Source organism: Peromyscus californicus, unplaced genomic scaffold, assembly GCF_007827085.1.
Source record: "Peromyscus californicus insignis strain IS unplaced genomic scaffold, ASM782708v3 Scaffold_8__1_contigs__length_139910024, whole genome shotgun sequence".
Classification (NCBI taxonomy): domain Eukaryota; kingdom Metazoa; phylum Chordata; class Mammalia; order Rodentia; family Cricetidae; genus Peromyscus; species Peromyscus californicus.
Genome location: NW_026294606.1, coordinates 135,531,509 through 135,603,597, shown reverse-complemented (window position 1 = coordinate 135,603,597; position 72,089 = coordinate 135,531,509). Strand labels below are relative to the sequence as shown.

The 72,089-nt window shown below is 39.3% G+C and overlaps 2 long non-coding RNA genes across 2 annotated transcripts; both read right to left on the bottom strand.

Annotated features, from left to right (window-relative positions):
* Positions 1-31,532: 31,532 nt before the first annotated feature.
* LOC128104211 (uncharacterized) lies at positions 31,533-44,361 on the bottom strand. The gene is made up of 2 exons (XR_008215912.1): positions 37,833-44,361; positions 31,533-37,693 (listed from the first exon to the last, which is right to left on the bottom strand). It is a non-coding gene; the product is annotated as an uncharacterized LOC128104211 (long non-coding RNA).
* A 39-nt stretch (positions 44,362-44,400) lies between these two features.
* On the bottom strand, positions 44,401-56,707 carry LOC128104209 (uncharacterized). Its single transcript, XR_008215910.1, has 3 exons — positions 52,295-56,707; positions 46,215-47,308; positions 44,401-44,886 (listed from the first exon to the last, which is right to left on the bottom strand). It is a non-coding gene; the product is annotated as an uncharacterized LOC128104209 (long non-coding RNA).
* Between the last annotated feature and the right edge of the window lie 15,382 nt (positions 56,708-72,089).

The following is a 72,089-nucleotide window of genomic DNA, read 5'->3' as shown; positions in this document are numbered from 1 at the left end:
AATAGAATGTGCACTTGAGAATATACATTCAGAATAATCTATAACAAGATATTTTAATTAAATAAACTATAAAGAAAAAATATAAACCTTTAATATTTAGAGAAATGAACAAAGTACATTGTCATTAGTACTTAATACAGCAGGAAATAACAAAGGAATGTGTTTAATGTATTCAAGAAAAGGAAACGTGAACCAAGTATGCTCTGTCCACTAAAATTTATTTTTGATACAAAAAGCACTAACAGCCGCATAAAAGAATCAAGGAACTTTTTCCTTTGAGTCCTTGTGACAGCAAGCACAAAAGAAGCCTAATGCAACCAAACTAACCAGAGGCATTACCATGAAATTATGGACTGCTGGTAAGAAGTAAATAAATAAATGCATATAAAAGTAATTTTAAAAAGAATTGAAACAGATTATAGAATATCATATACAAATATCATCAGTGACTACATTAATCAGCAGCTATATTAACAGTGTTATAAACTACTATGTGTGTAAAGTGGAATTAAATGAAATTATAGGATATTTTATTTGTAATTTCCCTAAACTATGAAATATTCTTAGAATGTAAACAGATTAGGTTTAGTAAAAACTACATGGTTCTGATTTGAATTAGAAGCACCATTGACAGCACTCACTGTATACATGTATGCTCTAACTCTATATGCTGAAACAACCTAGACATAATAATCAGTCCTAGAGCAGTGAGCTCCCACATAGAGACAATGACCAGTCCTGGAGCAGTGAGTTCTCACATAGAGACAATGACCAGTCCTGGAGCAGTGAGCTCTCACATAGAGAATGATCAGTCCTGGAGCAGTGAGCTCCCACATAGAGACAACGACCAGTCCTGGAGCAGTGAGCTCCCACATAGAGAATGATCAGTCCTGGAGCAGTGAGCTCCCACATAGAGAATGATCAGTCCTGGAGCAGTGAGCTCCCACATAGAGACAACGACCAGTCCTGGAGCAGTGAGCTCCCACATAGAGACAACGACCAGTCCTGGAGCAGTGAGCTCCCACATAGAGAATGATCAGTCCTGGATCAGTGAGTTCTCACATAGAGACAACGACCAGTCCTGGAGCAGTGAGCTCCCACATAGAGAATGATCAGTCCTGGATCAGTGAGCTCCCACATAGAGAATGATCAGTCCTGGAGCAGTGAGCTCCCACATAGAGAATGACCAGTCCTGGATCAGTGAGCTCCCACTACAATCAATCCTAGAACAATGAGCTCACATGCAGGCCCAGCTACAGTTCTGAAACTCCTCAAACAAAAATAGAGGGGAGCATACTTCCTATGACATAACTGATTCTGGTCACAGAAGGAAATGAACATGAATATATAATACTTTGTCATCCTAGAAGGCAAAGAACCTGTTAAAAAACGGTTAGGATCACAAACAAAGGAATCAACTTGAAGATTCCACTATCCAAAGATGGAAATGTTGAGCTTCATAATTAATTCTTTTTCCTTGTTGCATTGTCCAGTACAATGCTGAGAAGCAGCAGCTGGAGGGAACGTCCAGGCTTGATGGCTGGTTTTGCAGGAGTGCTTCTAGTTCCTCATCAAGTTTGCTTTTGGTGATTTTGTACATTCACTACTGAATGAAGAAGTTCTACTCTTCTAGTTTTGCTGAGAGATTTCATTGTGACTGGGTGTTGAGTTCTCTCAAATGGGTTTTCTTTGTCTTTTGATATAACATGATCCTGGGCCTTTTCTTTAGATTGAGAATGTGATGAGCAAGATTAGTTTCTTCTATTCATTATGAATCTTGTATACCTGAGATAAATTCCATTAAACTTGCATAATTTTTGCAGTAATGTTGTATTTGATATGCTGATATTTCCCTGAGAATTTCTACATCTGTATTCATAGTTTCCTATGAATTTTTTATATATGTTAGATATTTTGTTGGAACAATGGAAACAGACTAATATGGGAGCTAACCATTCTTCACAGCTATGTATCTTAAAAGATTAATTGGCCACCTGTGGGTGTCTAGAAACTAATTCATTATCTTAAAAATTAAATAAGTTAGAAGAAAGAATGAATCATTAATCCTGCCTTTCCAGTAAGTTTACCCCTGGGTAATTAAGTAGAAGATATAGAATTCTATCTTCACAAAAAGTGTTAAAAGTTTAAATAAAATTATAAATTAAAAAGAAGCAATAAAATACAACTACTTTTAAGACTAATGCTTTGGGAAATGGCAAACTGAGAGACTAACAGACCAGAAAAGAAAAAACAAAGTGTGGTTATAATACAAAAAGCAATGACTTGGAATCTTTGCTACATGAACAGCTGCCAGAACCTGGGGAGGAATCCATATTAGAAAGAGAGGAAGTATAAGTATTTGACTGTTTTAACAAATTGACCAAGAACCAACTATATTCAATAAGCTTAATTCATATTGGCCTCAAACTTGAAATAACTCAAATCTTCATCAACTGTTGAATGGATTAACGAAGCATTACAAATCCATATTATAGAATACCACTCAACCATGGGAGAGGAAGATGTGTGCATGAGAGCACATGCCTATAATTCTAGCATTCAGGAGACTGTAGCAGAATTGTGGGTTCAAGGGCAACCTGGGCTATATAGTCAGAACCTGTCTCAATTAGTTAATCAACTAAAATATCAATTCACATAGAAACAGAGGTGAATCTCAAAGGCACAACATGAAAAAAGTCAGACACAAAAAACTCTATGATACATTTCCAATTACTTAAAATTCTGGAAAAGGCAAAACTATAGTGACAAAAAGAAAATTAGTGGTTTTCAGTAGGCAGGCAAGGAGTCTGACTACAGAAAGACACAGAAAGCCTTGGGGATCATGGTAATGTCTACATCATCATTGTGACAAGTTTCTTGACTGCACATATAACTCATAAATACCATATTTGAAATTGATGAGCTTAAATGTACATAAATTTCACTGTTAGACCTAATTTGCAAGCAAATAAAGCATAGACATTGCATTGCTTCTTCGGAAAAAAAATTAACCTGTGTGCTCCTGCATATAGGAGGATGTGGGTCTGATCAGATCTTTGGGTCCAGTTGTGACTTGAAAGAAATATGAGTGACAAATGAGTGTGTTAAAGCGTACTGGGAATGAGAAGCAGTAGGGAACCGATTATAGAAACTCTGCAGGTCAAATGCCGGGGTTGTTCAAAGACACTTGAAAACTGAAGGAAAATAATCAAGATTAGTCTAAGATTTTTACTGGTATGAAAACCTATGATTGACGAAGGGTCAGGAGGAGTTTCCTCTGGAAGACTCATTGGAATTGGCCCTATTGAAGGGCTTCTAGCGCCAGCAAAGCCTTACTTCTACATAGACACACATAGTGATTATGAGCGTGTTCATATTTTAACTAATTCACTGAGCCATGGGTTCCCCAAGTGCAGCTAACACCTCACCCAGGAACTTGTGAGAGCCCAGGCTTACTGAATCACAAAGTCTCAGGCTCTTGCACAGTGATCTGTATCCTTAAAGTCCCTCCAGTTTGTTCAAACCCAAGCTGAAGCTGGAACACACAGCATTCAATCCAACATCTGTATGCAGTTTGCTCATATTATGACTCGAAATATTTCTACATTGGTTTGTTTATTTGTATGTTAATTTATTTATCATTCATTTATTTTGTGTGTAAATGTGTAGGGGTATGCGTCTAAGTGTGGGTGGCCGGGTGGTGTGGGCAAAGACATGCCACTGTGCATATGTGGAGGTCAGAAGATAACTTGTAGTTATCTCCATTTGGAATCCAGAATGGAAGCCAGGTCATCAGGTTTAGCAGGTTTACTGGCTGTAAACTAATTTTTTTGTTATATACTATATGTGTAATATATTCATTGTGTTAATTGTATGTGTTATGTATTTGTTTTATATATATGTGTGTGTGTGTGTGTGTGTGTGTGTGTGTGTGTGTAATAAAAGTGTGAAATGACATACACTTAAACTTCAGTGTTGATCAACTTAGGCACATGGAATAAAAAAGGAGATTTAAACTTCTTTTAATTCCTCTGTATTATGGACATTACTTTGAGTTGACTATCACTCTTTTAACTTCAAAGAGCTAAAAATTTAAAATATAGAACACAAAAGCTAAGACAATGGCATACAGACTCTCTAAATTGTGTTGGGAGGTGGGCGTAGCAGCCCATCTTTAATCCCAGCACTTGGGAGGTAAAGTCAGCGATCTCTGTGGTTAGAGGCCAGCCTAGTTACATAGCAAGTTCCAAACTTTCCAGGACTACACACTGAGACCCTGACCCCCTCAAACGTGTTTTATGGTACACAAGAATATCACAAAATATGTGTGTGTTCCAATTAAAATATTTAGTCTTCAAATTTATAAAAATTAATCTTAGAATACAAATTACTATTTTTAAAAATTTTGTACTGGTATGTATTGTATGCTAAGTGTGTTCACAGCCCCATTCTCCACACCCTCACTTTTTCTCCCATCCATTCGTCTTCCTTGTTGTCCTAGACAATTTTATCTCTACTCTCATTTTCTGTAGTGAGTATAGAGAATGTAGTAACTACAAACACAGAAAGTATAACATATCTGTCTTTCTGAGACTGGCTCAATTCTCTTACTACAGTCATCTCCAACTGCATCTGTTTTGCTGTAAGTGACATGAATTCAGTGCTTTTGTGGATGAAAAACCCATTGCATGCATGTAGATGTAACCAACCTTCTTATTAAATAAGAAACACAGAACTAATGCAAAGAAGAAAGCCAAGAGGTCAGAGCTAAGAGCTAAAACCTTACCCTTCCTTTTGCAGTGGTCCTACCTCTCCGAACCAGAGCTACCCCTGTGTTAAAGTCTTTATATAGAGTTCCTGTCCTGCCTTCTCATTGATTGTAAACCCAACCACATGACCGCCTCCTCACGGCCTGTCTGTATATCCAGGTTTTCCATGATTGGTATTAAGATTAAAGACATGTGTATCCAATAATGGCTGTATCCTTGAACACACAGAGACTTACCCAGCTCTGCCTACCAAGTGCTGGGATTACAAGAGTACGCCACCACTGCCCTGTTTTCCTATGGCTTGCTAATAGCTCTGACCCCTGGGCAACTTTATTTATTAACATACAAATAACATTTTAATACAAATAAAATATCACCATACATGCGTGTGCATGCAGGTACGTGTGTGTACCTGTGTTCATGTGTGTGTGTGTGTCTGTGTGTGTGTGTGTGTGTGTGTACATATGTATGTATTTTCCTTATCTACTCTTCTATTCCATAACTGAGCCATTGTGAACAGTGCTACAGTAGATGTTGCTCTGCACATGTCTGTGATGTGTTAGTTCGGAGTACTTCACATAGGTACCCCAAGTGTCAGATGAGTCACGTGAAGACCTAGTTCTAGTTTTTGAGAACCTTCCACACTGATTTCCATGGTGACTGCATGATTTACATTCTCACCAGCAGTATACAAGGTTTCCCTTTTCTTCACATCCTAGACAGCGTTTGTTGGCATTTGTTTTCTTAATGGCCGACAATCTCACTGGGGTAAATGGAATCTCAAAGTAGACCTGATTTGTATTTACCTGAAGGCTTGTAAGATTAAACATTTTTCAAATGATAATTGTACAAATCCCTGTTTTAATGGTTGTGAGAATTCAATCATGTTTATTTCATTCATCCATAATTTTCATCCATTTTTTCAAACTGTGAGTGCTTTTTTCACAAAACTCCTATGAACATCTGGCAACCACGATTCTAGAGCCATCCTGCACAGTTTGAGACCCAAATGTGAGTTCTTCTTCCCAACTTTGAGTTCAGTGATGTCAGGTTGATAGAAATGTCATGGTGCGAATATTTATGCCGTGAAATCTGCAGTCCCTACAAATCAGGATAACCCTACCCTCAGAGTTAGTTGTCAGATGTGCTCCAGCACAGCACAGTTGAACATACTCAACATTTCCATGGGATGCTGGGAAATTCTGCTTTCTGTCACTTGCTAGAACAGCAGTCTGGTAGCCCTTACAAATTCTATAGGTATTATATTCTTAAGTGTACTGGATAAGCATATGAACACTTTATTATTCCTGGTATACTGAAATGTGAAATACCTTGGTAAAGTTTTGGGTTTTTTTTTTTTAATCACTAAAGGCAAGTTAGGAAAGAACAGAAGCTGATAAAGTAAAAGAATGGTTAGTGTGTCCTGCTGTCATTCTGTCTGTGTGTGGAAGTCCAGGGGTGCCACAAATACTTACAATACTTCCAAAGCTACAAAAAAGCACAATTTTCAATTTATGTGATAGTTTTCTGTTTATGTAAAACCAATTTTCCTAGATAGTATAAACTATTTTATTTTTTCTTTTCAGTCACAGCACCCCTAATCTTATGATGTAGAAATAGCTCCAGTCTTCTACAGTGTAGTAAATAGTGGTCATTCTAGATTTGTGTGCCATTGGCTGAATAGGCCAGTGTCATAAGACCCTGGTCACATGAGTGTTGAACCAGTAAGCAGCTTCTTCCATTAGAACAGTTTTAAATATTCTTCCAGTGGCTGGCACCCATGCAAGCACAAACATCACTGTTGACCTCTCACAACTACTCTCACATGGACTCTTTAGAGATTGAGTCCATATGCCAGCAGGAGAATGGGACAGAAGCCAGTGCTAGAGATTTTGAACAGGTGGTGGCCAACAGGGAGGCGACAGTATCAGTAAAACTTGTCTTTGTAATGGAAGACAAATTACCTTTGACTTTATAACAAAAGAGACAAAATAACCTAAGTTCTGCCTTGCCAGGTCTTGGTTGCTGGCAGGAGGCCTCCTTAAACAGAATTAGAACACACTACACAGATAAACTATGTAGTGTATTCCCAAGACAGCAGGAGAAGTGCAGCCATGTGAAAACAAAGCTCCATTGCTCAATAACCCTTGGCCACTTGTCATACAGTTACACTGAGCCCAGCCCTGAAGCAAGACTCCAATTCCTAACCCATGGGATCACACATACTAGAATTACAGGTTTGCATGTTGTGGGTTTCAGAGAAAGAGGAAACTCTGAGGCTGGATTGAGTTGAAGGCTTTCCTCAGACATGATGTGAAAGGCACTAGCCTCACTGAAGTATGACACTATCCAAGCAGCATCAAGGCTATTTGTTGTAAAATGCCCAGTAAATCACAGTGAAACCCTACATGGACTTATTAGCAAGTTGACAATAATTTTTCATGATCATATTAACATAATTTGAATTTATAAGAAGCTATATCATATTTACATTTGATTCTAGGTAACATTAAGTTAGGACATGTGTTATGGAACAATCTTTTTGAACACTGTGAATGTGTTGCTCTCATTGGTTTAATAAACAGGTAAATGGCCAATAGCTAGGCAGGAAGAGGTATAGGCAGGAAAGCCAGACAGAGAAAACTCTGGGAAGAAGAAGGGCAGGGTGGCCAGCCAGATGGAGAGGGAGTAAGATATACAAGAGTTATGTGGCAACTTGTAGATTGATAAAAATGGGTTAATTTAAGTTATAAGAGCTAGTTAGTAAGAAGCCTGAGCTATCAGCTAAGCATTTATAATTAATAAGAAGTCTCCATGTGGTGACTTGGGAGCTGGCAGGTGGGGCAGAAGAGTCCACCTACAGAGATGTGTCCTTTTGTTACTACAGTCAAGCCTGCTTCTAATAATTTCTTCAGTAGAAGTAAAAAAAAACCCAGACATGAAAGCATTATTTGTTTCTTGGTAATTGTTCTGAATGTCTCCATGATCATAGGTAAATTTCAAATATCATTTTTAGACTTGAATAAAAAATACTCATCAGTTATATCACCTAATGAGACTCATGGGATTCAAAATTCTCTAAGAAGTTCTCAGGGCTTGGTTCAGGTCCTTGATCGTTATCATTGCTTCCAGAGTTTAACTCTCCCTTACTATAAAAACATCATTACTCAAGTTCCAATTGAAGCAGAGTACTCTGATCTTAGAAAGATTTCAACCTTTGCCCCACAGCTACTACTCAGTGCAGAAGCTGCTTTTGTCAATTTGTCCTTGGCAGCATTTTATTGTTGTTACTGTTATTTTGTTGATGATGATATCGATTATAATGTTTCAGTTTGTTTGTTTTTCAGACAGGCTCTCATGCAATTCAGCTGGTGTCACTTTGGGTATGTGGCTGTAGATGACCTTGAACCATTGATCCTGCTGCCTCTGTCTCCCAAGCACTGGGATTACAGGTACCCCCACTGCACCCAGATTATAGTGGTATACTCTGAGTCTGGAATAGCCCTCAAAGTCTCACGTGCTGGAGGCTTGAACGGATCAGTAGAAGATGAAGTCCCATAGGGAACTTAGATCTCTGGCGCCATGGCCCTGAAAGGGATGCTGACACCAGGCCCCTTCCTGCCCTTTTTTGACTTCCTGGCTACCGTGAACAACTTGATTTCCAACACACTTCCTACTCTGGCTGAAGGCAAAAGGGTCAAGTGACCCTGGGCTAAGACTTCTGAAACCAGGAGCGAAAATCCAAAACAAACCTCTCCTCCTGCAAGTTGCTTATCTCGGGTATTTTCATCACAGCGACCAAAGAAAAGCTATCTAATGCACTTTATTTAGCTGACTTTATATATTACACATGAGGCTGTGAAACTTAAGACAACTGAAAAAGACTTGCACCGGAAACAGAGAAATAGCCAGGAATGTAACACCCACTGTGAACTCTTTAGATCTTGCTTCCTTGGTATCTTGAGTGAGCAAAGCATAGTATTCATCTTCCCAACATTCTGATAAGACAAAGAAGCTGGCGCCTAAAATGCTATAGTTTGTTTGCCTGATGAGAGTGAGCCCAATGAAAAGAGTAGAAATTGCATCTCAGAATCACTTCCCAGAGCAAGGCTTGAGAGAGGCTATCGCTGGGCTGTGGCTGGGATAAGCTGACTTTATGCTGTCTCCATGACATCTGCCCCTGGCCCGTCACTTGATGAGAATGTTGGCACTGCACAATGGTGATTGCTTGCAAGGGTCTTAATGAATGACTGCGTTCTGATTGACTTCTAAGCCCAGACAAAGTGGTGAATGTATTCAGCCTCACTACTGAGGGGCTTTTCTGTTAATGGCTGGGTGAGTTTGACACATGGACCAAAGTTCATAATAATTTTTACATTGAAATTGGTACCAGAGGAACGATCCAAAGTAACTTGCAGCCTGTGGATAGACATTAGGGTCACAAATGTTAATTTGCAAGAGGTCTCAAAACTGTCCACTGAGTGAAAACAAAATGATTAAGATTTTTTTGCCTGGGTGATAGTGGCCCACAACTTTAATCACAGCACTCAGGAGGCAAAGGCATGCAGATCTCTGTGAGTTTGAGGCCAGCCTGGTCTACAGAGTGAATTCCAAGACAGATAGGGCTACACAGAGAAACCTTGTCTCAAAAAACTGAAGGAAAAAAAAAAGAATTTCTCTTGATAACCTTAATTTGTTTCATGGACTTACTTTGTGATAGCTTGCTCTAGGAAATAAAATGCCCCCCCCATATCACCGAGGACCCTAATTCAAAAGGAGGGGGTGCTTCAAAAAGGTACTAGGATGTAATTCAAATTTTTTGTGCATAAGTTGTGCAGATGGTGTTTTTACAGCTGGAATGTGAAACCCCTCCCTCAGGCTCACACATGGAGTGCTTGGTAGCCAGCTGAAGGTGGGTACCATTTGGGAAGTGATGGAGAGCTGGAGAGGAAGGGCCTCATCTGGGTCTGAGTCTCATTCTGGCCCTGCGTCCTGTTCCCTCCTCTGCTTCCTGGCAGCAAAGGGGTGTGACCTGCTATGCCCTGCCATGCTACCCCTGCCTTGATGGGTTGAACCAACACTATGAAACCATAAGCATGAGCCAAAATACATCTTTCTTTCTTTAAGTTGCTTGTATCAGATATTTGGTCATAGTAAAATGGACTAATGGGCTGGCAAGATGGCTCAGGTAAGGGTACTTGCCACAACGCCTGATAATCTGAATTTAATCCTTGGAACTCACATGGTGGGAGGGAAGAACTGACATCCACAGATTATCCCCCGACCTCCACACACACACTGTGGCAAGTAAATAAATGTCATAAAAACTGACTAATACAGGGGCTGCAGAAAGAACTAGGGATTTCATTTACCTTTAGGCAGAAGACAGCTTCTTAGTTTCATCACATACAGATTGGTGTTAAGGGTATTATCTAGTTCAGATGATTGTGAATTTTGAATCCGATAATGACTGGTAATGTTTCCGATCTACAGAGCTCTTTACAAATAGTACTTTTAATTTAGACGAGGAACCTGCAACTATTTGTATGATGTTAGTTTTCCAATTACACTCTGGTTTACGGGAGCGCTGTGATTCCAGACTAGCACACCTGGCTACATATTTGATTATAGATATTAATTCTCTCTCAGAGAAAAACAAAAGAGAAGGCCTGTTCTCACTTTTTTTGGCAGCTCCCTTTGAGCTTTTCTTTTCTAAATGATTGTGTGTGTGTGTGTGTGTGTGTGTGTGTGTGTGTGTGTGTGTGTGTGTGCATGGTTGTGTGTGTACATGGTTGTGTGTGTGTTGTTGTATGTTCTGTTTGTTTCTTTTTCTTTGTTGGTTTACCAGAGTTTGTGACCCAAACAGATCTTGACCTCTTTCCTCATTACCCTGTCTCCTGCTCCCAGATGCTGGAACCCAACTGTGCACTGTTACCTTTGTCTAATAATTTTTATCATTATCTTTATCTAACAACAAGATTAGAAAGTATACAAAAGGGCATGGAAATGTTTCTGTAAAATCTCCCAAATAGCAGTATTTATTTTACTGTATTTCTATACATTTTAACATAATATTTATCTTACAACATTTTTACATAGTTCTGTTATTTACTAAAACTTGGACTATTCTATCAAGTTGTGAGTAATAATTTTGTTTTATAATAATGAATATCTTTTCCCTTTCCCTTATACCAGTAAATATTCTTCAATGTATATAAACACAGATTTTTCCCAACCTATCTTCAAGAGGTGAAAATACTCCAATTCTAACATTTTAAAATTATGTAAATAATATATTTTCTCATAAATTGTGTCTATTAACACATCTTCCAGCTGTGAAAAGATCTAACTCAATACCTACTTGTTATTACATTTTTTAAAGCTTTTTGCTCACTTAATAGACATTAAAAAGCATCTCATCTAATTTTATTTTCTTTTATTACTAATTACATGAATAGTAATCATGTGGCTGATAATACATCTATTAAAACTCTCTCAAACCAACTAAATTTTTCTAAATTGTCTTTGAATGTCCAAACTTTCATCTTCTCTACTAGTGATTATTTTGCATGTGGGAATTTTTAACATTTTTAATCTCCGTTACTTATTTTAATATCTTTTGATTAAAATGACCCTCCTTATAACATTTAACATACTGACTTTAAATTTTTCTTTGTCTTCTGTTGACATTGCTCTCTCTTGATTTGGAGTTACCTTGCATTTATTGGTCACTTTCCCCCTCACATCTTCTCAGGTGAGGAGTTGCAGTTAACAGCAGCATGTCGCTCATTTTCTCTCATTGGATCATTTAACTAACATACTTTTTTTTTTTTGCCCAGTTGATAATTGGCAACGCGTCTCCATGTATTAATTTTGTTATTTTAAATATGTGCATATTATCTTTGTTCTGTCTCTTTCCCTGATGGAGGTTTGGTGTAGTGGATGGAGTCTTGGATTTGAGTCTGGGTTGTTTGGGGTTGGGAAGGGATTCTTTCTTCCTTCTGTCTGTTTGCTTTCTTGTGGGAAGAGAAAGGGTCACATTTATCACTTCTATAGCTATTGTTGTTTTCCAGAAATGACAGTCTTAACATTGTATTTCACAAAATAGAACTTAAGGGAAACTAGCATTTTTTAAAGCTGCCGTTGATGGATAACAAAACTAGATATTTGCTTTCAAGCTCTTTCATTTCTAGGGATTAATTTAATTTGGGGTAGTAAAGCCAAATGGCCTCACAGTATTTTATAGCATAGATGATACCTATTTTAAAGGGAAGGTAATTTTAGTAAATATATTTTTAAATTATTAGATTAAATTATTTTCCTAATTTTTAGTGTAATAATCTAGAAGGTTATTTTCAGATTAATAACTAAACTAAATAATCTTAGACAAATTATAATCAACAAAATGATTTTAATTTATAATTAAATAAATTTTACAATATTCAATCTACAGTAGACTAAATAATCTTACTAATAGTTTCAATTAGAGGAAGTTCATATCCACTATTTCCTTTGTCCAGAATTGAGCTCTTTGATACAACCTGTGTTTCCAAATTTTTATCCAGTTTGCTCAGAGAGCATATTTTGAATCTAGAACTATCAAAGAACACCTCATGCTACTCCACAAACTGATGGCTTAGCTGAGTATAAAGTCCTCTGTAATAAAAATAAGAACAAGGAGGGGCAAAGGTGGGGACGGAGATGGAGGGGGAGGAGAGATGGAGGAGGAAGGAAGGAGACAAGAAAGAAAATAAGAGAAAGAAGCAGCAGAAGGGAATTCAACTATATTTGCTCACTCTGTGAAGTGGTCTAAAATATTAACTCATTTAATCCTAACAACCCAGGAAGGCTCATTTATTATTTATGTTGAACTGTTGTTGAAAACAAACGCAGGACTGGGGGACATGCCTCACTGCGTAGATCGTTTGCTTGGGAACATGAGGACCTAAATTCAGACCAGCACCCACGTAACTCCAGTGTGGGGGATACACTAGAATTCAAGTGCTGAGAACAAAGAGAAGGGACCCTGAGGGCTCCCTGTCCAGTCAGTCTACCCAATTGGTAAGCTCCAGATTCAGTGAGAGATTCTGTATAGATAGATAGATAGATAGATAGATAGATAGATAGATAGATAGATAGATAGATAGATAGATAGATAAAGTGGTGAGTGATAGAGGAAACCACTTGAGTCAGCTCCTAGCTCACAAACACACACACACAAATACACTCACATACACATATATGCACATACAAACACACTACATGTACATGCATGTGCATGTCCAGGCACACACACAGGAAAAATGAAAACCAAGCACTAAGAGGATAAAGAATTTCCTACACTGTAACACTGAATTTTTTAAGAAAACTTAACAAGACTGAGTCCAGGTAAGATTCCATTTTCATGAAGTTGATCTGCAAGCCACTGGCCGGCCGAGATTTTGAGGCTAAGGTCACATTTCTAAAGGGTGTTTTCCCCTTTTCTTTGGCTATGGTTCTTGTCCAAGCTCTCTGTTTTCTAGAGAAGTCTTATTTATATAGATTACTCTCCTGCATGGGGCATCTCCATCCTCCATATTTCTCTCTTCTTAGCATCTGAATTATAGTTGAATACATTTAATTTGCCTTTTACTGAGTCAATTCAGTTCTCTTCAGAGTGTCTTCTACTATTTAATTCCTGTGTAACGTGTCAAACAATTAAGTTTTCCACATGCAGCAATATTTTCCCATCATAGATTGATAGATTGTTTCTTTTCCTTCTCCATTCTCTCTCTATCTCATTCTCACTCACACATACATATTTCCCTAGTCTGATGGGTTTTTGTTTGTTTGTTTACTCACTCCACAGGGAAAAAAGCATGCGCTAGCTTAGTAGAGACCTGGAATAAATTTTGCCTGGGTCTTTCTTTTACATGTCCATAATTTCAAAGGCCACAGTTTAAAACAGAAAAATTTAAAAAGAAAAAGAAATAAGGGGACATTGAATTCACAAATTCACCGTGTGCTTCATAGACTCTGAATTAATCAGTATGAGGAGGTTGTCGAGAGAATTGGAGCCAAAGGCAGTTTTAGCTGAGAGCTTCTGTATGGTGCTTATATGGAAGCCTTGGAGACAGGCTGGCCTTATCCTTACCATTTCTCTCAAGAGTCAGTCACCCCTTCTGCTGTCTGGAGCATATCCTACCTCAGCCCTTTCCCACAATCAGCTGCTCATTCTCCTCAGCACTGTGCTTAGCAGTTAGTCATGTGAGATTTTCCTGCAGTGTGATGAGCACAGAGCCGATCAATATAAACTGCACAGAGGGTTTTCCTCCTGCCAAGAATCCAACCAGATAATGCACATCAGGACTGTTCCAACAGGAGATGGCCAGGAGTGTGATATGGAAGTATTGGATAATACACTTCAGAGAGTGGACACGTGTTACTAGAGTTACAATCCATCATATGCAAATGAACTGGGTACACCTGGGTTGAATTTAGGGTCCACTTTGAATATGTTGAGGCAATTTATTTGTTGTCATTTTTTTAAAAACCATATTAACTATCTATGGTGATATTTTTTTTCTGGAGATGACATTTTTATTTATTTATTTATTTATTTATTTATTTTTTATTTTGCAATACAATTCAGTTCTACATATCAGCCACGGATTCCCTTGTTCTCCCCCCTCCCGTCTCCCTCACCTTCCCCCCAGCCCCCCCACCATTCCCATCTCCTCCAGGGCAAAGCCTTCCCCATAGACTGAGATCAACCTGGTAGACTCAGTCCAGGTAGGTCCAGTCCCCTCCTCCCAGGCCGAGTCAAGCAATCCTGCATAGACCCCAGGTTTCAAACAGCCAACTCATGCAATGAGCACAGGACCTGGTCCCACTGCCTGGATGCCTCCCAAACAGATCAAGCCAATCAACTGTCTCACCCATTCAGAGGGCCTGATCCAGTGGGGACCCCTCAGTCATTAGTTCATAGTTCGTGTGTTTCCATTCATTTGGCTATTTGTCCCTGTGCTTTATCCAACCTTGGTCTCAACAATTCTCGCTCATATAAACCCTCCTCATTCTCGCTAATTGGACTCCCAGAGATCCACCCGGGGCCTAGTCATGGATCTCTGCATCCAGATCCCTCAGTAGTTGGTGATATTTTATTTGTGCTGAAATGTGATTTTATTTGTATGTTAATAAATAGTTACCTGGGGGTCAGAGCTAATAGCAAGCCATAGCAGAAGCCGCGCAGTGGTGCGCACACCTTTAATCCTGATCACATGACAGGCAGAATCCCTTTGTGTTCAAGGACACCACCAGCATGGAGACACATGCCTTTAATCTCAATACCAACCATAGAAGACCTGGAGGTCTGTATAGGCAGGCAGTGATGAAGTGGTCATATGATTGGGTTTACAACCAATGAGAAGGCAGAACAGAAAGTCAATAAAAAGACAGATGCACAGGAAGTAGGTCTCTTTCTCAGGGGAAGGATGGCAGCGGCAACAAAGGGTAAGAACTTGGTTTTAAGTCTCAGCTCTTAGCTACTGCTCTGACCTCTTGGGCTTTTAACTCTGCATTTGGCTCTGTGTTATTATTTAATAAGATCATTACTTCTACAACTATCTTTGGTTATTTTGTTCTTAATAAAACTTAGTGTATCTTCTCTCTAAGCCTTCACCAAAACAGGCTAGTAAACTGCTCTTTGCTCCTCACACCTTTATATATCCATGTATTCCAAAAGCAAACCTAAAATACTGCATCCAGTGAAGTAAGCTTCCAGACACAACAGAGTCACCTGACTCTGCTCATACATGGGTAAAGCAGCCATGAGCACCAAACTGTATCTAAATGTGCACAGCTGTGATGGTATTTTATTTGTGCTTTGATAAATAAAGCTTGCCTGGAGAATCAGAGGAAAAAGAAAGCCATTATAAGTAAACAAAGAAGTCAGGCAGTTATAGCACACGCCCTTAATCCTATCACTTAGCAGGCAGGATCTCTGTGTGTTCAAGGCCACACTAGGGAACAGAGCCAAGCGTAGTGACACGTGCCTTTAATCCCAGTACCAACCATAGAGACCTAGAGGTCTGTACAGACAGACAGACAGTGACAGAGCTGTTTAGGAAAAGGAAGTGAGGTAGCTGGGCTAAGATAGCCAATGAGAGGGCAGAACAGCAAGGCAATAAAGGAGTGGGTAGACAGGAAGTAACTCACATTTGGAAGCTGCAGAGTTGGTGAGGTAAGGTTGGCTGGTGGCTTTCACTATTTCCTTGATCTAAGGCTTTCACCCCTATATTTGGCTCCATGTTTTTTATTTAATAAGACCTTTTAAGGCTCGTGTTTCACACCATTTGCTTCCTCTTTTACAAAACACCTGGAAAATGTTTGATAAATTAAACATGGGCAGAAAGAGGAAAAGAATAGGCTGACTTTATACATACACATGTAAAATAGATGAATAAATAAAATATATATTCAGTGTATAATATGCATTCAGTGGACATGTTTGACATATAAAATAGTATGCCAACGTAGTTACAGCTCTGTCTCTGTGTGTGTACACTTTGATGTCAGTGTTAATTTGAAATTTGACAACTCACTGGTGGGAGCATATATACAAGCATTGGCATGAGAGATCCATGCATTATGGAGGCCATTTTCCCTCTCTGACAATAAAGTGAAGTCCAGAAAGGACAAGAGCGGTTGAAAACTCACAAGCGTGACACATGGTTGCAGTAAGAGATTCTTCTCTCAATTTGCTGATGGTCTGGCCTCCAGATTAATAGCAATCAGATACCATATGCTGAGTTCAACCCCTACAGCTTCAATGTCTGTCTCCTTCAGACGTGGGCTGCTGGGTCAGCTGCTTTTGGCAGTGTTTTGATTTTTCACAAAAATTCTTAGAGTAATTCAAAGCAGACTGAGTTTTTTAGATACACTTTTAAACTAAGGGCTTTCCCTTCTACACCAGAGCATCAGAATGCCAAACAAAGATGCAATATTTGCACACATTATATCCACCTAGATATATGCTTGGGATATGTAAATATCCACTGGCAGATTACAGAGAATTCTGAACAACCAACAATCTAGTATATTCATATTTGTATGGCCACGTCTAATTTTCAGCATTGGATTTTACTGGGAATATGCATCAGATCCTCGGGTAATATTTCAACAAAACTGGGACCTCAAATGCTTAAAAAACATTGTTCTCTGTGTTTCATTCCAAGTTAAAGACTTTCATAGAAACATTATCATTTGCTGCTGAAAAAAGTTAATATACATGACAGTACAAAGAAGCAAATGAACTAAGGGCCCTGATTAATAACAAACCTGTCCAATGTATTTCAACTACACAAGAGTTCATGAAATATTATTGAACATCCAGAAAGGCCACCACTCAGAGTTCCCTGGAACTTTTAAGATACTCTTAATCTAGAGGGGAAAAAAAGATTTCATATTTTGGCTTTGATTTTTCTAATCACAGAAAAGAAAAAAATAATTTCTTATAGTCTGAATGGTTTTGAACTTACAATACAAATCATTGGTTAATGGGGGAACAAGAAGTGTCCACAGTGACTTAATCTTTCAGGGAGTATTCACCTCAGCCTTGTGCAAGTGGACTAACTTGGAAAGACATCTTCTATAAGGCAGGTACTGCCAACTCCTGGAGCTCAGAAGCCCTGCTTGGAGGAGCTGGTCCCTTATATCATCTCTAATAATTCATTTAGGGAAAATGACCTTGTTGTGCAACTCTGTTTGGAACTGTTAATTAAAATTAATGAGGATCTCACTGTTTTGCGCTGACTTACTTCTTAGATCAAGCTAGTTTAATCTGGACTGGTCTGGCGTCCTGCTTGTGCAGGATTGGCACTCCGCCAAGAAGCCAGAGCTAGGCAGTGGAAGGTTAACAGTTTGAGCTGGGTAGCAGCTGAGTTCTGAAAGTTGAACCAGACATGAACAACAGGAATGGGACCAACAGTGAGATGTAAAGGTAGCAAATTCTCCATTACCAGTGTTGGGGACAGGCACCTCCTCTATCAGAAAGAGTTCTTACCTGTTTTTCAGCTGTTAGAACTATGTGCAGACATTCAGGAAATTTCCCATAATTAGCTGTATTTGGCTTTCAAAAACAGGCAGGTGCAACTAATACTGAAATGCTTAGTGTCAGAGACACTGTCTCTCTGTCCATTCAGAATCTTAAGAACAAAAGTAATAACAAATTAGGTTTGTTTCCTATGGAATCCCAATTTTAGGGGGCATTGAAAGCAGGAAATGTTCCAAGCTTAAAATATATATTTTTTTAAGAAGTGATAATTTTAACAACTTATTGGATCCCCTTTTGAAGACCCACAAATGAAATGTAAATTATACTTGGCAGATAGACATATTTTAGTCACACTGGAGGGCTAACTAAGTTAGAGGATGCTCAGACAAGATTTAAAAGATAAAGAAACCACTGTCCTCTCCAGAGCAATGTGCACTGTCCCCACACTAGCCCTTGGGGATGTCTGTTGCAGAACCTTCCAGCAGACAGGAGCTTGGTCCTGAGACCAAGGAGCTGTGCATCTCAGCATGTCTTCCGTTGTTTCGAGTGCTCAGAACTTCTGATGACCAGTGATCAAGTAAGGGAAATGTTGTTCAAATGTAAGTCTCCCCAAGAATAATACACAGATTTGAGAAAATTCCAGCTCAAACTCATAAAGATGATAATGATGATGATGATTTATTTTAGGAATATCCTCAAACTGTTCCAAAAGGCAAAAATCATGAAAACAGGAAAAAATAATTTCAAGAGAGTAACAATTTGTAGAAGTAACAATACCATATTTCCAGATTTTTTACAAAGCTACAGGAGTAGCCTCACAAAGCTTTACACAGCTGTGGTCCTAAAAAAAAATGATGAGCACATATCTCAATGGATCAGAGTAGACTCAGAAATAAACTCACATAATGTGATTTTCATTCAATAGAAAAAATATGATCTTTTGACCAAATAGTGCTGAAACACTTACCCAGCTACATAATAAAAGGAATATTATGATTTTTAACTTGTGATCCAATACACACAAAAAAGCAACTCACAGTGGATTGCATACCTCCACATAAAACAATTAAAATTTTAGAAGAAAATCTTTAGGGAATTCAAATACCCAAGGATTTGTTAAATATGACACAAAACCCACAAGCCACAAGTGGGAGAATTGGGCCATGAGAGGGACTGTGCAAGGGCTCCCACATGAACTACTTTTGAAAGATACGATTAAGAGAATGACTAGTCACACACTAGAAGAAACTATCTGTTACACTCATGTTAAAAAAAAAAACTGTGAAAAAATTTTATTAATGTGACAGCAAACAATTTAATAAAACAAATAGGCAGATACATCACCATAGAAGATATGCACCCTGCAAGTAAATACACAAAGGTACTAACCTTCATGCCCCTGTTAAAAAAAATGAACTATAACTAAACACCATCAGAACAGCTAAAAGACCTAAACGCTGTTCAAACTGTAGAACAATTGAGCTCTCATACATCAATGGCGAAAACAAAACCAGCGTGAGTTTCAAAAACAGCTTGGCAGTTTCTTAAAAACGTAAACATAATAAGTTGGTAATCTGACTCCTAGGTATTTACATAAGTGAAATGAAAGCTTATAGTTATATAAAACCTGTGTACAAATGCTTATGGCAGCTTCCTTTGTAATTACCAGGAATTGGAAACTACCCAAATGTCCCACAACGAGGGCATAAACAAATACACTATAGTGTAGCTATGCAATGAAATATTACTGTTAATAAAAATAAACAACTATTGATACTCATAACAACCTGGGAGATTCTGGAATGCCTTATTTGAAGGGCAGAAACAAAACTTAAAGACTATTACACGGTGTACTTCCATTTATACAACATTCCTGCAAAGGCAAAGGAAAAACTATAAGGAAACAAAGTATCTAGTGATTGTGAGAGGCTGGAAATGGGAAAGGGAGCTTACTACAAAGGATCATGGGTGAGTTTTGAGTCTGCTAAAACTGTTCGGTAGATTGTGGAGATGGTGGAGAAGCAGTAGTTACATGATTATAGATGTTTTGCAAAAACTTGAAGATGATTACACCGCAAGGTGTGAGTGGACTTTGGGTGTTGAGGGAGAAGTCAGTAAGTAGAAGGCAAAGTTTTGAGCTGTTGACTAGTGAGGGACAGTTGAGTTGTGCACAGGAGAAACACAGACCGCTTGTGATCTTTGGCATTTGATATATTTAGGCTTGTGAGAATGTCGCTAACTTCTCTAAGCCACGTGTGTTCAGTGATAGGCAGATGTGTCAGACCCAGCTCACGATGTCCATGTGCTCCAACTCATCACAACAGCTGTCAGCTGAATGAGTCAGTTAATGAGAGCTACGGCTGCAGTCTCTGGCACAGACTCAGGACACACTGACAGTATACAGTCACAAGAGTGGGCATCTCGTCTTTCTGTCCCAGGTCTTTGGAGCACTGATGGGCCGGTTGAAATGTGGCCTAGAAATGTTGGAAGGTTAGAGCCCAAGATGATCATCCTTACAAAGTGGGTAGCAACCATCTAATTTTTCCCTGTGTAGTTATTTATTCTTTCACAATGCTGTGTGTGTGTGTGTGTGTGTGTGTGTGTGTGTGTGTGTGTGTGTGTGGAGAGAGAGAGAGAGAGAGAGAGAGAGAGAGAGAGATCGTATTGTCCCCTGTTATCCTCTCTGATCCCTCTTACCCTCCCACTGAACTCCTTTTTGCCAACAAGTTCCATCTTGTCCTTGAGGAGAAAAGCTGTGGGATTTCTAGCCACACTGAGGACCAGGCTTACAGCAGCAGTTGTGCGAACATACCATATCACCACATATTACCTCCTCTTCACCAGCATCACATGCCTTACATCTCTTTAATTTATTGAAACCATCTTTCAAGGAGGCTGTCCATCTGACTGCCCATGCTAAGTTTTGCTTAAAAAGAACTAAGGTGATAGGTGTTTTGAGAAAGCTGCATTTGAAAAATCTGACTAAACCCAATAACTTCTGAAATACCCATTTCCCATGTCCCCAGCCACACATCTCTTGCCAAGTTCCATTTACATTGCACACCCCTTTGTCTGGGGCTCACAGCTCTGCAGTCCCCCACAGCTGTACAGGGCAGACAAGTGGACTGTACTTGCAGACACACATTCCATTTTGCAGCCTGTGGCTGTGTGTTACAATCATGGACAGCCCTGAGATTCTTATCCTTCTACCATAAAACATAAAATCTCTTATTTTAAAAGTGGATGGAGACCAGCCACATGGCTCATCAGGTAAAGGTACTGGCCACCATTCCTGGTGACCTCAGTATGGTTCCCAGAACCTCTATTATGGGAGGAGAGAACTGATTTTTTGGGCATTGTCTTCAGATCTCCACATGCATGTCACAATGCACACACACACACACACACACACACACACACACACACTACAGTATATTTTTCATTGTATGTCTCCAGCCATTGCTTCTTCTACTCTATGCCCCTTCCTCTCATTCACAACACCACTACTTGGCTTCAGCTCTGTAAGACGTGCTAGTGTGAGCCTTTAGGCTCCCAGGCCCAGAACCATCTTCAGGGCTGACAGGGAGGTCTCATTATCTGTACAAAATTAGAACACTGAACACATAAGTAGACGGTGTGAAAGGAGGAACAGCCATAGCCATTCTATTCCCATCCAGAGTCTGGGATTTTCAGGTTCTCCAAAGATCTGCTTCTGCTGTTTCCTCTGCCTCCAACTCATCCATAAGCTTAGAAAAGAGCTTGTAACTATTTGTAAAAATGACTTACACCAGCCAAACTTAACACCAGACTGTGGAGATAATAAGCCCCATTGTAACAAGATTTAGCAACCCGAGGCCTTTGTGAAATATTGTTGTATCCTTTAAAACAAGATTACTGTCTATCTATGGTGCCCGTGTCTGGTTATGATAGCAGGTTGTGCTTGCGATGCCTTTGTGACCTACACCTGGCTGTCTAATAGAACTCTCGATGGTGATGGAAGAGCTCTATATCTGCTCACCATGGAGCACAAGTGTGCTGAGCTGGGGAGCTGAACTTTCAGCTCCCCTTCATTTTAGTTCATTTACACTTCCATCCCCACACTTGGCCATTGTCTAGAGCTGTATTGGACACTCTTAAAGCCTCCTTGCCATAGAAATTATATGTGTATCTATTTTTTAATCACGTTTATTTATTTAAGTGTGGTGTGTGTGCAGGTGAGCATGGGTGAGTATGTGTGTGTGTGCTTGCACATGTGTGCATTAATGCATGTGTGTGGTGTGTGCTCATGTATACCACAATGTGAGTGTAGAGAATAGAGGACAGATTGTAGAAGACGGTTCTCTCCTTCTGCCATGTGGGGTCAAACTCAAGTCATCAGGCCTGGCAGCAAGCACTGTCACATGCTGAGCCACCTCACCAGCCTCTAAACTAGACTCTCTTATGAACACTGCAGAGTTGCTCTCTTGTGTGGCTTGGTGATTGGGACTGGTAGAGTGCAGTTTGTTAGCAAACACCAACTCTCTAATCCCTCCCATTGTAATTGTTGGTGTACAGAAATCATTTGATACTTATCCCAAGAATAATAAGCAGGATATGTTTTGCTTAAAAATGATGAGAATTGAATGAATAAACAAAAACCAAGTTACCTTGAACAAGAAGGCTTTCTTCAAAACCTAAATATATGATTCTATTCCAACATCTGTACAATCTCCAGCTCACTCAGGAAGAATCGCTTTGAACCAAATTTTCTTCCTTCCTTCCTTTCACTCATTATTTATTTATTTATTCTTCATTCATATGTTACATACTGACTGCAGCCCCCCCCCCCCGCTTCCCTCCTCCCAGTCCCCCACATCCCCCCCTCCCCCAGATCTACTCCTCCTCTGTTTCCCTTCAGAAAAAAGAAAAAAAAAAAAAAACAGGCCTCCCAAGGACGTCAACCAAACATGACACAACAAGTTATAATAAACTAGGCACAAACCTTCATATCAAGGCTGGACGAGGCAGCCCAATAGAAGGAAAGCGGTCCCAAAAGCAGGTCAAAGAGCCAGAGACACCCCCCACTCCCACTGTTAGGGGTCCCACAGGAACACCAACCTAATAAAACTGGGTTTCTTGCATTATTTTCCTTCTCTGATTTGGGAATATAAAGAATCCCCAATGGACCCATGTTCTGCTCCTACTATACATGTCGTTGTTGAAGGCCTAAAGTTACAAGTGAGGTTTTTTCTAAACAATCTAACCTACTTAAAACTGTCAGCATGCAAACAGATGACAATGTAGATAACCTGTGGTTACAAAAACATGCAATCTAAAACCTCTCCAACCCTCCCCACCTCCGCCTCCCTCCAACACTGACATAGAAGAAAAGATGTAGAATTTCAAGAAAGGAGCAGAAGGAAAGTAAGCACAGGAAATCTATTGTCCAATGAGGTGTACATATCTTATATGACTTGTTTAATTCTTGGAAATGCTTGGAGTAGGTTTTAAGTGTTCTTAAAACAAAATAATGTGATAAACACATGAGTTATAAACATGTGAGATAACTTAGTGTACCCATTCCACAATATACATGAATGGCTAAACATACACACAACAAATATGCATAATTTTGTCTGTCAATTTCAAAACTAATACAAATAAATAAAATTAAAAACAAAAATAAGGCATTAATCCACACGTCCACTGCAAGCATGATCTCAGATGTCAAATGACTTGGCAGGTGTTTTCAAACTCTGGTTTTCTCCTTGGCCTTCTATATGTCTTACTCTACGTGTCTTAAAGACAGAATTATTTTATCTCTGCAAACTTGTTCTCGGCTCTGGGATGATGACTTCAACATACAGCTGCTTCTGTTGATTCTGATTATGTTGCAGAACCTTCAGTGTGGGACGTCTGCTGACACCTTTCGGTATCTCTGGAACCTGTCTCATTACCTACCTCCCACAAACAGATCCTCATCTGTAAGCTATCTAGACCATGTGATTCAGTCAGCCTGTCAAGGTGTTGGTATCCCTGTCTGCAGCAGATCTCTCCACTGCAGCCTGGGCTGGCCTTGAGCTCTTCACTTTCCTGCCTCAGATTCCTCAGTGCTGGAATTACAGGGCTGTGCCATACATGGCTCAAAGTCATCTTTCATTCCTCCCCTCAGAGAAAATGTAGTAAGCAAATATCCATCGCAAATGCACTAACTAGATCCTCCATGCTTGCTGTGGCCACCAGCTCTCCTTTGTTCCTAAGCAAAGGTCTCCCAGTCAGTCTCTCAAGCTGTCATTCTCAGGCCTCCAGTCCAGCTTCCACTGTTACCATCTAAATCTTCCAAAGTTATTTTTATATAATCTAATAGTCAATATCTTCAGTGGCTCTCCCCGAATTTCACAGCATTAGCTATACCAGCAGTATTTTACTCAGGGCCCTTAATCTTAATGTTCACCTCACCTTCTCCATCATGACTTCCTCACTGATGCAAGAACTCATTTTCTGTCTTGACTGTACTTTCACATCCTGTTGGTTGCAGAGATTCTCCCTAACTCTGCCCTAGAACATTCTTTCCTTCCCACACTATCTATCCATCTCTCAGCCAGCTCAATTGGGTCTGTCCCATGTGGCCCTTCATGTGCCAAGTCCCTGTGGTCTTCAGGAACAAATGTTGCTCACCCACTCACTAGTCAGTTTTTTTTAGATGACTGTGTGGTATGGCTGTGTGGATCTGAGAGTCAAAATACATGTGTTGCACTAAACCACTGCCTGATACGTGGTATGTGCTCAATGACGCTGAATGTATGAATATTCTTGATATTGTCACTACTAGTAGTATGATAATACTGTGGCATGCCATCTTGAAATTGGTGTGTTCTCAATAAGCGACAATTCCAATGTACGGATGCTTGGCAATGCAGTTTGTGGAAGCATAGGATGCAGTGAGTTATGAGAAGTTGAACTAATTATTATGAGTGTGAAAAATAGGTTTGGCATTGAAAATTCTTTTAGAAAATCTTTACCCAGTTTGTATATACATCCAAATTATATTATATTTAGTCTCTTCTCAGGGTAGCAGCCCTCCTCCTACCCATCTGTCATGTCAGGTTCACTGAGCAAATGCTAATTTACCTTTTTGATATACCATTTGACAATTTCTGGTCTCAGCTATCACACACAAGGTTGCACACCAGTGAATTAAATTTGAATCCATATTGTCAAGTGTATATTTAGAATAAAATTATTTGCATCTCCCACAAGCAAACACTTTAAAAGTAAAGTTGTGCATCACATAAGCATGGGCATGTAACTTGAATGCATAGGCTAGAAGCAGGGTGGGAAAACATGGTTCTCTATCGCCTAGGAAACAATTGTGTCGACTCAGCCGATTCATAGAGGGAGATCTGAGCAGCCTGGGATGGACTGATGCAGCTCTGCCTCTGGGTGCCCATCCCGTTAATCCATTAACTAGAAAGAGCATTCTTGTGGTTCTAATTATCTCAGCTACCCATCCTAAGTATGCTAAAAGCTAAATACAAGCAATCATATTCTTGTCATCTGTTTTATCTGCCAACTCCTCAGAAATAATTAACCTATATTGAGAGAAGCAGTTCTTCACTCAAAATGATTTTTACTAATGTGATGTGAAAATCATGCAGTAAGAATTCTAACAGCCTACCACTCAGTGTAAAAATATAGATAAACAGACACAGGCAACTGTTTAATTCAAAACAAAGGAGAAAATTGCTGCATTTACTCTCTTTGCATAAAATACAATGCATATTTTAGATATTTTAGAGAAAATTTATATTTTCTCTTTAATTTAGATATTAATTTTATTTAATCAATAGTATTGGACATTTTTTATTTTAAATAGAAAATGTTGATTTTTAACATTTCAAAGTAAAAAAATTCATGTAATTTTTTTTCTTTTTTATTTCTAGAATCAGCAAAGTGTTGAACAGATGCAATAATGTTGACTAGAACAAAGTGTTGAAAACATAGAGAAGAGCTTCTGCCTGGAAAGACCCAAGTAGGACTTTCTTAAGATCTCACAGTCAAGGACAGAGCAATTTCCTAAGCACTGGGAGAGAAAGGCTGAGAACAGCCTCATTCCTTCATTGACTGATGACTGACTTTTAGAAAGAGACCTAAAAACAGTGCTTGTTGCTCTTGTAGAGGGCCCAGGTTTGATTCCCAGCACCCACATGTTGGCATCTCTAAATGCAGATTCAGTCATACACACAGATCTAGAAACGTAGCTATGAGTGATGTGATTCTTCACAATGGGTCAGCTCTCGATGCAAAATTCACCTTGGTTCACACACAGTTCCCAGAGCACCATGTAACAGCAGCGGAGCACAGCTGTAAAGGCAGCTCACTGCAGCCCCAGCAAAGGGACACACACCTGTCCACAGTGCAGTAGCACCCAACGGAGGGGCTCACAGGGGCTCCTCCTGTAGCTCACACTTCGCGAAGTCTAAAACTTTCACCATCATCAGTTTAGCTCTTCTCCTTTCCACATCAGATGCTTCAGCCCTCTCCCAAGTTGCTACTTCCTCAGCTCTGCCCAGTGTGGAACTGTGAATTCACCATGTGCTTCCTCAGCCCTGCCCGGTGTGGAACTGTGAATTTACCAGTACTGTCTCAGATCCCCCAGTGTGGAACTGTGAATTCACCATGTGCTTCCTCAGATCCCCCAGTGTGGAACTGTGAATTCACCATGTGCTTTCTCAGCCCCGCCCAGTGTGGAACTGTGAATTTACCAGTACTTCCTCAGCCCTGCCCAGTGTGGAACTGTGAATTTACCAGTACTCTCTTAGATCCCTCAGTGTGGAACTGTGAATTCACCATACCTTTATTTTGTTGTTAAACTATTACATTCTTTTCATCTGAACTAGGATCAAAAATTCAGATACTTTTGTTGCTCTATAATGCTTATGAAGTTGGGCAAGTTCAAAAAGCCTACCCCAATTCTGTTTAACCATTATTTTTAGACATAATTTTGCAAATTGTGTTAACTAATACTTTTCTGGAGCTCCTCAGAAATCATTTATCATACTAGAGCAAAAAAAAATGTAACTCCTTCATAAACACTTCATTACCTTAAACCATGTTGCCAATGTTCAAGCATATTTCTCTCTAAAATATTATTTGATATTAATTGGTTAACTCATTACAGTTTCTTAATTTTCCCAATAATCTGCATCTTGCAACAGCCTGCTTACCTAATTCCAGCTCTACTACCCACCTCTCCTATTTCCTTGCACAAGACTTCTTCCTTTAAAAGGCAAAGAGGTTTTATCCCCTGTCATCTGTCTGCCTGTCCTGCTCTTCATCTCCCACATTGGTCTCTGTCTTGGGGACTTTGCAATGACAGCCGCCTGCTGTCTTGCTGACAAATTTTTGTAAGTATTTTTGGCATGTCACTGCTCACTAGGCTTGCCCTCTTCTTCACATAGGTTGTATACCTTAGCACTTTCTTTCCCCAGCTGAACTCTCCCATCTGCCATCTGTCTCCAAATTAATTTCCTTCATGAAAAATAGACATCAGTTGTAATCTGATGCATCCATTTTTAAAATACATTGAGAGGATGTCTTGGTCCAATTCAAACCACACTCCGTTAGCTGTTTTATTCTTTGTATTTGTTTTGTTCTGTTAAGATCAGTCCAATCTCTTTTACATTAAAGAACTACGTAAGTTAAGAGGATGCACCCTGGAGCCAGACCTCCTGTCCTCTTCCACATCATCCAGTACAGTTCCTGGTCCTCTCAGAGGCGCTGTCTCGTCCTAGAATCATGAGTATGTTTAGATGAAGTCTGAGAATTGCTGAGCACAGAGTAAGAATACAGAGGTTGTGATGCTGTTGTTGTATCACTACCTCCACAGCCACTATTCTGTCACATGCCAATCCCAGTGTTCCCCAAGTGTAGATGGGTAGATGCTGACATAGTCACTAGTCTACACCGAGCTATCCACCAAAATACACTGAGTGATCCAAGTAGAGACAGCAAATTCCAGCTAACATCTCCAAACAAATGAGTACATGTGCATACTCTTTCAGGCACAGATACACAGGCACAGGCACAGACACACACACACACACACACACACACACACACACACACACACACACCCATAAGGACCTTTCAAAATCCTGCAACCTCTAGCTGTATTGAAGCACTGACTAGAAACCCAGTTTCATAGACTTGATAGACTGAGTGCTTACACAGTTGGTTGACATTTGCAGAACAATTATCTAACAGTTTCTTATATGAGAAAGTACAATTTTGAATTGTACTCTGTGACAAATGTGTGAGAATAAGATACTCATTTAATCATTAATTCACTAAGAAAACAAATACTCCTTGTGCCATGTCAAGTATAGGGCAGAGGATTAGAGGGTGGGCTGGAGAAATGGATCAGTAGTTAAAGAGCTTGTCCTACAAACACGAGGACCAGAGTTCAAATCCCCGGATCCTGTCTAAATTCCCAGCGTGTGTTGCTGCCTTTCTGCAATCCCAGCACTGTGGAGGGGAAGACAAGGATCTTATAGACTATGACACACACAGAAGTTGATTGACAAATAGCCCCACATCAGTTATTGGGCCAAGATTCAGCAGAGCTAACCATTACTCAGTGCTTTTAACGAAATAAAATCCTCACTGCCTTCTATACTTCATGTGCAACTGCCTTCTGGGAATGTTCAAGTCCTTCCAATAGTGCTGTTCCTTTCCATATAGTTAAAATGCACAATTTCCTCACTTTTTCATGTCTAAACTCAAAATACATCCTATAATTTATTGTGATCAATTAGTTACTTCTTCCTACATGGTAAAGAATAACAGAATCTTAGACTCATTAAAATGTAGTATTACAATTCCAGATAACGAATATCCAGTGATTTCTGATGACAGTGCATACCCAATCTGATGGGTCAGTGATTTCACTCTGCTCCTTAGACACCGTGTTTTCAAGCATGAACTTTAAGAATATTGAAAAAGATAGATATGGATGACATGGGGACATAGCTTTAGAAGGAGGTGACAGCCTCAAGGCTATTGTGTCTTGTTTTGATATTTTTCAAGTGATTATAATATGTATAATTTTCAAATTAAAGTGAGTAGGACTGGGGTGTAACTGAGTTGACAAGATGCTTACCTAGCAGAACCAAAGGCCTGGATTGATCCCCAGCTCCGTATAGACAGAATGTAGTAGCATACACCCATAATCCTAGCATTTGAAAAGATGGGGGCAGGAGGATCAGAAATTCAAGATCATTATAGTGAGTTTGAGGCAAGCCTGGGATATCATGAGATTTTTTTAAAAATACAGATGTATTTATCTCATTTCAACATTTGCTCACAATTTGAAATAATTAAATATGTAATTGAATATGTGAATATTGCCCAGGTCATCACAAAGCCTTAATTTCAAAACTACTACCATACAATCACAACTATTTGTCCAAAAATGCTCCAAAACATTTAGGCTCCTTTAAGAAATGTTCAAACTGTCCTCTCCACTCAAGTGAATTTAAGAAAAAAGGAAAAAGTCTATGTATTGACAGCAGGAGCACAGTGTATTTAGACTTAACTTTGCAAACTTTCTATTAATGGAGGTTGACGTAAGCATAGTCAACCCCATAGTGCTTCTGGACAATGCCATGATTGGTGTTGACATCCACACACTTGCCTTCTTTAAGAAAGATTATTTGATTTCAAAATGCTATCTCAATACTCATGCTGATATAAGCCTCCTAGTACCATGCTGTTTTGGCCTTGCCTTTTGATTGGTTGTTCTTGATACACTTATCAACAGACCAGATCAGAATGCATTACATAAAAATAATACATAATGTGTTGTACCATGAATTCTCAAGTTTAAAATTTCCAAGACATCTAAAAATGGTACAGCCTGTCCAAATAAGTACCAATGTAGGTACCAATCACTGCACTCAGTACAGATATTAAAATCACAATAGAATTCTACAGCCACTACAATCAGAGAAGCTGGAACAATAACATCCACCTCTCATCCCAGCTACACAGAGGAGACAGAGGAATCTCATGAGTCTAGGGCTTAGAGTCTAGTGTAGGTAACATCTCAACTCCCAGAGATAGAAAGTTGAAAATACTTTTCTCTTTTTTTTTCCTAGAAAAGACTGAAGGCAATGAATAAACAAGTTTTTAAAATCTATTTTAAAATGTTAATGTTACACAAAACTAAAGAAAATTTCCTTTCTCTGCCCATTAGTTGATACACGCAATGAAATATTACTCATTACTGAAAGAGGAATGAAGTACTGATGTGTCCTACAATATGAACAAGCCTTAAAAACATCATGGTAAAGGGGAAAGGTATGTCACAAAAGCATATATTTTACATCATCTTATTTATATAAAATCTTCACGATAAACAAATCCAGGGTGACATACAGTTGGTCAGTGAGTGCCTCGGGGCATGGAGTGGGTGATATACAGGGAATGATTGCTAATAGTTATAGGAATTAAAATGTGCTAAATTTCTGATGTAGTAAAAGTGGCACAATTTGAATGTAAACTAGGTTGTATGCTTTGAGTGAACAGAGTAGTATGTTAATTACATGTAAATAACACCATTTCAGAAAAAAAGTGAATAATTTACCAACAGAAATATTTCCTCATCCTGCCATGGTAAATGCTTTCTTCATAGCAGAGAGCAGAAGAGAGAAGGTTTTGCTGCAAGTCCTGGAATGGAAAGTTTTTCCAGGGAAAGGGGATATCCTGCAGCAGAGCTTTACTGCAGATAACTCAAGAGAGAAGCAGTAACTTGCTATGCCTGTGTTTAGCAAGTTGTTCCAGTAGCTCGTTGTTTTGGGTTAATAGAGATGCTGGATTAAAAAAACAAAACAAAACAGGCAACTCAGTCACGTACCTTCAGATACATCATTGGGTTATTTATGTATCTCTCAGGTTGTTTTAATACAAGCGTTTATCACTATACACTGCTTTGGCTGTGTCCCAGAAGTTCTGATAAGTTGTGTTTCTATGATCATTTGTCTCTAGGAAGTTTAAAAGCTTTCTCTCTGGTGTCTTAACGGTACACTCTTCACTTTAAAATGTATTGTTTAGTCTCCAAGTAATTTTGTGACTTCTGTAGCTTCTCATGTTGTTATGTTCTAGATTTATTGCATTGGGGTCTGATAGGACACAAGGACATAATTTAATCTTACGTTTATGTTGAAATTTGACTTGTATCCTATTATATGATGAGTTGGAGAAGGTTCCATGTGCTACTGAGGGGAAAAATGTATATTTCCTGTCTGTCAGGTAGAATTTTCTGTATTTATCTGTTAAGTCCAAGTTCATCTGTAATATGCTTAGCTCTGAAGTTCCTTTACTTGTTTTCAGTTTGGAAAACCTGTATAGATATGAGAGTAGATTAAAGTCCCCAACTATTATTATGCCAGAATCTATGCAGTCTTTTCTGTCTTTTAGTATTTGTTTTATGTAATTATGGGCTCCAATAGTCCGTGCATAAATGTTTGCAGTTGTTATATATTCTTGATTGATTGTTCCTTTTGTTGATATGTAGTATCCCATTTTATCTCTTCTAATTAGTTTTGGTTTGAAGTTTATTTCAATATAAAGTTAGCAACACCCACTTGTTTGCATTTTCCATTAGATTGGTTGTTTGTTTTCTATCTTTTGATATTAAGATTTTGGGTATCTTTGTTGATAGTGTATTAAGATCAATCCATGGGAGTCTATTTCATGGGTAATAGGGATTTATTAAGATATAAATTGAGAAAATACACTCACAAATACAGAACCAAGTAAACAGTTGAAATTGTTCTCTGTTCTGACCAGAAGCAAATCCACCTGGTTGTTCAATCACACCAGGAAGCAGGAAGTAGGGAGAAGGGACTCATGACTCTTCTCCCTTTTTTTTAAGAGGTCATGTACAATGGCAAGAAGTACCACCTCCTTCAGGCCCTATAACCTAAGGTCATGAGCAGAGCAAATACCACTACATTTCCCCCTTTTGTCTAACTAAGAAGGTTCAAAACTTAATGCAAACAATATACAATAAGGATAATTATCAAGTATTGTTCAGAAAAAACAAAGGGTAATCACATAAACAAAAATGGAACTACAACCAACAAGAACAACATCAAACTAGAAAGACATGCTAAATGTCCAGAATTGTCCAGATCATAGGTAAATGCCAAATTAATGAGATTACTTCAATAGCTGTCCTATCCTGAAGATTCTAACTCTAGTATTTAATATGTTCTAACTAAAATATGAGAAGATTATAACTGTAACTATCTAGTCTTCAACTCCATCAAAGACGTGAGAAGAAACATAATAATATCTGAGAAAACGGAAATTGCAAGCAAGCAATTTCTGAAAATCTTGCGTGAATAGATAGAGACAACTGGCAGCCTGGACAGACACCTAAAGTTTCTCAGCATCATTGGGGCATTCAATTTGGATACAGACCTAGAATATCTGACAGACTATTTTCAGAAGCAGGAATTTTGAAAGACCATCTTACCCTGTCTTAGCAAGGTTCAATAGTCACTTTTCCTTGTGTCCTGCTCAGCCAGAAAGGAGAGCATTCATACTGTCAGCAGTCGAGGCAAGGGCCATTCTTTGCCCAGCAGGCCATTTTGTGCCAAGAAGAAGACAAACTTCCAAATGAAAATGTCTTAGAAGCCCAACATTCTCTCAGGATCAGATCAGTGCTGCCAGGAGCAATCTTGTCTCATGTCAACAGAATTCTAAGCTATCAAAACATTTAAATGCCATATTCTCTAGGTCTATGAAGTGTTTGAAGATTACCTACCCATCTGACATGTGTTTCTGTAAATCTGGAAAACCTAACTAACATAACTATAGAAAGCATGGGCGACTATAGTTCTGTAAGTCTTATCTACCTAAACAACCTAAGGACTAAGGCTAAATATTAACAAGGTAAACAATCTGTAAGCAGATGCACCCCTATAAGGACAGTGACCTTAAAATTGTGACATTATGCAAAATGTCTTAAACAGAGGTAGAAATGTATAGTTCAATATGAAATATGACAACAATATCTTTAATATGTATCAATATACAAAATATCCTAAACAGAGGTAGAACAGTATGACAAATATAATTTTACATTTGTATCAATATACAAACTATTTCAAAGAGTAGTACAAATATATATATAATACAACAAATATAATTTTGTATTTGTATCAATATACAAATTATCTTAAATGGGAATATAAGAATACTTTATATTTATATCAAATATACAAGAATCCATATCAGTGCAAATTTTCCAAGGCTGATAGTTTGCTAAACCATACTGCTAGTAGATACAATAATCTACCTTAATATACTATACCTATCCAGTCCCCTTTTTCTCTTCTAAAGGAGAATACTGAGTCTAAATTTTATTGTTTCACCCTCATCCCTAACCATCCATCCATAACCCTGAGAAAAATGAAACCTTTAAGGGGGTTCTTAATATTTCCTCCTGCTGTTTAGTGGGCAATGGTATCTGAGGTCTTGTAAGAAAGCTTAGATAGTTAGGTCTCAGGACTATCTGTAGAGTCTGCAGCCAGTCTCAGAGTAATGGGTAAGATTGTCTGAGATTCTGGCCAGAAGTGTAGTATGATGGACCATCTCATCTTGGAACTGTCTTGAAGAATTATCAGTCCGAGGCTGATCAGTGAGTAGTGTTCTTAGGTACAGAAGCATCTTTCTGGACCGAGCAGAGTCATTGCTGTGGGGCCCCATCTTCCTTCTGTAGACCTCAGTGATTGCTATTGGAAAGAATTATTTTTCACTGTGGAAAACTTGAACATTATTAATATCAAAATGGAAAGTTGGGATTTAGGGTGATTTGAGGAAGGATTTTCAGGTTTCTAAGGCCTTATAATTTCTTGAAGATGGGCATTTCTATTATCCTATAAAGACAAAAAACAGAACGCTGCCCCAACCCTTGTTTTTTGAGTTTTTCTCACAACTTGTAGAGTTGTCACATCAGTGGATGAGCTATTACTTCTCCTCATCAAGGTTTCTCCTGTTTGAAGTGAATTTTTATTAATTTTGTTGATATCCATAGCTTTCCCTCTTCTGCAGAAACAAAAGCAAAACTCCTTCCCCAACATAGGATGTATCCTGGTTTCCTTTCTGAGGTCAACACATCTTTTAAGTAAACAAGTTGGTTTAGCTCAGGATTTTTTTCTGTTGTTCAGTGTCTCTCCACAGCTGTTGTTCCTTTCTCATCAGACTAGAGAAAATTTAAAGTTAATAAAGCATTATGTAATCTATTTCTTGGAGTCATTGTTACCTCTTTCTGTTTATTTAGCATATCCTTTAAAGTTTGATTGAATCTTTCTATGAATGCTTGGCCTATGGGATTGTGTGGTATACCTGCAACATGCTTTATATTGTAATAAGCAAAAAACTGTCTAATTTTATTTGAGACATGCTGTGGGATGTCTTTCTGTATGCTGTAAATATGTGTTTCTCTGATTGGTTGATAAATAAAGCTGCTTTGGCCTATGGCAAGGCAGCTTAGAGGCAGGTGGGAAATCCAAGCAGGTATACAGAGAGAAGAAAGGAGAATAGAGAGAGACACCAGCCTCCACAGAAAGAGCAGCCAGATGCCAGCAGACTGGTAATGCCACGGCTACGTGGCAACTTATAGATTAATAGAAATGGATTAAATTATAAGAGCTAGCTAGCAAGAAGCCTGCCATAGGCCATATAGTTTGTAAATAATATTAAGTCTCTAAGTGATTATTTTATAAGTGCTTGTGGGACTCCAGGGCCAGGCAGGACGGCAGGGCTGAAGAAACTTTACGACTACAGAGACATTTGCTAGAGCATTGTCAGTCTTAATTTGTACAGGTATTCACATGATGGCCATAACTTCTAATAGGTGTATAATCAGAGTCAGCCTTTTCAGAACTCATAGGAGTTGCCCATTCAAATCCTGAATAGATGTCAATGATATGATGTCAGAAGCCAGTGGACAGTGTGAGACCGGTAGCAGGCCCACATTGCACTGGGCCCAGGTCTTCCTAGAGTCATGTTGCTTGGGAATACAGCCAATAGTGGGTGGTAAACTCCATCTAAGGCTAAATACCAGCACGAGACTGATAGTCGACAAGTAATAAGGGAAAGCTGAAAAGAACTTTAAAGAGAGAGTTCAAAAGGGCGTGAAACCATTAAGAAGTAAATGGGTGGGGTCCATGCAGTCTGCCCAGAGGATTCAGCCCGGCATCGAACCCAGCCCAGCTAGCTCAGTCAATAGAGCACGGGACTCTTAATTCAAGGGTCGTGGGTTCGTGTCCCACTTTGGGCACCACTTATTAAGATCAATCCCCTTGAGTCTATTTAATAGGTAATAGCGATCAGACCAGGAAGCAGGCAGCAGGGAGAAGGGGTTCATGACCCTTCTCCCTTTCCTTTTAAGAGGTCTTGTACAATGGCAAGAAGCACCGCCTTTTTTGGGCCCTATAGCCCAAGGTAATGGGTGGAGCAAATATCACTACAAAAGAGTTTCTTGAATACAACATATAGTTAATTCCTGATTTTTAATCCAGTCTTTCTTTCTAGTGGTGATTTAAGGCCTTTTAGATTTAAAATCATTATAGAAAGGGGTTTACTGTTTCCTATAAACGTACTGGGTCATGTTCTGTTTTGCTGGATTAGTTGTATTTCTTTCCCTTCTCCTGTATTAGCAAGGAAGGTTTGATGAGTTGTGATTTTGGACATAGTTGTTTCTTTTCTAAGTCTAGTTTATTTGTCTTTTGTTTTTATAAAGTGTGCTTCCATATATTCACATGAACAAAGCTGTCTTTCTTCTTCTTCTTCTTCTTCTTCTTCTTCTTCTTCTTCTTCTTCTTCTTCTTCTTCTTCTTCTTCTTCTTCTCTTCCTCCTCCTCCTCCTCCTTCTCCTTCTTCTTCAGAGTATATCATTAAGAACCTTCTACAGTGTAGCTTGGTTGTCATGAAATTAGATGGCTTATTCAATTAGAATTCTAGACAATGAGTAGGTTTTTAGTGTAATTGTTGCCAATAATATAAAAATATTAAATATTATAAGATGATTCTACAATGGCAGATGCATTTATACCAAAGCCAGTGAGTTGCCTACATGAAATTCAGATGTATTTACATCTAATACATCCTGTTCTTGTTAAACGAGGCAAAATAGGGCTGTGGTTATTGTTTTAAATCTTACTTTCATTTTATGTGTATGTGTCCACATGTATGTATGTGTACTACTTGCATGCCTAGAGCCTGTGGAGGCTAGGAAACTGCTGCAGATCTCCTGGAATCTGAGTTACAGATGTTTGTGAACAGCCATGTGGATGCTGGGAACCAAACTTGGATCATCTACAAGAGCAAACAGTGCTGTTAAACACTGAGCATCTCTCCAGACCCCATTTATTTAGTTCTTAGGGTTTTTCTCTCTTTATTTGCTGTAGTGAGCAAGGCAGACTCCCAGCTGAGAGGCCTGCAGTAGAAATACAGTAACAGAGAAGTGTGTTGACAGGATGAGAAGATCAAAAGGGAATTCCAAGTAGGGGCAAGACATGAGCCCAGATTCAGAAGTGAAGTAGAACATGGCTAGTTCAAAGAAACAAGGGAGTTCCATCTAAAAAAAAAATCCAGCAAGTGCAGAAGGGAGAAAGATATAGTTAAAGAAAAACATGTTTGTTTGCTTGGTTGCTTTTGGTGTTTGGTTTGGTTTTCTTGTTTTTGTTTTTGTTTTAGGCAAGGTCTCATTTTATAGACTGGGCTGGCCTAGAATTCATTATGTGGACCAGGCTAGCTTTGAACTCACAGAGATCTGTCTGTCTCTGTCTTCAAAGTGCTAGGGTTATAGGGGTACACCACCACATTGGTCTAGTTTTTTTCTAAAATGACTATTTCTTAGAGCTGTTTTATGTACACAGCAAAAGTAAGCATAAAGTACAGAGGGTTCCAGATACTCCATTTCTATACACACACAGACTTCTTTACTCTCAACATCCCACACCCAAGTAAGACATTTATTACAATGCATACACCTGTACTGATACCTCATTGTTGCCCAGTGTCCAAGGTTCACATTTGGGCTCACTGTATGTGTTGCACATTTTGTTCATCTGGGCAAGTCCATGTCATGATACATTATTACAGTCTCTGATCGAGTATTTTCACTGTCACCAAATCCTCTCTGCCCTGTCTACTCAGACACCAACCTCTGGAAACCACTGATAATTTTACCATCTCTCTAGGTTTTGGGTTTTCTAGAATGGCACGTAACTAGAATCATATAGTATGTGGACTTTCCATTTGAGCTTCAAGAATGCACTAAAAATTTAAGGTCCAGCTGTGTTGTTCCCTGACTTCATAGCTCATTCCTTTCTGCTGATGGATAAGTTCCCTCTGCCTGACTGTACTCAAGGAGGGGTTCATTGCTTTCGGAGGAGCCACAATCTCCTTCATCTGCTTGCTGCATCATCTTGTTCTGTCAATAAAGAATTGAATACTGAATGCTTAAGAAGACAATTGCGGGGCTGGAGAGATGGCTCAGAGGTTAAGAGAACTGACTGCTCTTCCAGAGGTCCTGAGTTCAATTCCCAGCAGCCACATGGTGGCTCACAACCATATGTAATGAGATCTGGCGCCCTCTTCTGACCTGCAGGCATACATGCAGGCAGAACACTGTATATATAATAAATAAATGAATCTTAAAAAAAAAAAAAAAAAGAAGCAATTGCAGGTGAGATGGACAGATGGCTCAGCGGTTAAGAGCAAGTACGCTTTCCCAAAGGACCCAAGTTCAACTCCAAGCATACACAACAGGCAGCCCACAATTACCTTTAACTCTAGTTTCAAGGTATCTGGTGCCTCTGGCCTCGTCAAGCACCTACACACACATATGCAGACAAAGAATTAATTAAAAATAATAAAAACTAAACTTTTTTAAGAAGAAGACAATATCAGAGGCTGTAGCAACAGCACTTGTTACTCTTGCGCATGACCTGAGTTCAATTCCAAGTACTCACATGGTGGCTCACAATTGTCTGCATTCTAGTTCCAGAGATCTGACTATCCTTCCCTGGCCTCTGTAGACAATACATGCATGTGGTGTATGGACATACATGCAGACGTGACACCTATACAAGTAAAATAAAAATAAGCAAGCATTTTTAAAACTTTAAAAGATGAAAATATTTTTAAAGGCAATAACATTAAAACTTCAACATGCCCATTGAATTTAGAGTCAAAGATAATTATGGTAATTTGACAAGGGGAAAATAAGAAGTCGATCAGAATCCAGGCTAGAGTTGACTGTAGACCCAGTGGGAGTAAGACAAGACAATGAATGGAGACAATGGATATATACCCTTCATTCCAGAAATGTAGTTACAGAACAAAAGGAAGAAAGAATGCAAACACCAACTGACCTCTGTGTCAGAAGAAACTTTTTCTTTTGTCATTTTTCAGTGGGTTATATTCTTGTGGCCTGTAGTTCTTACTTATAACATGTGAGATATAGTTGAGAATTAAAAATTGTATAAGTTTATAGTATACAACATATTTTAATATACATATTCTCTGTAAAATGATTACCACCATTGTTCTGGTTAGTTTTTTGCCAACCTGACTCAGCAAGAGTCATCTGGAAAGAGGGATCCTCAGGTGAGAAAATGACACCATCAGATTTGCCTTTGGGCGAGTCTGTGGGACATTTTCTTGTTTAATGATTTATATGGGAGGATCCAGCCAACTACGGGTGGCACCAATCCTGGTCCTGAGCTGAACAAGAAAGCAAGATGAGCAAGCCATTAAGTAGCACTCTTCCATGATCTCTGAATCAGTTCCTGGCTTGAGTTCTTGCCCTGACTTCCTTTCATGGTGGATTACAACTGTAAACTGAAATAAGCATTCCCCCCTAAAAAATGCTTCCAGCCATGGTGTTTTTAAAAACCAACAGAAACCTAAGACAACAGTCAAGTTAACTACTGCATTTATGACCTTTCAGTCACTCTTTTGTGATAAGAACATTCTTGTAATAATTTAAACAGTGTAAAAAATTTAAAAGATTTTTTAAATTATGGAGGGTGGAGGGGTATGTACATGTGAGTGCAGTGTCAACAGAGGCCAAAAGCAGGCATCAGATTCCCTGGAGCTGGAATTGGAGTTTACAGGTGATTGTGAGCCACTGAAGGTAAGTGCTGGAAATCTAACTAGGGTCCTGTGCAAGAGCAGTACACACTTATCAGCTACGTCATCTTTCTAGCTCACTGGGAGAACAGTTAGGATCCTTTGTCTTAACAAATTTCAAGAACATAAAACAATATAATAATCTGTATTATTATGCTGTAATCACAAACTGTAGACTATGCCTCTGAACTTACTCATTCTGTTTAACTGAAATTCTGTCACTTTGTATCTCTGCTTCTGTACCCCCCATACATACACGTGAGATCATGTGCTGTGTGTTCTCCTGGGCCTGACACAATTTCTTCAAGATTCATTCATTCCACTCACTCTTGAATAATAACTTCATGAGTGTGTGTGTGTGTGTGTGTGTGTGTGTGTGTGTGTTCTGTATTCATCTATTGGTGGGTGCTTAGGTTGACTTCGTATCTTGGCTATTGTAAATAATACTGCAGAGACAGCTCTCCAAGACAGCATTCCATTTCCTGCATATTCATACCATCAGTAGAATTGCTGAGTCATGGTGTGGTTCTGTGGTTGTGTTTCTAAGAAACCTCTGTACTATCTTCTATAACGCTGCGCTAACTTCCATTCCATCAACTGTGGTCAAAAATCCTCTTTGCTCCACACCCTTGACATTTGTCTTTTATAGTTTTGATAATAGCCATTCTAATAGATGTCAGGAAATCTCATGGTGGTTTGATTTGTGGTTCCAAGATGGTTATAATGTTGAAATATTTTTTAAGTACCTGTTGTCTATGTGTATGCCTTTTTTGTTGTTGGTGTTGTTAGCTTTGTTTTGTTTCATTTTGACAAGTGTGCTTTGGGTCCTTTCTCCGGTTTTTATTTATTTGCTTGAGATATTCAGCCATTGAGTTGTTTGAGTTCATAAAATAGCTGTTAATGGAAGTGTTGAATGTGTTTAAATGCTGGGGGGAAGACACCAAGGTCTACAGAAAGTGAGAGAAGATGGTCTAGAAAAAGATGCCAGATCAGCTCTCACAGAGGGTGGACTCCACCTAATTGTGTAAAGAATGGGAAAGCCAAGTCTGTGCTTTCTGACAAGCCTGTCCACTTCATGTCAGGAAGCTGAAAGTATTTTGGTCTAATGGATTCACTTTCTTGTGAAATAGAAAGAAAAATAATTGCCTGAACCGAAAGGGAAAACAGAGCTGTCAGAAGTTCAAGTTGAATGATGAAGAAATGGACTGCTGGAAAGAACAGGAAGTTGAGTAGGAGCCTGCCATGCTGGGAACAAAAGGCAGCAGGGCAGTGTTAACAGCATGGCTGTTCTCTTTTCTGAGGGGGTATCTGCAATAAAAAAAAGTCTTAGTACTGCATTTGATGTATCATAATGACATAAAAGTAGCAAGTTACATCTGTAACTTCAAAGTGGACCACCTCAGAATGAAGCTGGGGAGACTAATTGCCACCACCAATTGCTTATAAATGTGGACCATCAAGTTCAATTTATTAAGATCAATCTCCCATTATTGGGCAAATGAGATGGCTCACAAGAAGGCCTTCTTGGTAATCAGAGTTCAATCCCCACATGATGGAAGGAAAAAGGATTCCTGTAAGTTGTCCTCTGACCTCCACATGCACACACACACACACACACACACACACACACACACACACACACACACAATAATAATAATAAATTTAAGATGTAAAAATGTAATATTACAATTAATATGGTTAGTAGTTAGAAGTATTGACTTGGATATAGTCCAAAACTTTTTAGATTTTTTTTTGAAAAATAAAGTCATTTCTACTAAATTGACATTTCTGATTTGATCCACTTGCATAAATACTAACACTGGTTTTCTGTGAGCAGATCTGCCCTGAAGTTGGCACCACTGTCCAATAGACTGGCAGCCCAGAAGGAACCAAGGGGGAAGAAGGAAGAAGCCCATGGAAAGAGCTTGGTTCTTTGTGAGCACGTACAGCTGTGGCCACTGCCATCATTCATGGAGAGCAGGCTCCAGCTTCTTCAGCTGTTTTATGTAGACTCACACCAACCAATCCCCAGGGTAATTCCAGGCCTTAAGCCTTAGACTTGAGCTACATCCTTGGCTCCCTTGTTCTGGGACTTCCAGTTTCTTGGGCTAAGCAGATAATGAGTCTTCTGATTCTTCAACCTGCAGGTGGCCACTGTGGGACTACCCATCCTCTGAAATGTGATCTCGTAAATGCACTTTCAATAATAGATCTTCTATATTCATTTTATTGTTCAGACCTGATTTTAACTTATAAAAAACTTCTCAAAAGGACACCCTGTCAAGTAATTGCTTAAAAAAAAGTAAGAATTTATTGGGTGGAGGGCAGGGTAGAAAGAAAATAAGGACCAATTTGTACAATCAGGTAACAGATGTCATGATCCACTCGAGAAAGTTGTTTCCTCTCCAGAGCACAGGAACCAAGTATTGGGGAGACTTGTGCCCAAGATAAGAATGCTCATCATATTCTGAAGGCTATAGAAATTTACTGGTGGAAGCTGTGGAATAACATAATGAACTCGTGTTACAGAACAACCTCCCTAGTTAGGTAGAAGGTATTCAGGAAAGCTTGAAGCGGGAAAGTGAACCAAAGTTTCTGATTGAGAAAGATGCAATAGAAAAAAAAGGCCTGAACCTTCGAGAAACATTAAATGGGGCTAAAGTCACAGAGTTGGTGGGAAGGAGGGAAAGAAGGGAGCCCACGCCAATGGTAACAGCATATTCTGAGCGTGAAACAGATGTCAGCATGCCTTCCTGACAATTTATAGCAGGAAATTATGTCCGAGGAAAAGGTTGTGAGCTCAGATTTTCCAAGAGTGAGTTAAGAATGTCTATATAGGATAGCCATACTGGATCATCACGAAGTAAATTCTGTCCCTCAGAAGACAGATAACAGCTGCAAACACGTGTGAGGAATCATTAAAACATAGTGGACATGGATGAGAGCATATCCCCAAAAAGGGGGAGAAAAGGGGAAATGCTAGAGAAAGCCAGAGGAACCATATAAATTCCTGCACACTGTACCAACTAAGAGATAGTGAATGGCCCTCTTAGGGGACAGGAAAATACTGGGACCAAGATAACATTTACCCCATCCTTATCCTAGTCAACCCACACTGGCTGTTCAATTCGTAGTGGTTGGCATTGAAACCACAGCAACAACAAAAACAGACTCTGACAATTCTGTGTGTGTGTGTGTGTGTGTGTGTGTGTGTGTGTGTGTGTGTGTGTGTGCGTGCGCACACGCGCGCGCGCGTGTGTGCGTGCATACATGGGAATGGTTTGAGAAAGGAAACCTAAGTGGGGCTAGAGGAAGGGGAAAGGAGGGAGAAAATGGTGTGGTTCTATTTCAATTAAAAACATTAAAATAAAATTAAATAAAAGGGAAACAATAGAGCCATTTGACAGATTTTAATCATTTTTCTCAATGATTTGTTTCATTCCTTAATTGTAAGTAAAATTACTTTTCTATCATAGCACCTAGGTTAAGGGAAATCAGTTGGTATTGTTTGCTTACCTTTTAAAATCAAGAACCTGAACCGATCTAACCATCATTTAATACTTGCATGATTTGTGTTCTATGGACATGCATCAACAGAGCTGAATGCAGTGTGGCACTGCAAAACAACCCATGGTGATTAAATGACTAACTTTGTCCCACAGGTGCAGCCACATGTTTATGCAATGTAACTGTTCTCTTCCACCCACCGAAAGGATAATCTTGATTCCATTTCTTGAGTCTTTGCAGGGAGTAGGAGTGTTTGTTTTTAATGTGGTTTGGTCAAAGGCCCATTACAAACATGTAATAGACAGAGATTTTTTTTCTTTTAAAGAATGGTGTTCGGGGGTTGGGGATTTAGTTCAGTGGTAGAGCGCTTGCCTAGCAAACACAAGGCTGGGTTTGGTCCTCAGCTCTGAAAAAATAAATAATAAATAAATAAATAAAGAGAGAATGGTGTTCAGGGAAACTTTACCTTTTCTGCAACTTTATCTGTATGTATACACACGCACACACACACACACACACACACACACACACACACACATATATATATATATATATATATATATATATATACTTAAACATATTTGAGAGTTTGTAGACATACCTTAAATCTTGGCAATTAAGTGTCTTGGTTTAATTAACTAATAGTCTGGGTTACATCAGAGATAGGCAGTTCTAACAGGGTTTCACTCAGTGGTGACACGTTCTTCAACTTCATAATTTTAATGAAGGCATATGATGAGGTTTTAACACTTCATCTTAGCCAAAAGGCTGAAAAACAGTCATTTGAAAAAAATCTAAATAACACATTGATACTCATTAATGAAGTTGTAGTTTTGTTTCAAAGTCAATAGATCTTTGAAGACCTATTTGGAGAAAGATGCCACCAAAGATCCACTGAAAATTTTAGGATGACAATTTTCAACAACAAAAAAACTGTCGTGCCACAAAATGTCAGCAGGATTCTTTCAGAAGCACTCTCCTCTCACAAGATGAAACTAGTTTTCTTAAAATAATAAATTATGAAGTTTATAAATCATTCCTCTTTGCATTGCCTATAATCTCTCCCATTTAGGAGACATTGAAATGTGTTTGTTGAGTAAGTGAATGATTAGTGGGCCGCCTGTCCTGTCTGGGACTCTGGTGTATGTGGCGATTGTACTTCAGTGCGTGTGATCTGACCCATGGTCTGACTGACTTGGTTATCAGTGAGTCTTTTCATAACAAAGTTCTGCCTGCGCAGAAACAGCTGTCGCCACAAGTAGGACCCTCCCATTCCGTTCAGCAGGGTAATAGAAAATTTTCTTTGAACAAAATTGGGGCTGAAGAGATGGCTCAGTGGTCGTGATTTTAACCTTCCAATGTGAGATGAGTCCTCTGTTACTTCTGTGGGTAACCTCACACTGTTGACCACCCAGTAATGCTCCCAGAGCACAGGCACATCTGGTGGCCTAGTGACCTCTTACCTGCTGTGTATGTAGAAGGACAGAGGACTGTTGGGCAGCATCACTTTCACATCAATCATAACTTTATCCTTTCTACTGGTGAAACTCCCTGCTGGGTGTGGCAAGAAAAAGTGAATTCCAGTTCCTCATATCTTTTCTTACCTATATAAGTTTCTATGAAAGACAATGATCAACTTTCTTGTTTAAAAGTCACTTCAACTTGAAAAGAAAGAAAAATAATGCTAACTGATCTTCCAGAGGACCAGAGTTCAGTTCCCAACATCATTTTCAGGCAGCTCACAATCACCTTTAGCTCCAGATCCAGGGGATCTAATGTCCTCTTGAAGCCTTTGTGGGCATGAGCATGTGCGTGCGCGCGTGCGCACGCGCACGCACACACACACACACACACACACACACACACACACACACACACACACACACGGGGGGGGGGAACAGAGAGAGAGAGGAGAGAGAGAGAGAGAGAGAGAGAGAGAGAGAGAGAGAGAGAGAAGAAGAAGAAGAAGGAGGAGAAGAAGAAGAAGAAGAAGAAAAGAACACATCTGCCAACCTAACCCTAACTTCCAACAAATTTAAAAATTATGTATATAATTACAGACATAATTACAGAAATGACATTATCTTTACATTTAGCAATAATATTGGTAGTAGAAAACCCTTTGCCTGGCCAAATATTCTTTCCACATTGTACCAGCATTCCCTTGGCTGGCAGCTGGAGCCTGTTTGCAGAGCCCCCACATATGTGTGATGGCAGATGCACACTGGTGCTCTACCCATCACCCTCATTATGCAGCGTCACTTGCTGTTCCAGTCTTCTGCCCGTCAGCACTCAGGGTTCCAGAAGCACACTGGGTCCCATGCAGTCTTCCTTCATGGGGTCATCATGATTCCTCTTCAGTTCCCTCTAGTTTTGCTCTCCACCCTGTGAAGAAGCAAGCATTGCCTATGTGCATCCCCTGTTGTCATGTGCTCTTCACACTGCCCAGTCTCAACCACACATTTACACTGGCTGATTTGGGTCCTCACTGCCTGACTTCCCCTTTTAAAGTTAAATACCATTAACAAAAGCAACTGACAAAGCCAAGAAATCATTGATTCTGCTAATTAACAGCTTATTTCTGGAAGCACCAGGCATTGTTCTAAATGTGGGAATGTAACAATACGCAAAGTCACTTCCACAGTAAAGCTTTCCTTGCAGTGGAGCATGCTTCTCTTTCTACTGCAGGACACAGGTCGTACGCATATTTCAGTATCAGGCCACCACACCACATCAGTACCCATGGCAGCATTCTGGAGACCCTGCACTGTGGTCTGACTCAACTCCCACTCCTCCTTCTGGATTTCCTGGGCCTCCCCAATCGCCAATAGAGAAAAACTCATGGTGGCTTTTCACAGCTGCCAATCAAAGTGAGCAAGTGGTCCCCTGCTTCCTTCCTGCATGCTCAGGCATGGTATTATTCTTCTCAGACCTCAGGCTAGCCTGTGGCCCCATATTTATTCTGCCAAGATTTTCATCTGTTTTAAATATGTGTTTGCCTCCATGCCACCACTGCACTCTAGGAGTGAGGTGTGGGGCCTCCCACTGCCTCACCCTCTCCCTATGTGTGGTTTTCAAGCATCACTACTCACCAGCAATCCAACAACACTAATATTTTCCTACCACAAGACTTCTTTCGACAGATTCCTACCTACCCAACTTCATGTTTAAAAGCAGGCTTATCAAATTCCCAAATTCATATTCAAAACAGTTAAATATAACATCAACCATTTTTATAAATGTGTCGTTCTCAGCATTCACCCTACATGTGACATGAAAAGTTGAAGTGAGGGAGAAGAATACTCTAAAACTGGTTATAATATAAACATGGTCTTGGAGATAAATTAATTATAATTGCATAAACTACTTCTCATCCTAACCTGGATAGTACATGCAGATACTTGTAAAAAAAAAAAAAATTACGTGAGAGTGATTCCTATCCATCAAGGCTGGAACCATGAAGTAGCAAAATAGCAAGTGTTTGCTGCATACCTAATTTTATATTGATAACAATCTGCTAATTATAATTTTTAAAAGAGCAAAAACATACACTCCAAAGATGCTTAAAACTCTAATAAAGAAAAGAGACCATAATGAAAGGAAAATATTAAATGACCAACAACAAAGCAGGATTTTATACTATTTCAGCAAAATCATAAGAATTTTTAAAAAGTCAAGATTGACAGCAGTTTAGTGCCACCACTAATACGCACCATCTGAGCAGGGCTCATCTGAGGAATGAAGGAGCCTCAGAAAGCCATGTGTTCTCAGGTAAGGGGTCCAGGCTTGAAACCTTGTCCTTGGGTTCAACAACATGAGGCATTAAGATAAGAATTAGCACAAAAGGACAGCTTCTAGTGTGTGGGAAATACTGTCCTTTGACACATAGCCCCTTAAATGCTCACATGAAGCTTGGTCCCTAGTATGATGGTGGTGGAGTTGTGGTGCCTGTAAGAGGTGGAGCCTTGTGGAAGGTCAGGAGTCTCTGTCCTCATGGGTTGATCATGAATGATTACAGCTCCAGAATGGACCAAGTTCCCCGTGTTTGGATGAGTTTCTGAGAAAAAATTTGTTTTGAAGAGTGAGCTCTTTTCAGCTCCCCACTGTTATTTTGCCTCCTTGTCCACACATGCACCCATTCTGCACGCTATTGGTTCCTACTTCCACATCACGTCATTTTGTCACCAGGCCAAAGGGTTCCTCGTCAGATACCAGCTATCACATGGCTCACCATTTGTGCTTTCCAGTTATCAGAATTATAAAACAAACACACCTTTTTCTTATAAAGTGCTCAGGCTCAGGCACTTGGTTATAGAAAAACAAAATGTACCAAGAGTTTTTGAAAATCATTCCCATGTTGGAGAATTTGTATCATGGCAGTTAGAAGCTGGAGATTGTGCTCTTAACTTTCTTTGGAGCTAGGAAACATTGCTTCCGGAGCTGAAACTCTCCAGTGGACTCATGTCAGTCCTGAGTTTAAAAGAAAATGAAGTATATGAGGAAAGGGGTACAGTGTTGAATTGGTGCTGGCGAAAACAAGAGACTGGGCCTTGGGAAGCTGTGACAGTGTCCTGCTCCTACCGGCCCCTGAAAACTTCAGAGCCTAAACTCGACAGACAGATCTCTCAGGAGTTGGCAACTCTCCCTGGCTATAAGACAACCAAGGTGAAGCCTCTAATCATCAGAGACTTTGGAACATATCCTCCAACAGACTTCATGTTCAGAAATGATTTCTGTTATTTTCACCTCAAAACTTTAACAGTAGCATGACTGACAAGAACAGAATGCATCTCCAATCAATGTTTCCCTAGGAAGAAAGGAGAAATGAATATTAGTAAAATACTGAGTTCATAACAAGTTCATGAAAACTACAGGGAGAAGCAATCAGCACAAGGATATATGGAGAGATGGTGAATTTAATACAAAGATGGAGCATGCAGAAAAACATTGGCATAAGTATCTGATGGGGATGGCAGCGTTCTGGTACCTTCTGCACTTAGAGCTTTCCTCTGTACCTCATCATGTTAGTTAAGCTCCATCTCTGCAACCCCTGACTTACCTGCTTTCTTTATGTCAGCCTGCCTTTGCCAACGAGAAACTGCCCAAGACAGGAATGTGAGACCAGAGTCCATTGTCTTGACTTCCTCCTTGCAAGGGATCCTGGACTGAAGCCTGCTTGGACCAAAGGTCCTGGCTCCTGTCAGGCAGACTATTCTCACTGCATTCTTTCTTTGAGAATCTCTTCTCTCTCTTAAGATAAGAAATGATAACAGAGTGCAAAGGCACTCATGCTTGACCCCTGCTTTGTTTTAAACCTTTTACATTTCTGTTCTATACCACATCTGAAAAAAATCCCTTCATCAGCTCTCCGCCATCGGCCCGTTGAGTGCTGTCACTCTGACTGGGGCACTGACTGATGCAGCAGTACTATCGGAGGACAAATGTCCTACGGGAGCGTAAAAGCCTACAGGGGAAATAAGCTCACAACCTTCAGAAGGGTGGATAACACTGGGCGGTGGGGAGGAAAAGAAGGTAATTAGAGAGAATGGTCAACAGGAGACAGTGTGGGCAGCAACTGAGCGTGTAGAATGCGTCTTATGGAGGTTTATGCTTAGTCTTGGTCTTGTAGATGTGTTGTGTATGAATATGAAATGCCTTGCACTGGCTCCTGTACTAAGGTTGAGGTCCCCAGTACGGGCACTATTATGGAAGGTGCTGCAAACATTGGGGTGTGGGGCCTGTCAGAAGGAAGTAGACCAGTGCAGGCAGATCCTTCTCTTGCTCCAGCCCCTCCTTTTCCATTTCCTGTCTGCTTACCACTGGCCTAGGTTGGGGCCACAGGACAGTGACAAGAAAGCCTGGACCTCTGAACCAAAATAGATACTTCCTCCCTTAAGTTCTTCATATTAAGTATGTCACAGAAAAGAAACTCAGGAACAAAACACCAATGTGTTCTGTGTTGCTTTCATGATTTTTAGGAAATCATAAAATCGTTTTCATGATTTTACATGATTGTAATCTGTAACTTAACAATTGTTCACTTTTAATAAAAGTGTTTATTTTAATAAAGACCATCTTATCAATCTTCCAATTTAAGCCTTTGCCTGCCTATAAATATGTATTACAGTAGTACTATTTTAAGAATCTCTTCAAATATTCCCTGTGTCATTTCCTAAAAACTAGCCTTCCCCCTCTTATACTTCCTGGTCTGAGATGTGCCTGCTCATTCTTTCCACTGTTACCTGCCATTCACTGTGAGGTTCTCACCAGAATGGATCCAATGCAGAAATGTACGTGAAATGAACCTACTGTCTTTGAAAAGTTCACGTCTCCAGCATTTCATTATAGTGACAGATAACTAATACGCTATCATCCAGAACCACTACAAAGTGAAAAATCAGCCTTCTCTTGTGTAACATAACAAAGCAAAGTCCCAAAAGTGAATGTCTTCACAGCTAAAAGCTACTGGTGAATTTTCAGTGAAGTTTACTCATTGATGACACAGCTTTCACTTCACGTTGCTCCAGCTGCATGTTAGAACACACTGAAAGTGTTAGAAATTCAAGAGTGTGGTGCTGGTATCAGACCAGAGCAAGATACTTTGACATTTACTTATAAGACAAGAAACAGTTGATTAAATGATAGAAAGAACTTATACCCCAGAAGACTGAAGAGACAAGGGTGTGTCAGGTTTAAAGAGAAAGAGGAGTAGAAACATAAAATACAAATAAATTAAGAGATCTGGAATGGTTCCATAGAGAGGGCCTGCACAGTGGAAGTCAGACTTGGGTCATTCCTAAGATTGTAAATTAATAATCATAAAATAAGGCAATATATATGGATATTTGCTGTTAAGTAAATGATAACTGAGGCACAATCCATATAACCATAGAGCTTAGGCTGAAAGTAAAGGAGTAGGGGGAAAGGAAGAGATGTATTTCCCAAGGAAGATGGAATAGAATAGAAAGTTATGAATGGCGGGGTTGGATGACTCGAACAGGAGGATCAAATAGGAAGTGGGAGGGAAAAGCAATCTAAATGAAATCATCAAATGACGGGGAAAACAGAGCCCCAGATGGACATTCATCACCCATGAATCTTTCAGTACTGAGAATGGGTTACATATAATCAAGTTCTTGGCTAAAGGGGTGCCATGGGAACCTCCAAATAATCCAAGCTATTGCAAAGGCTATTAATTGCTCACCACAAACTGATGGTAAATTCCTATTCAATTCATTGAACATGGAGAAGTTGAGCTGGTGCCCATCTAGAGCCTTCACTCCTACGTACTAGTGTTCATGGTACTGGAAGTACTATGCTCACTACCAAAAGAGAAAGGTAAATACAAACTCTTTAATCAACAATGAGGACCTGCCTACAAAATACGCACAACAGTGGCACAAAGTTTTTTGGAGTAACCGACCACTACCTGCACTAGATAGGCAGCTGGAGCTGAAAGAAGCAGGCAAAGCCCCCAGCCCTAGCCCAGAAGCTGTCTCCAAATGGGAGTCTCAGTGAGCCGGGCGGTGGTGGCGCACGCCTTCAATCCCAGCACTCAGGAGGCCAGCCTGGGCTACAGAATGAGTTCCAGGAAAGGCACTCAGGAGGCCAGCCTGGGCTACAGAGTGAATTCCAGGAAAAGCATAAAGCTACACAGAGACACCCTGTCTCAAAAAAAAAAAAAAAAAAAAAAAAGGGAGTCTCACTGGAGAAATGAACCACTCTTAAGGGTAGACTCCCATGTCAGAAGATGGCCAACACAGAACTAACTCAGTGGGATCTTTGAAGGGTCTTTGTCTCAAAATGTTGAGTCGGGGCTTTTTTCTTTTTATTCCTTCCTTAAAAAAAAAAAAACTTCGTAGACTCTTTGCATATATTGTATGGATTCAGGTTTTGTGTTTTTATAGGATTCCTGTGTGTGCAAACATGTGTGTCTATGTGACTGTATGTGTTTCCTGAACTTTTTCTTTGGTTCTTTTTCCACTGTTTGTTAGTTTTGTCCTATTCCAATATGTTTGGTTTTTTATCTTATTTTAATATTATTACTTAGATGCCTCTTTTTTCTATAAAAAAAAAAGATAAAAGGGTGTGGATCGGATGGAAGGGAAGGGGAGGTGAAAAGGAACTGAGATGGGTGGGGGGATGGGGACCTAAATCAGATACAGGGTAAAATAAAGCAAGCAAGAAAATGACAATGAAGAGGGTGAACTAGCCAGCCAATCAACCTGAGCGCTGGTCTTGTCAGAGACTGATGGAAACTGTGCAACATTTGAGAGTAGCTGGAGCGCAATGGTATTAGAGGAAAAATCAAGGGATGAACACATGGGCAATGGATTGCCAGCAGTCGTGAAATTTCTCTGAAGAGAAAATAAAGTTCGTTACCACAGCCTCACCAATCAAGATATGTTAAAGACAAGTACCTTGCACAGTTGCACGTAAGCCACCAACACCCAAAGGTCAAGGACATCGCAATTATATGCCCAGAAATGACTTCTTCTTTAAGGCATATTTAAGGCCATGGAAGGTTTGATATTAAAGGAAAGCACCACACACATATTGTGACCCCCATTTTACTTGAAAGTATTTCACCAAATCTCTATAATGAAAGAACAACACAGCAGCCCTAATGAGTGCACTCTGTCATTTTAGCTGTGTGTAGATGTGTGTGTGTGTGTGTGTGTGTGTGTGTGTGTGTGTGTGTGTAGATGCGGGTCCAGGGGCCCAGGAACAGGGAATGTGTTACCCTCCTGCTGTCTTTATTGACAGCACACAGTGCTTGTTTGTTTGTTTTTATGTCTATGAGTGTTTTCTCTGCGTATGAGCTGTCATATGGGTTCACAGAATGATACCCTGACCCTCTCCAAGACTAACAAGTGCTCTTTACTACTGATCCATCTTTTCAACACCTTCCTCTGTCTTTGTGGACAGTGTCGGCTAAGTGACTTCTAGACACTTGAATGATTGCAGGTCCATCCTCCTTCAGAACCTCATGGTACTTTAATATGGCAAAAGTTTCTGATACTAGAATCATAGTCTAGTCCTTACTGCTCATCTATAACCGTTTCTGTCTCCATGGGGAAAAAAAGCTACAGTGTAACTTAGATCATGGCTCCTCTCTCTTAGCTCTAGTCTAGTCTCAAGGTGGAGGTACATTTACCACCAGCTCTGGAAGCCATGTTTATGGCCTCAACTCATGCTGCCATCAAGAAGTGTGCGACCAGCTGTTCATAAACACCATATAAATGTTTGGTAGCAAAAGAGTCACCCAGTTTTGCTGCTAGTACCCAGTCAGAAAGCCATCTCTTAAAGAAGCCATGTCTCTGTTCACCACCAGCAAACAGAGCCCATCAGAGAGAAGACAGCTACCAAGAAGCTGTGCTTGACTCTGTTCTTATGTGTTTATAACCCTTTTTAAGCTTTGTCAAGTTTTATGTGGAAATTTCAGCCCCACAATGGCATGCCATATATAAACAGATGTTTCTTGTCCCAACTGCCTGATCCCAAATAATCACTCAGAGGCTAAACACAAATTATAAATGCTTGGCCAATAGTTCAGGCTTATTACTAACTAGCTCTTACATTTTAAGTTAACCCATATTCCTATTTAAGCTCTGTCATGTGTCAGTACCTTTATTAGCATGGCATGTTCATCTCCTGCTCCCTCTGCATCTCCCTGGTGACTCCTTTGATTCTGCCCTTCTTCCTCTCTGTGTCTGGCTATCCCACCTAATCTTCCTGCCTGGTTCCAGTCCTGTTAGCTTTTTATTAACCAATGAGAGTAATAAATACTCACAGTACACAGAAGGATTGTTCCATGGCAGGCAGTATTCTTCTGTGTGTATCTCTTTGCCTCAGTCTAGCAGTCTAGAAGAAGATACTTCTCAGGAACTGGGACAAGCAGGGAGACAATGGACAGGTGACTTTATCCTAATACCATTGCTGTTTACTAAGTGATATAAAAACTGTCCCCAACCACTTGAGCTACATCATCAGCATTGAAACACTGTAAAATTAGAAGGGACTTTCAAAAGATTGTGCTCTGTTGTTAGAAACTTAGATGGTCTTTTAATAAAAAAAAAAAAAAACAGAGCCAGATATCAGGGTGAAAGCTGAAAGATCAGAGAAGCAGAACAGCCAGCTACTAGTTCTTACCTCTATAAAATTATCAGCCTGAAGAGTGAGTTCTTGTTTCCTCACACTTTATATACCTTTCTCTGCCCAGACACCATTTCCTGGGATGAAAGGCATGTGTGCTTTCTATGCAAAGGCATGAGATCTCAAGTGCTGGGATTAAAGATGTGTGCCACTACTGCCTAAACTCTATGTCTAATCTAGTGGCTGGCTCTGTCCTCTGATCCCCAGGCAAGTTTATTAGGGTACACAATATATCACCACATTTCTCCTTTTTTATCTAAAATAATAAAAGAAGGTTATAACTAATATAAGAAAAACTATATACAATGAGTATATACAATTTATACAGTCAAGAATTATATTAACAACATCCAGTCCATTAACATTTGGCAGATTCAGAGAAAATACTCCATTATTTATTCTATTTTGGTGAGTCCAAAATGTTGTACCTAATTCACTTTCTATCTTAACCTGTATTACCAACCAAAAGCTATCTTTTGATGTCTTTCAAACTTAAACACTTTACACCTCTTTAGTGAGTTTCTTTTCTGAATTTGTTAACAGAAAAAACTATGACTATATTTATCCAGTCTTCAACTCTATCAGAGACCCAAGAAAGAAAGAATAGTACCTAAGTAAACAGGAAGTACAGGCAAGCAACTTCCAAAAATACAAGAAATGACAGAAACAGCTGGCTGCCTTGACAGTCACCCAAGGTTCCTCTGCAACATTGGGGCATCCATCTTCAACCAACAGGCTTAGTGTATCTGACAGATTTATCTGTGCAGCAAGATTTTCCAAAGGGCCTTCCTACCTTGTCTTGGCAAGGTTCAGCAGTCCTTTCTTTTGTGTCCTTCTTGTCCATTTGGACAGCATACTGGCAGCAGTCAAGGCAAGGGCATTTTCTTGCCCAGTGGCTTGCTTTTGCCACAAAGAAAGTAAACTCCATATGGAGTGTCTTCGATACCTATCATCTTCTCTGAAGTAGATTGGTGCTGCCAGGAGCAGACATGTCTCATTGTCATTAAAAAAAAGAATCTATGTTACTAAAACATCTTAAATGCCATATTCTGTAGATCTCTGAAGTTTTGAAGATGATCTGTTTATCTAAAATATATCTGTTTGACCTTGAAAACATACCTAACCTGACATTGAAATGGATGATTAACAACTAACCTGCATTTCTTTCTATCCTAATTAGTTGGTAATAATAACTTTCAAGAACTAGCAATTTGCATTACATTGTTAAATGAACTGTATAGATACAATACCTTGAACAAGAGTAGAAATATATGTACAGTACATTCTAACAAAATTCATCTCAAATTTGTATCAATATACAAAATCTGTACACAATATACAAAAATCTAATCCAATGTAAAATATTTAAAACTAGTAGTTGCTTTCTAAAAGTAGAGTGAATAATCCACCTTTTTATCTTATCATATCTATATCCTCTCCTTTTATCTTTTCAGGGTAGATTCAACAATCTACCCTTTATCCATCATTTCTGTAACTTTTTTGTTTGTTTTTTGTTTTTGTTTTGTTTGCTTTTTTTAAACAAGAACCCCAAATCTAATTTCCTTTGTTCAGCTTTATTCCTGACCATTAACAATTAACAAATTGTAACCAACCCTCCTAAACAATGACAATTATCCATAACCCATTGACAGACCAAACACTACCTGTAGGAATATTGGCATCATGTTCTTAAAATTACTTCCTGCTCTCTTGGGGTTGAGGGGATCCTGAAAAGAAAAATTTTGGGTTAATTGTCAAGTCCTGGGAGAGGTATCTATATCATTTGTTGTCCAGTCTCTGCATAATGGAAAAGTGCAGGGCTTGTCTCAAGTTCTTGCTCTAGTAGTCTGTGAAACTGGATCATCTCAGCTAATCATCTCGAAATTGTCCTGAGCAGTTTGTAGTCCAAAGCTAATCTTTGGATGGTGTTTGTCATCTTAGTGGTATCATCATCGTCCTGATGGAATTGTGGTTGTGGGGTCTCGTTATCTTTTCAAAGACTTCAAAGATCACATGGGTCAGATTATTCCTTTCCTTGGTAATTTTTTCCAGGTAGTTCTCTCTTCTTCTTTGGATGTTTATCTGTTCCAATGTCTTTAAATTCTTCAAGATGGTTGTTTTAATTTTTCTGAATAACAAAAACAAAATCCTTCTCCAACCACAACTTTGGGGAGGTTCCCAATATAATCTTTATCAATGTTGATTTATGGTTTCTCCTGAATTTTTTTTCTCTCTTCTATAGCTGTCCTATCATCCAGAGCAGTATGGGGTATTTTTTGTTTGTTTGCTTGTTTGTTTGTTTGTTTGTTTTATAATAGGCATTAGGCTCTTTAATTGCTCTGGGAAGGGGTTTCTTCTACGATAACAGGAAAGGACTAAACCAAATTTGTCATGGGGACCTACAGAAGGTGCCTCAGGGAGTTTCTTGACAGCAAAGACAAAGGATTACCTTGTCTGTCCCTTGTTGATCTACATTCATTAGTCCAATGTTTGCCTTTGCCACACCTTCTGCATAATCCAGAAGGGAGGGGTGTTCTGTTGGCATTGTTCCTTGAAAAAACATTGTTTCTAGGAACGCCCTGTTTACAGTCCCTTTTTAGGTGACCTTGTTTATCACAGTTGAAACATCTGACATTACTATTTTTCTTCAAAACTCTGGAAATGACCTCTCCTATCCAAGTATCATCATGGTCAAGAGAGTCAATATTCATTGTATCTCAGATCCATTCCTCCAAGGGTGCTGATCTTGCCTTTAATGGCCTAATTATTCTTTTGCATTGTGCATTAGCATTTTCAAAAGCCAGAGATACAATTATTATCTGTCTAGCTTCTGAATTTGGTATCATTCTATTTACTGCTGAAGGCAGCCTTTGTAAGAAATCAGTGAAGGTTTCTTTTAGGCCCTGTATAACCTTTGTAAATGACTCAGTTTTCTTTCCTGCTTCTTCAGTTCTGTTCCAAGCATTCAAGGCTGCCATTTGGCATAATGCTAGGGTGTAGTCATCATATAGAGATTTCCTTTCTACATTATCATAATCTCCCTCTCCAAGAAGTTGACCTTGGGAGATTTCCATACTCTAGCCCTACTCCCTTGTTCTATAGTATTAGCCTCCTCTTTCCACCAGGTTCTCTGTTGTAACTGTGGACCACCTTCTAAGATAGCTGTAATGAAATCTCTCCAGTCTATTACAAGTTGACCACAAATTTAACATCTACTTCACAAATGAGAAATGCATACCATATGACACTATAGATTCTTTAAATCTTCTCAAATCTAACATTTGCCCAGGAGTCCAGTCAGCTCTTACATAGCCTTGAACATTTGGCAGTTCCTGTAAGGTTACTGGATAGATTAAGGTTGACTGTTTGAAAGCCTCATGCTGTATCTCTCTGTAACCATATAATGGAATGCTGAGATTGGTTCACCTTTAAATTCTTCTGTCTGGGCCTGAATATCTCTATGATCTGTTTTAACAAATTTTTCTAAAATTTTCATCTTAGCACTCACATTAACCAACTTTTTAAATGATAAAACAGAAATGACCAAACAAATAATATTTATAATTGATATTACATAAATCCCATCTACATTAATTATCCTCTCATTTAATTGTTCCATTTTCAGACTGTCAATTGTATTATCAAACAGAGACCAAATTACCTCCATTGAAAAAATGTTTCCCATTTTTTAATTTGGGGAAAGAAATTCTTTTTTAACTAATTTCTCCTTTTAAGAAATCCCAATTGTCTCACTAAATCTTCCGACAATGACAATTCAGATGTGAAGCTAACTGCTTCTGTGCAGAACAGTAGAAGCCTGAGTGGGTTTCAAGGTAGCTACCTAGTGTGGTAGCAGCCCAAAACCCTGGAGAGCCCACAACCCACCAGGAGAGAAGAAGCCAAAAAACCAGTCATCTGCACAAGGGAATATGAGAAAGCAGCTAACTCCTATGGTTTTTGGAGCCCAAAAAACTAACGGAGTTTGCTGAATAGAGACTGCAACAAAAACTTAGCCAGTGGGCTAGGGACTCTGGCCCACATGGGGTGGAGACTCCAGCCGCTTGTAGCTTGGGCCTGAACCGGGGAATTCAAGGCCACAGGCAAGTGGCATTTTTGTGAACTCATGTCCCACAAGTTGGATGCTAGATACTGTTCAAATCTTAGTTAGTCTTTTAATAAAAATCCCAGAGCCAAATATCAGAGTGAAAGTTGAGAGATCAGAGTAGAACAGCCAGTCACTAGTTCTTACCTCTACGAAATCCTCAGCCTAAAGAGAATGAGTTCCCGTTTCCTCATGCCTTATATACCTTTCTCTGCCCTGCCATATTATTTCCTGGGATTAAAGGAGTGTGTGCTTCCCAAACAAAGGCATGAGATCTCAAGTACTGAGATTAATGGTGTTTGCCACCACTGCCTAGCTCTGTTTCTCTGCTATACTGAATCAATCTCATGTAGCCCAGTGTGGCCTATATTTGTGAGTCTAAAGTTTCTTATCTAATTTATCTTTTATTATAACCAAGGAAAATTATAACTATTTAGTCTTCAGCTACATCAAAGACCCCAGAGGGATATAACATTACCTAAGTAAACAGGAAGAGCATTGTAACCAACTTCCAAAAATCTAGAATGACAGAGATAGCTGCCTGGACAGTCACCCCAAGTTCCTCTGCAATGTTGGGAATTCATCTTCAGCCTATAGGCCTAGAGTCTCTCTGTCACTTTTCCTTGTGTCCTGTAGAATGTTGGGCAGTCTCCTCTGCAAAGCAGGAACCTGAAGGAACATCTTACCTTGTTTTGGCAAAATTTAGTGGTCATTTTTTATGGGTCCTGCATGTCCAGTTGATACAACATTTTATCAAGCAGTCCAGTCAAGAACAGTTTCTTGCCCAAATGGCTAACTTTTGCTATAAGGAAAGCAAACTCCATATGGAGTTTCTTCAATGCCCATCATCTTCTTTGAAGTAAATTGGTGCTGCCAGGAGCAGATGTGTCTCACTTTCCAGAAAGTCTAAATTTTTAAAATATTTTAAATGCCATATTCTGTAGGTCTTTGAAGTGTTTGAAGATTACCTACCTAATTGAATTATATCTTTATATACCTAAAAAACTTAACTAACATGACTATAAGTTTGGTTATCATAGATGACTATTAATCTGTATTTCTTGATTATATTTTACAATTTTAAAAGAATTGCATAAACATAGTACCTTAAACAAGTGTTAAAATATACATGCAGTATAACAAAATAAACTTTAATTTTTAAACTCCATAGCACTGTAAAACATTTTAAACAAGTTGTTGTTCTTTAAAAGTAGATTCAATAATCTACTATTTCATCCTATCAAACCTATAATATCCCCTTTTCTTCTTTAGAAAGAGATTGCATTTATGATGAACACCCTTTAAATAAAAATAAACATTTATAAACAATATTTTAAGAATTTGGGCATAGCTTCTCATACTACTTCCTGCTGATTGGGGGCATTGTCAATCTTATGGGGATCCTGAGAAAATTAAGAATTATAGCTAAATCTTGGCTGTAGTGGCCTGTGAGGATAGATCATCTCAGCCAGTTGCCCTGAGGCTAATTTTGGATGTTGGATCATGGTGTTATCAGAGACCTTTCAGGGAGTCTTGGCTGATCAAACCATATTAGCCTCAAAGCAATCCGTAGGTTCTCATCTTCTGTAGGAACAAAGGCAGAACCTCTTTTCCAAAGCAACATATCCTTAGACATAAATTTTAAAGTCAAGATATCGTTAAAATACATATATTGGTTTAATTTAGCAGCCTTTACAATCAAATGTCTTTCTGTAGTTAAAAATCCCAATGACAATATAATCCAGACTTGGTATGTGATTTCCATCTTTATGTGGCTTATCTTTTATATTACTGTCTCTTTAAAAACTTTATTTTGCCGGGCGGTGGTGGCGCACGCCTTTAATCCCAGCACTCAGGAGGCAGAGGCAGGCGGATCTCTGTGAGTTCGAGGCCAGCCTGGTCTACGGCGCGAGATCCAGGAAAGGCGCAAAGCTACACAGAGAAACCCTGTCTCGAAAAACCAAAAAAAAAAAAAAAAAAAAAAAAAACTTTATTTTTAAAACTATCTATTTCTTTATATAACTGCCTATCCTACTTTTCCTCTCTCTTCCAAGCCTATGTACATTTTTATATACAATGTAAATCATTTAGAGGTTTATTCCATCTGATCTGTCTTACGCATATCTATAATCCTTTTCCGGTCATTACAAACTGCAGCATGGCTAAGATTGAAGTGGCAGCCCTGGCTGCTGACTTCACCCACTTCAGCTTCCCAACATGACGGAGGTACCCAGGAGAGTCACACTTACCCCGCCAACTCTGGGGTCCATGCTGCCATCAGGTAGCATGCAGCTAGCCTATAAACCTTTTTTGTCTGTATGAGTAAAAGCTAAATCCACAACACAGCATGCTTCATGGCTTGGAGACACCTCTGTGTACTGTGGCAATAATCTGCCATGCTATCGGTCAAGCACACAAGCACATATGACCCGACATACTGTGTCTCACAGCTTGCCTAAGAGATACAACTAGGAAGCTGTTTTTAGTTCAGTTTTAGAATCTTTTTTTTTTTTAAGTTCTCTCAGGTTTTAGGTGGAAACTCTTGCTCCACATTGGGCAGCCAAATGTAGCTGGAAGGTTTCTCCAGTCCTGTCCAGCCCCACAGTACCGCAGCCACTTATAAAATTATCATGCAAAGGCTTACATTAATTACCAATTGAATGAACTATGACAGGCTTCTTGTTAGCTAGCTCTTGTAACTTAAACCATTTCTATTAATGTATAAGTTGCCAAGTGGCCGTGGCATTACCAGTCTGCTGGCATCTTGCTGCTCCTTTGGCAGTGTCTGGTATCGCTCCAGACTCCACCTCTCTTTTTCCTGTCTCTCTCCTTGGATTTCCTGCCTGCCTCTGAGCTGCCTTGCCATAGGCCAAAGCAGCTTTATTTATTAGCCAATGGGAGCAACACACATTCACAGCATACAGAAAGATTACCCCACAGCAAGGAGGTAGTGCTATTTGGTGAGGCAGAGCCTTGATGAGGGAGGGACATCACTGGGGTAGGCTTTGAGGGTTTGTAGCCTCACCTCACTTCTCATCCTCTCTGTGTATTTCCTGTGTGTGAACGAGAATGTGACCTTTCTCCTTCACATCCCTGATGTCATATCTTTCCTACTATTATGGACTCAGCACTTCTGGAACCATAAGCTAAAATAATCCTTTCATTTACAGTTGCTTTGGTTGTAGTATTTTATCATAGCAACAGAAAAGTAACTGTAAATTGCTGTGGGATGTTCTGTATGGCAAATGTGTTGCTCTGATTGGTTGGTAAATAAAACACTGATTGGCCAGTAGTCAGGCAGGAGGGAGTATAGGTGGGACAAGGAGGAGAATAAAGCTGGGAAGTGGAAGGCTGAGTCAGAGAGACACTGCCAGCCGCCATGATGACAAACAGCATGTGAAGATGCCGGTAAGCCACGAGCTACGTGGCAAGGTATAGATTTATAGAAATGGATTAATTTAAGTTGTAAGAACAGTTAGCAAGAAGCCTGGTACGGCCATACAGTTTGTAAGCAATATAAGTCTCTGTGTTTACTTGGTTGGGTCTGAGCGGCTGTGGGACTGGCAGGTGAGAGAGATTTGTCCTGACTGTGGGCCAGGCAGGAAAACTCTAGCTACAGTAAATGAGTAACATGAACATGATTTTGATTTTGGAGGTGGTGGTTCAGAACTATAAAAATACAAGTAACTGGGGCTAGAGAAATGTCTCAGTAGTTAAGAGCAGTGGCTGCTCTTCCAGAGGACCTGCGTTCTAGTCTCAGAATCCGCATGGCAGTTTGCAACTGTCTGTAACTCCAGGGAGTCTAATACCCTCTTCTGGCCTACATGGGCACTACATGCAGATAGAGCATATACATACATGCAAGCAAAAGACTCATGTGCATAAAATAAAAATAAATGAATCTTTAAAATGAAAACACACAATAATTTACCCTGTCACAAGCCTCAATCATATACATAAAATACAACCCAGAAGTCCTGGTTGAGGAAACACCACCCTTTAGATGCCAAGCATATTTTGGCACACAAACATAGCACCAATCAGCTGCCACAGAGACATAAAGGGGCAGTGTAGCATTTGACCATTCTGAACTAAGTCCTGAAAAACTCAGGTGACCGTTTCTGTGGTATTATTAGGTTTATCTAAGAAAAGTCAGACATGAGAGTGAAATCTTCAGGCTATGTGTTCTGGTACAGTCTGATTGCAACCATGGAGACAGAAAGTCAAGCTGAATAGCCCTAGACATGACTGAACACCAAGTGTGCTCGCTACCTCAGGAGATGTCACCTTCTTATTCACTAGTGCATCGAGAGTGTGGCATATGCTATCCCAAACATGGAAATAGCTACTAGTCCATTCACATAAATGACTCAGTCTCAGTGTTAGACCTAACTAGGGTCACTCCAGACTGTTGATTTACTGACAGAAAAATCCAACTGTAAGTTTGGTGTAGATACATGCTGAGACTCTCTAAATTCTCAATCTTCCTAATGCTGCGACCCTTTAATACCATTCCTCATGTTGTGGCCCCTAACCATAAAATTATTTTTATTGCTACTTCATAACTATAATTTTGCTACTGTTATGAAACTTAATATAAATATCTGTTTTCTGATGGTCTTAGGTGACCCCTGTGAAGGATAGTTCAGTCCTCAAAGGAATCATGACCCACAGGTTCAGAAATGCTAGTCTAAGGTGTCACACAGCAGCAGAACAGGGAACAGGGCTCAAAGCTGAGCTTACTTGGGTGGCTGCTGAGATTAAATGCACAGGTGCCTTGGCAGCCATATGCAGGCATTTCCTGCAAACTACACTTCCCACAGCAACTATGTGATTAATCCCTCAATGACATTTTTTAAATCTCACTTCAAAAATTCTTCTGTGTATGATCTTTCACCCAAATGGAGTTTCTTCCCCCTAGAGCTGTTAATGTTATAAATCAAAACTAGTATCCCTATATATCAAATTATGTTTTCCTTTGGCATCTGATGCTATTTTATAAGAGGTCCTAAAGTCACATAAATTAAGTTTGTTGCCACTCGAGGCAAGTAAAAGAAAGTGTCACATTTAATAATCATGGGTTAAATCACCTACAAATACACAGGAGCAGTAAACTATAAGTAGGACAGGGGTTTCTGTCATCGCTGCTCCAGTGAGTAAGGGGCTCTAAGCTTTGAGAGGTTTCCTGTGTTGGTCAGTGTCTCATGCTTAGTCGGAATTCAGATTCTCTACTTTAGCATTCTCCATGCAGAGGTGTGTGTATGTCTTCTATATTTTCTAAGTTTTCACACACACACACACACACACACACACACACACACACACACACACACTTCCCAAGAAGAGAAACCAATCGGCCTAGAATTCCTAACTTCAACCCTCCACTTTCGCCAGAAGCGGACAGGAATATGGCATTTCCCGTGAAGTCACAGAGGAACAGGAGGATGACCCCTCTCCCCTGCAGCCATGGGAAGAAACGCAAGAGGAAATAACCTTCCAACCTGGAAATGCACACAATGTGAGTCATCTGTTTTAATGTAGTGTTCCAACCTGGAAATGCACACAGCGTGAGTCGTCTGTTTTAATGTAACGGCAGATATCTGTAGTCCTTGCATGGAGAAAGTGGAAAGAACAACTTCCAGCCAGAAGTCAGGGACTTGGGCTGGTGCATAGTGACTTTAAATGACTTTTCCCTTCATCAAAATCTAAATATGACTCTTCACTCTACTCCCACAGACATGTGGCCATAAATAGAGGAACAATAGGGAGAATTGAGTAAACCATGAGAAGAGACAAGTAATGATGTCAAGACAGCCATGTGTGCAATAGGAAAACATCACATGAAGGCAAATTTCAACAAAGGCGAGTCATCTCAGGTGACAGGAATTTCTAAATCTTTTAGCAATGACTCTATTAACTCCTGAGTCTTAGGAAATAGCTAATCATATTTATCAATACAACGTCAACAGGGGCTTAACCTTGCTTTGGTTGGCACTTCAGCGAGCATACTTTTGCACAATGATGTCAACACACTGAGTGAGGCTTTGTTTAGAAGAACAAGCTCTTAATTCCTTACCAGTTAGAGATTGTAGAAAAGGACCCACAAGTCCAGAACAATGGGCAACTCACCCTGGCTTCGTCTGTGCTCTTATTTCGTTTCTGTCTTGAGACACTCTTTCCCAAGTACATCAAGACAAGTCTAGACATCCAAAGCCCCGTTTAAAGCAAACTGAGCTGCAGCCTATGGTGACACAGACTCTTCTGTTTCCAGCAACTAACTGAATTGACTAGAGGACATTTCACTCTCAGGAAATGTGGAAATTAAATACAATTCTCTTTCACTTTTGAGTCATTCATATAGGAGTGGATACAACCAAGCCAGACTGGGATCAGCAAAGAAAGACATGGTAGTAACTGTTAGGTTCGAGGCTAACAGTATTTACCGTGAGTAAGGCAAAGAAGGGAAAGCAGGGCGGATTCACTACCAAGAACACCGTTAGTTAGTATTCAGGGCAATGAGGAGTTCAATTAAACTTTTAACTTTTTAAAAAATCATATTTGGGAAAGGAAGACAATTTTAATTATATGACTAAGTGTACTCATTAGTTAGCTCATATTTCCCAAAATAAATAAGTATTCAGCAAAAATGCTTAATTCTGTTGATTGATTAACATGTTAGAAGTATTGATCATAAAAAGTCAATTCCTGAAAATACAATACCTAAAGCTTCTCATGACAGCAGTATCACCGTGGATAGGAGTGGTATTTTTTTATGCTTAGTTAGCTTTGTGTCACCATAACAAAATGCTTAGGGCAGTTAACTTATTAAAAACAACAACAAGGTTTACTTAGCTCACTTGGGGCCCACGTTAGCACCTTTGCTTGGGCAATAGCAGAGGTGTGTAAGAAGAGAAATTGCTTATACCATAAACCAGGAAACCAAACGAGGGGAAGGAGCAGGCAAGGGTCCATAACCCTTAGCAAAAGGCTCACAACCTCCTTAGGGTGCTCTGCCAACGGCCAGTGACTTACCTCAGGCCCCACTTCCAAAAGACTTCAATACTTCCTAATAATTGCATCCTGGGAAATAAGACTTTAACCCACCGGAACATCTGGTGTCCAGGCAATAGCAAGTTGCAAGAATGTCTCTGAAAAGAACATGTTTAATACCCCTTAGAGATAAAAGAAGAATAGTTGAATTCTTTTTATTTCATAACTTTTATTTTTGTTGTCATGAAATAAGCATTTGATGACTTGAAAGAGCACATATAAGTTAACAGGAATTTGTTTTTCTCTTTAGCGAAATTAAGAACACTACCAAAGACATCCAAGATCCATCCAGCTCTTCCAACAACACATGCACATAACGAAATCTCCACAAATAGCTGTGGGATGGATGCATGAGCCACTACATGCTTAAATTGCTTCTTTCATTAAGTTTTGATTGACATATATTAATTGTGCATAATAATAGATTTCATTATGACGTTTTATACGTGTATAATGTATTGTGATCACATTCATCCCAGTGCCCACTTTTGTCCCCTCCCATGCCGACTGATCTCCTTCTTCCCAAATTGTCCACTCTGCTTTCATGTCTGTCTCTAAACTGGCTTCATGAATAGTACACACACCTTTACACACTTAACACATGTGTGTTGTGAAAGGCATCCAAGCAGAGCCAGGACAAGACAGTTTAATGTAAGAAGATCACAAAGAACTGAGCTTCGGCTCCACCTTAACTAAAACGAGACTTATCACAACACCCTCTTCATCCACCCACGGTGTTGACTATGTGCATATGAGCACACATACAGAGTCTAGCAGAATATTTTAATTCAATATATAACCAACAAATTGAGATGATTTTTTAACATGTGTTTTACCTATATCATCTACTAAAGTAAGTTTAAAAACAAAAAATGAAGGCAAAGGCTAGTCAATTGCAACCTTTCTAAATGTGAGATACAGCTAGGGAAGACTGATTTTCAGAGACCAGAAAGTGTAATTCTAAAGGAAATAATGGCTGTATCAGTTCCTGCTGTAAGTATTTGGAGCCAGACTTCATGGAGTTGACTTTGATCCTTAATCTCATTTTGATTTTGGTGTGATTCAACGTATGTTTTCTTAAGCATATAATTCTTTCCTAATACTAATTTTAACTTCTTAGTTTTTTTCAGCTTCTCTGGAGATAGGATGTAGCTTAATGGTAGGATACTTGCCTCCCATGCACAAGGGCCTGGGCTGCCCAGCACCACTTACACACGTATACAGACAAGGTAAGTGACTTGAAAATCGTATACAAAGAGTCCATTCTCCAAATGATTGCTACATAGGCATACACACACACACACACACACACACACACACACACACACACACACACACACACACACACATAGAGCTAGAGACAGAGACAGAGAAACAGACACACAGACAGAGAGACTCTCTGCAGTCTCGTGCTCGGCTGGAAGGAGGTTTGTAAAAAACCAAAGCGTTAGCGCAGAGAGGCATTTTCAACTGCACACAGAATTCAGTGAGAAAGTAGGGGTTTGGAATGAATCTGTGGCCATGGGTTTTAAAGCAGACAATGCTGGCCAGTCACTGCCTTCCTCCCTCCACAGAGAGAGCAGCTGCTACTTAAAGAAGCCCCTTCAGACCTCACAGCCGCCACAAGGGCAATTTGCCATAGTGTCTAACACTTCTGTGTCACCATAATGTGGAGCCCTGGAGAAAAAAAGTCTCCACTCTCAGCTAATGGACATCAGCAAACTAGCAACAGCAGTAAAAGCTGATTTTTGGGAAACCTGGTTCGGTTTCTGGCTTTACTACTAATCAACACTTAAGCTGAGGCAAGTCAATCTCTGCACCTAGATTTCTCTCAAAATGAGGATGCTAGGGAAACAACTTCTGAATTTCCAGCTAACCTTAGAGTTCTGTTTCTACATAGTTGACTTATTTTATCATGGCATTGCTGGGAACTATAGCTAACAGTGTCGATGTTCCTAACGTATGTCACATCTTAAAGTCCTTAATTGCTATCTTTTGAAAATTATTATTGATAGTGTCTCCAAGTTGGTTTTATAAGATCACTTTATAACAAGAAAGTAAATTTTAAAACAATGTGGACAAGGGGTGGGCCCCTGGGTCACGGCAGCTGCACTCTCATGGAGGGAAGCACATAGTCCTCCATAGTGCAGATCTGAGGTACAGCTTCCTCTCACAGCTCAAGGATCTCGCTCTATATAGACTGTCATAGCAATGGTTAAACTGGATTGTCTCATTTTCACATGTAACCTTACCGTTTTTAAGGATTTAATTTAGAGCTAAACAATGCTTAGTAAAATACTCCCTCACCTTATCAAAGCACTAGAAAAACTGCTGAAGGCAAGGTGTGATGCTGTGAGGTGGCGTCCTGCCACTTCCCAGAGGTCTTAGATCACACTGTTCTTTTTAGCAAATTAAAATTATCCTGGATGGCTGGAAAACATCTGGAGAAAGCTGCCTGGATCCCAGAGTTGCAGTTTGTTCCTGTGACTGCCTCCATGACATCTCTTAACTGCCTTCTCTGCCATCAGTTTAGGTCTTACCCCTTCTTCCGAATCATTTGATGGCCTCATCTAGTATACATGACCTGGAGGCCAAACCAACAACCTATTCACTGCAATCAGTTCAAGTTCCAACAGTGAGATACCAGAGCAGTGGAGCACAAGGAAGGATGGGTACAGTGGTTCTCTGAACCACATCTTTGCCCAAACTTAGCTTAGACTGAAGTCTCCTTTCCTGTATATAGATGATGATGAAAACCTCGACCTAACAAGCCCCTGGTGTCACTCAGAGCTCCCAGCTCTCTGAACCAGCTGTGGCTAGAAGGTGCTCTAGGAATACTGGTTGATTTTTAGTACCAATGGAAAAGAATCTCTTTTTCACTAGACTTACTACAGAAAACTACTGATTGTGTAGAAACATGCATAGACTCAAGTACCTAGAAGTAAGGGGTCACAATGTTCTAAGAGATCAGAGCCAGCACAATGGGTAAGCAGTGCACTTACATGGGATTTACATGAAGATACTTTTTAAGGCTCTACACCCTGCTTTATAAACAAGGCACATTATTAGCAAATTAGCAGTCAGTTATGTGCCATTATTGTTCTAGATGCACAGTTCATGGTCATTGTCTTTCACCCTGAAACATTTAATCAGTGTAGGAATAATTCTCCCAGTTTGGTAAGTGATCCAAAGTTGCTTAGTGGTGCTTAAGGTTGCACCCTGCTGAGGAAGCCCTAAGTCGAAGTCTTAGTCTTTATTTGAAATTCTCTTCCATCCTAGTCCATCGTGGTACTGTCTGCCTTTGTTGCCACATCTGTGAATTGAATCTGTGAATTAGGTCACCTTCCATTCTGAGCTGTGATGATTGATGGCGGGATATGAGTGCTGGGTCAGTTAAAGAACTATTTGGATGACCTGAAACTAGCTTGAAATAAATCAATCTGTGTGGCCATGAGTAGATAGGGAATACAGACGATGTTCTTGGCCTTCAGGCTTGTGAGAAAACGGTAAAAGCAGCTGGGGATCTAAGACTTGCCATATGAGTGGCCTTCCATTCATTCTAGCTTGCTAGCAAATAAGAAAATATTTTGGTATGTCTTTACCAAAAGTATCCAGGAAGCTTTATAGTAATAAATTACATAGTTGTATACATAACAGAAATTGTGCTCTGTACCTTTTAACTATTCAACTAATATCATCTAGACTGTGATTCTGGAAATGACTTGGTTTCCCCAGGCAAAAAGCATGATTTATTTATCCTATATCGCATATAGTTGGAGCAGCAAATAAATTGCAGAGGCAGACAGAGCAATTGAGCCAAAAAAACTAAACAGCAGTATTTGGAGCATTTCTTGGCAACTGAATTTTGTCAAAGTTTAAACCCAAGCTCTTGTACATTTTAAAGCTCTATCAGGTAAGGCAGGACAAGTGTGCCAGATTGGTTTCTACTTTCAATCTCTGAATTCTGAAATGCAATATGAAATTCTCCTTAAATGATAGCAATCTTTCCTTTCCATTGATTCAGTAATTTTTAAAGTATACACTGTAGAAATGAGCTAAGTGGTTATTGCAGAACACATCATTGACCTCATTGATATTTTAAATGTTACCTGGCATGCACATCATTGAAATATTAGAATTAGCACTTCCTGGAAAATTATAAATAGGTATTTTTCCTTGGTTTTGAGGCCAGCTGCTGCATTTTATACACCCAAATTGCCTTTGACCGGTTTCATGAAACTGACCTGTGAAATCATACACTGCTGTGGTTACTGTTCTTTCCAGGTAGAAACTTCCAGGGATAAGCAAGATGCTAAGGCCAGAGGAAACTGATTCAAACACACAGTAGCCAGAGGGTGAAACTTTCCAAGGACAAAATGGAAACGTAGTCACTTAATGGGACATGTGCCCTAAACCTTGCCCTTTAAAGGAGCAAGTCCATGTTGCAATGAGAGCAGCTGTGCTTGTGCAGCAGCTTGGGTCCAGACAAGAAGACATTCTTGCATTGCACTGAAGAACAAACACAATGTCAGTGCTTCCTCCTCATCCTCTGTCAACCTACGATTGCTTCAGGGGCAATATGACTTCACGTGAAGAATTGCAGAGTAACTGGCATTTGTTCACATAGAAAGTTGAAGACTGTGGAATTTTCTCTACTAGAGAACATTAAAATTATTGGTTTCAACTGAGTCATACAACACATTTGTTCTTTAATGTCCTTCATTATTTGTGGTATACCAATATTATTAGAGTTCAGAGCTGAATAATACTGTCTCTGTTGGATGGAGAAAGGAAACCGGTAATTGACAGACATAGCCATGACAGAATTCCCTTTCTTCTTCTGAAGTCAAATTACCACCTCATCTACTTGCTTTCTTAAAAATGAGAAGACTTTCCAGGCGGTGGTGGCACACGCCTTTAATCCCAGAACTCAGGAGGCAGAGGCAGGCGGATCTCGAGTTCAAGGCCAGCCTGGGCTACAGAGTGAGATCCAGGACAGGCACCAAAACTACACAGAGAAACCCTGTCTCGAAAAAAAAAAAGAGGAGACTGGTGAGGGACTAACATTTACTATCCCTTAAAATGCATGTAGTTCACAGCACAGAAAGAAATTAATATTGCATAAGCCTAAAAAGGATCTTTGATTCTGCATGATTTAAGAACAATAGTAGTTTTTAAGACATAAAATATAATAGATGTTTGAATAGACCATCTGATTTCTAAAAATCTTAACCAGATAGGATACAAAAGTTATGTCCACTTAGAATCAAAGGAAGCAGCAAATTTGAGTGAATTTTTATGAAGATAATACCAAATTAAGAGTGTGTAGAAAGAGTTTATTTAAAAAATCCTGTAGTAAAGTTACTATAGTCCTGGTCTACTGTTTGAATATTTTGATAAGTGCTTCTACTTATTTCTTAAATGTCTGCTAGAATTCTGCAATGAAGCCATCAGGTCCTGGGGCCTTTCCTTGATGGATGACTTTATTGATGTTCAATTCCACTGGGTGTTTTGAGTCCATCTAGGTTTTCTGTTTCTCATGAGTCAGGTCTAGTAGTTTGCATGTGTACAGTTGTCCATAATCATCTCTAATGGTCCTTTGTACTCCTGAATCATCAACTGTAATGCCAAATATTCTTATCTTTCATTTTATGTGAGTCCTCTTCTCCTTAAGATCAAGAAAGAAAACAAATACCACAGATCAATATCCCTAGTGAACATGACATGAAAATTCTCAGAAAAATACTAGGAAGTTAAACTCAACAGCACATTCAAACAATTGTTGTGAACAAGTGGATTCATCCCAGGGATGCAAGATTAATTAAGTATAAACAAATCAACAAGTATGATACATTACAGTAAAGAAAATGCTAATCTTACTATCATTTCAATAGATACAGAAAAATGTTTAATGAAATTCAACACTCCACCATTGCCAAATCTCCCAACACATTATTTTAACATAATATACTTCAATACAATAAAGGCCATCCATAACAAACTCATAGCTAAAATCATACTCAGTGAGGACAAAAAAGACTTTTCTTCTAAGATCTTGGACAAGATGAAAATTCCCAGTTTTACTACTTTTATTCAATATAGTACTGAGAGTCTAAGAAAGTATTCAAGAGAAAGAAATAGGGACATCTATATGAGGTACCTTTCTTGCCTTATGACCAAATACCTGACAGGAAGCAGTTTAAGGGAAGAGGAAGTCTTAGGCTCACAGTTTAACCAAAACAGTCTGTCATAGTGTAGAAAGAGGGCAACACACATGGTTGCGCATCTTGGTAATCAGGAAAAGAGCTAGAGCCAGAGCAGAATGAAGCTATAGTCTTCAAGGGCCAGTGATACACTTCTCCCAGCAAAGTCTACCTACTAACTTCTCTACAGCCTCCTAAAACATTGCCAAAGGCTAGCAAGTAAGTGCTTAAACACGAGTCTATGTAGAAATTTTACCTCTGAACCATAATGACATCTAAATTAGAAAGGATGACGACTGTCTTTGTTCGCTAATAACATTATCTAATATGCAAAAAGCCCTAAAGATACCAACAACTCAACTGATAAATTAGTTGCAGCTAATAAATTACATTTAGCACACAAAATCAAAACAAAAAATTGATAATATTTCTGTATGCTAATAGAGAGATGTCTGAAAAGAAATTCAAGAGAACAGTCCCAATGAGAATAGCCATAATAATTATCCTGTAGTACCTAAAAAGGTGCTTTATAATGAAAATGAAAAAATATTGATGAAAGAAATTAAAAAGGATATAAATAAAAGGAAGGCTATCTCATGTTCATGAATGGAAATAATTAAGACTATTAAGATGTCCAAAGCAATCTACAGAAAAATATTAATGTCCTTGTTCACAGAATTATTAAATCAATCTCAAAACTTATGTGGAAACATCAGCCAAAGGAATCCTAAGTAAAAAGAAACAAAACAGAGTATCAGACTTTAAGATACACAACACTATATAATCAATATAACATGACATCAGCAAAAGTGAAAACACAGACCAATGAAACAGAAGAGAATACCCAGGGATAATGGCATGCATGTGCACCTAGCCAGCTTCTCACAGATGACCAAGATAAACAGTGAGAAGTGAGGGCATCTTCAGTAAATGACGCTGAGGGAATGGATAGCCACATGCCAAAGGATACTGGAGCCTTTGAAATCTCTTGACTAGTACAAATACCAATTCAAAGTGGATTGATTACTTAACTGTAAGATCTTGTACTATAAAGCTGCTAGAAGAAAACACAGGGAAACACATTAGAATGTTTGTGTAGGCAATGATACTTGGATTTGGTACAAAATGCATGGGTAACAATGACAAAAGTGGACACAGGGTACTTGATCAAACAAAAGATTCTATAATAGCAAAGAACACAATAGATAACCTATAAAAGAGGATAAAACATTTGCAAACTATATATTTAAAAAGAGGACAAAATCCAGAATACATAAGGAACTAAAACAACTTGATTACATAAAAACAAATCATCTTATTTTATAATAATGAGAAAAAGATCTGAACAGATATTTATCAAGAGAAGATGTACAAATGGCCATAAAATTTCATGAAAAAATGTTCAGTATCATTAACATACAGGAAAAAACAAATGTAAACCACCATGAGATGTTACCACATGCCAGTGAGAACAGTTATTATAAAAATAATAATAATAATAATAATAATAATAATAATAATAATGAATAAGAAATACTGGCAAGGGATGTGGAGGAAAGGGGACACTTGTACTTTGTCACAAGAAATATATATTATTCTGGGCATGGTGGTGCACAGCTTTAATCCCAGCATTTGGGAACCAGAGGCAGGTGGATCTCTGTGAGTATGAGGGCAACCTGGTATACTGAATGAGTTCCAGGACAGCCAGGGCTATGGATAGAGAACCTGTTTCAATCCCCACCCCCATATCATTTAAAAGAGAAACAAGAAACGTAAACTACTATAGCTGATACAGTAAACAGTATGGGGGTTCTCATTAAAAACTGCTCGTGAAACTGCCATAGGACCCAGCAGTCCCACTACTGGGGTGTGTGTCCAAAGGCAATGAAGTCAGGGTGTCAAAGAGACACCTGCCCTGCCCCTTAACTGCACCATTGCTCCATGTAGCCAGTGGAGAGACTAAGCTTGAATGTCCTTCACAATAAAATGAACAGAAAGAGTGTGGTATACCTGCACAATGGGATTCTATACAACCAGAACCAGCATGAAGTCCTGCCATTTGAGAAAGCATAGCTATG